Source organism: Aedes albopictus, chromosome 2 (genome assembly GCF_035046485.1).
Source record: "Aedes albopictus strain Foshan chromosome 2, AalbF5, whole genome shotgun sequence".
In the NCBI taxonomy this organism is placed as follows: Eukaryota; Metazoa; Arthropoda; class Insecta; order Diptera; family Culicidae; genus Aedes; species Aedes albopictus.
In genome coordinates this window covers 156,669,793-156,723,220 of record NC_085137.1, presented here as the reverse complement: position 1 = coordinate 156,723,220, position 53,428 = coordinate 156,669,793, and the positions used below count along the sequence as shown (strand labels likewise).

General features: G+C 40.7%; 1 protein-coding gene and 1 long non-coding RNA gene across 4 annotated transcripts in view; one reads left to right on the top strand and one right to left on the bottom strand.

Moving 5' to 3' along the window:
* The window catches only part of LOC109414346 (uncharacterized), a 12,314-nt gene extending 9,327 nt beyond the window's left edge, over positions 1-2,987 (top strand). The window contains exons 3-4 of the long non-coding RNA XR_009996809.1: positions 2,180-2,428; positions 2,533-2,987. This is a non-coding gene — a long non-coding RNA (uncharacterized LOC109414346). The remainder of the gene's footprint in view (positions 1-2,179; positions 2,429-2,532) is intronic.
* Positions 2,988-27,778: 24,791 nt separating this feature from the next.
* Positions 27,779-35,276, bottom strand: LOC134287771 (uncharacterized). Of its 3 annotated transcripts, none has more exons than XM_062850632.1 (3): positions 34,640-35,276; positions 30,463-30,628; positions 27,779-29,576 (listed from the first exon to the last, which is right to left on the bottom strand). In XM_062850632.1, the coding sequence occupies exons 2-3, from the start codon at positions 30,601-30,603 to the stop codon at positions 27,987-27,989; spliced, it is 1,731 nt and encodes a 576-aa protein (XP_062706616.1). In that variant the 5' UTR covers positions 30,604-30,628; positions 34,640-35,276; the 3' UTR covers positions 27,779-27,986. The 3 variants fall into 3 exon arrangements, with proteins under 3 accessions (XP_062706616.1, XP_062706617.1, XP_062706615.1); XM_062850633.1 differs by having other exon boundaries at positions 35,038-35,276; XM_062850631.1 differs by lacking the exon at positions 34,640-35,276 and having other exon boundaries at positions 30,463-34,442.
* Between the last annotated feature and the right edge of the window lie 18,152 nt (positions 35,277-53,428).

The window sequence follows — 53,428 nt, the reverse complement described above, 5'->3', positions numbered from 1 at the left end:
CAATATGAAATGAAAATGAGAAATCCCTGAAGAAATCCATAAAAACTTCCTATCCATTCAAAACTTGTATAGAAATCTCTAAGGGAATTCCAGGAGAAATCCCTCCTGAACGCATTCTAGTAGGAATTCCTCAACGAATTTCTAGAGGAATGGAATCTCTAAAAAGTTCCTGTAGGAGTCCCTGAAAGAATTTTAAGAGTAATCCGTGAAGAAGTTTTTGGAGAAATCTCTGAAAGAATCCTTGAAGGAAATATACTGGAGAACCTTTCCAGCAATAAATTAAAGGAAGACTCGAAGAGGAATATCTGAAAGAATTTCTGAAGAAATCCCTGTAGGAGTTCCTAGAAAAATCTATCCAGCAATTAAAGGAGAAATTTCTCCAGCAACATGTGGAAAAATATCACCACAGAGCAGGAGCACTGCATCTCTGTGGTGCACCAACAAATCCGAAGTAGTTCGTCGTTTATTATCCTCCGGAAATAAAAATACACAATGTGGGGCCTTTTCAACCGATGGACGAAACATTGGTTTACGAATTTCAGGAAAAAATTGTGGATGATTTCAAAAATAAAATTCCCGAAGTAATCCGAAGTTCATCCTTGAAAAAAAAAAACTCCTTGAGAATAACGGAAAAAGTTCTTGGAGGAATCCAAGAAACTCCAGGCGAAATCCTTTACAGAGTTGAATGAGAAATTTCAGTAGGAATTTATGGGGAATCTCTCAAGGAATTCCTGGAAGAATCCCAAAAGGAATCTCTGAAGATGTTCCTGCAGAAATTCACGGAGGAGTTCCTGGAGAAATCCCAGAATGAGTTCCTGGAAAAAAATCTAGAACTTGAAGCATTTAAAGGCAAAGTGCGTTTAATACGTTTAATTGACAAATTGAGAGACACATTTGTGAAAAAATACCACTTGTTTTGGTGGGATTCGAACCCACGACTCCGTATCACTAGTCCGGCGTTTAAACCAACTTAGCCACAGAACAAGTAACGATTTTACGGCATAGAAAGTCAAACTGGATTCGAAGCACCACCCTAACCGAGTCCGTTTTTCATAACTTTATCTCTCCTTCGGGAGATGTCAATTTCCCGCACTCTCGTGGCCTACGAACAACCAGTGGGAGCGTATTGTTTTTAGAAAGTTAATATTAAAGCACGACTGACACATACTTCGTCACCATGCATCTGTTCGATGCAAGCTCGTTGCATCGTTTCGTTGAGCGCTCAATGCGGTCGGACGCACGACCGACCAACTTCGTTAGAGAGAACGCAACTCATGTATGACAATGATTTTATTGCCCTTTTCTGGCTATACCAGTCGATCAAGTGCTTCAAGTTTTTATGTCTACGTCAACGTCAGACATACTGGCCAACTGGTATAGCCTGAAAGGGGCAAACAATTCATTGTCCTGGAGAAATCCTTGAAGGAGTTCCTTCAGCAAGTCCGGGAGAATTCCGGGAGGAATACCACATTTCAGGAAAATTTGCTGAAGATATTCCTGGAGGAATTCAAGAAGAAATACCAAGACCAAATACCAAAGAGGAATCTCCAAAAAAATCCTGAAGACTTTCCTGCAGAATTCACTGAAACAGTTCAGGAAGCAATCCCCCAAGGAATTCCAGAAAAAAATCCCACTGTGAATTGTAGGCGAAGCCCCTGAAGGAAGTTTTGATGAAATCCCTCGAGAAATTCCAGAAAAAAAGTCCCGAAGGAACTCCTGGCAATGTTCCTTGAAGAATCCCAGGAGAAATATTCAGAAATAATTCCAGCAGGAGTTACATGAGGAATTCCTGTAGAAATCCACGATAGAGTTCTTGGAGAAATCCACGAACTAGTTCCTAGAATATTCCATGAAGGAGATCCTGGAAAAATCCCTGAAGAAATTTTAAAAGGAATTCCTGAAAGAGTTCTGGAGAAATCCCTCCAGGAGTTGCAGGAGAATTCCCTCAAATATTTCCAGGAAAATCCAAGAAGTAATTTAAGACTAAATTCGTAGAGAAATCCCCGAAGGAGGGTTGCAATGCGTTGCGCGGCACTTCAGTAGGTGGCAGTCGGGTTTAGGTGCGCACTTGCGGGGGTTTCCTAGGGGTTTGGCAAGACTCTTTCCGCAAGTCTTTTTTTTCAAATAGTTGCATATAAATAACTAGGTATTATCTTTTTTCTGCTTTTCTCCAATCCAGCGTGCCACTTATCGCACCTTCGGCTACACAACGAAGCATTTCATTCCGAAAACCACCACCCAGGCCATGTACGAGGACGTCTGGAACGATCTGTGCCCGCACCGAAGGAGGACCCGTTTCGAGGACTGCGAAGTTTATCGTTCGACGTACCAGACCGATTTCGGCAATCGGTTCCCCATGGTGTACTAATCGGTCCCGATGGGTATCCCTTCTGCCGTCATTCCCAAAGTAGTGATAACGCTTAGAGAGGTAAATTCTTCCGACTAATCCAATTTTAACGTATTAAGTGAAAAAGTTTCCTCTGCTTTATTGTTTCTCTAATCCCCTACGCAACCCAACCCAACCCAACCCAGATAATGTTGATTAATGAGACGGTGGCTGCTGACCAGTCTCACGTTCCTGTCTCGGTCATCCCAAAATCACACAACCCAGTGCACCACCACACCACCAGAGATCATAATCAGTTCGGAAATCCCTTCTGCTTCCTGATGCGACTCGGCTGTTCCGGAGAGTAGTAGTGGACACGTGTGCGGTCAACCGAAAAAGTGAACTCCGCCGGTGCCGACTAAATCTACCGATGATGATTATTTACGATGGCGAAATGGAAACATCCGGTTGGTCCGGTTGGTTGGACAGATGCAGAACCACAGGGTGCGGCGCGTAGCCTTGGAGTGGACAATTTATTGCCGGAATTAGGCGAACCGATGCCGAATCAAGTGGTGATAGTGTGGTGTTGTGGCGTGTGTCTCATGTTCCTAAATTCCGAATAAAGCCAAATTGAGTAGAGTGATTTCGCGCGAAGAACGGACACGGTGCCTTAATGAGTTTTCTTCCGGTGGGATTACCTGGAACGATTCCACGAATAATTGGTATTTGATCTTTGGGTTGACCCGGAAGCTGGGACGGTGTTTTTGGGTTGACGATTTGTTTCTGGGTCGCCCTTTTATAAGGTGGCCCAGCCTTAGTTCAGTTTTGTTTTATTTACCTAACTGTATTCTAAATAGCATTACTGGAAGAGTACTAACAGCTCCAAGAAGTGTGATGTCGTGAATAGAATTGCACGATGACGTCAGATCGTGTTAGTGTATTCGTAGTTTTCAGACTTAGAAAAGTTTTGAAAGCTTTTCATGGGTGGATTGATTTAATTCAAAATGTGGGGTATGTGTGTGAGGGAAAGTTTGCTGTTGCTGATTTATGACTTAATGGTAGCACAGTAACAATCCTACAAGAGGTCGTACTGGAATTCCACAGGAACTTCATCTGGAATTTTTCCAAGCGATCCTTAATTTTTCCACATTGACATTCTTCCGGGGGTTTAATTAGGATTCCTTCCGAAGTTCCCTCTGGGGGGTTTGTCAAGAGATTTTTCTGGGATTGCTAAAAAGGCCCGTCTGAGATATTATCAAAAGCTCCAAATAGTTCCAGCATTGGCGAATCTAGCTTTTTCTTTTTTCTCACTCATCCTCCTTGATAAACACAAGAAAGAGCGGAATGCATAGGGGTGCCGCGGCACCTCTTTCCATCCTTCTTTTTCTCGTGTTTGTTTAGGAGAGTGAGCAAGAAAGAAGAAAAAGCTAGATTCGCCAATGAGTTCCAGAACAAATTCCAGAAGTTCCTAGAGAAATCCCTGAAGAAATTCCTGGTTGGAATATCTGGAGCAATCCCGAAAGGAGTACCCAGTGGAAATGCCGTAGGAATTCCGGAAGGAAATCTTTAAGCAATCACAGAAGTAGTTCCTGAAAAACTTCGGAAGCAATTCCTGGAGGGATCCAGGAGAAGATTTTGGAGGGATACGGAAAGAAGTTCTCGTCAGTCTTGTAGGATTCTTGAAGAAATCTTTGAAGGAAATGCAGGAGGAATTTCGAATGGAATTCCAGGAAGGATTCCCTCAGAAGTTTCCTTTGGGGGGCATCCATTTAGTACGTCACGCTAAAAATGAGAATTTTCGGCCCCCCCTCCCCCCTTCGTACGGGTTTGTCCTATACTTAATACATTACTTGTCACACTTTTCAAAACCCCCCCTCCCCCCTCTAAGCGTGACGTACTTTATGGATGCCCCCTTGGGGGTTTTCCAGGAGTTTCTTCTGAGATTCTAAATGATGTTCTGTCTGGGATTATTTTGAGACGATTTCTCGAGGGGCATTTTCCTTACATTCTTGCATAGATCCTTTCTGGCATTTCTCATGGAATACATATTTAGATTACTTCAATAGTTCCTAGATTCCTTCAAATTCCTTTAGACATTTGTCTGAAAATATATTCCGAGATTTCCTCAGGATTTTTTTCCCAGCAATTTTTCCTGAAATTCTTTCAGGTTATTCTTTATTATGTTCCTTCAGAAATTCCCTTTGAGATTCCATCCGAGATTCTTCCAATAGTTTCTTTTAAAATTTAGTCTTGATATTGACTTGATTTTTGAGACGCGATCAGGTACGCACGGTATCTAGTCATTTGAAATTGATTGATTGATTTGTCTTTATTAGAGAGACTTTCAGCCCTTGGCTGGTTCGTCTCTAGTCATTTGAAATTGACCGGTTTGAAATTGACTGAGCTGAAGCAGCAAGTGCCCAAAATAGATGCGCCTACCCAAATGGTCCCAGACTCTATTTGGAAATTTTGTTGGACTTCCAAAAAGTATTCCTGGAAATTCCAGCAAATTTTATCCGGGATTCCTCTAGGATTTCTTTCTGGGATTACTTCAGGAATTCTTTCCGAGATTCCTTCCGAAACTTCTTCTAAAACTCCGTCGAGGTTTCCTTCCGGGAATTCCATGCATGATTCCTCCCGCAGCTCATACAGGGATTTATTCGGGAATTCTTCCTGGGATCCTTTCAGGAATCCTACAATAACCCAGGAAGTCCTTCCGAAAATCTTTCAGAAACTTTTTCTGAATTGCTTCAAGATTTCCTTCCCGGATTCCTTCGGATATTCCACCGGGTGCTCCTTCCGGAATTCATCCAGGAATGAATTTCAGGATTTTTTTTTTTTTCCAACTCTTTCCGGGATTCCTCCGGGAACTTCATCTGGACTTCTATCAAGAATTGCTTATGAAATTTCTTCCAGAAATCTTTCATTGACTCCTCCGGAAGCTTTTTCTGGGATTCCTTTGGAAAATCTTTCATAGAAGGAGTACTCAAGAACCAGAACTAACTGAATAATAGTTTCTTTAGCTAAAGTTTGCTTAAGAGCTGTTTGTTTCACTCCTGTAGAGCTAAAATGTTTGTTGGGTAATATTGGAGAAATCTCGGAAACAACTTCTAGAGAAACTAGAAAGAATCTCTGGAAGTATCCCGGGAATACTTCCTGCAGGAATCACTGGCAAGAGCTTTTGGTAGTATCTCAGACAGAACCTCTTTTGTAAACTCAGAAGAAACTCCTGGAAAACTCCCGAGAGAACTTCTGAAAGGATCCTTGAAAAACCCCAGGAAGAATCTCATCAAGAGCTTCTGGGAATCCCAGAAAAAAAAATTCTGGAACAAACTTGTGAGTACTCGCTAAGGGTCTCTTGGAGAAATGCCGGATGAAGTTCCTGTGGAATTCCAGAAAGAGAGGTCCCACTCTGCTAGTTGTGCCACCATGAAGTAACAAATCATCACACTTTCCCATGTACGCGTACTTCACATTTTGAAACAAACGAAACCACCCAGTTTTTCTAGCGATCACAGTCATTGACACCGTTTCGTCGATGTTCAGCTGCCTCTATCTCCGATATTCGCAACACAAGCGATCAAACTACTGTACAAAACAAAAATGTCAAACGAATGTTCTTGACCACGACTGCGTCTTCGGGCGTTGGCTCGGTTTTCGTAATTCCCTTTTTTTGGTCTTATGTGTGTTATATTCGGCTAAAACAAGCAAAAATAAACTAATAATGCGAAAATTTAGAATTAGACAAATGTCATCAGGCGACATTGATTTGATCGGGTTTTATGTTTATTGATCTTCGTTTTACTGCTCGTATTGTGCGTAAGAGATAACGGTAGCGCACGAGTGTAGCAAAATAAGATGACAGCCGAGCGCGGCTCCGAAACGCAGGTAGTGAACAGAGAAAATTGGTAGAGAAGCGAAGAGTGAACAGACACCTGAACGGCAACACTTTTTCTGTTATGATTTCATCGCTCGGATGTTGGCAACTGCCGCAAAGCAGATTGATTCACCAATCGAAGGTAGTGCCTATCCTGTAGGTATACTGCATCAGAAAATGATTTATGTTGTTGTTTTATTAACTAGGAATTATCAAACTGGTATTCCAAAATTGAACAATTTTCATTGTTTCAAGGAATCAATATTATTTACACTGTTATCCATGATATATACAAACTTTTGTGTTTGAAATGATTGTAATGCTTATGCGGTAATCGTCAAAATTTGCTCGATAGGATATAAAGTTTAACGGTTCAATAAGGTATTGTTGGCTTCACACTATTCGCTTCTCTACTTATTTTCTCTGGTTGTGAAGAGTGTCGAATCTGTACAAGACTGAAACCACCCATGAAAGGCAGACAAAATTTGTCCAGGTCCAAAGGCTGACGAATTTTATTTTAAGTTCGCATCGTTAACAACAAGGCCACGAAACGTTAAAGCTGCTTATAGGAGTTCGGAAGAATTTAGCTACTTTTATCGGCCCTGCAGTCTTGGGGAATCAAAACGACTGCTTTTAGTTTGTCCCGACGTTTCGACTCAATTTCGAGTCTTCTGCAAAGGGAAAAATCTGATTAGTATTTTTTTTTGTTGAGTTGGACATAGGACTGTCGGTGTCATGTATGAACACGTTAACGGTTTGTTCACAAGTGTAGTAAAGTGCAGTATAGTGAAAATCAAGTGAAATCGACCAAAAATTACGCTACGGTTCACCTCATGAGAAATCCGATGTACAGACATATATGCACCGACAGTCCTATGTCCAGCTTAACAAAAAACGACTAATCAGAATTATCCCTTTGAAGAAGACTCGAAATAAACGGTTGTTCGCCCGACGGTCGGCAGTAAAGCCGACAAGGCGTCAGGAGTCACGGAAAGATGGGAAAGAAGCCATCCCGAATCGAAAAGAACTATGAGTTGCGACTGGTCGTCAGCGACCACAAGTTAGGTGGCCCGCCCGGGAGGGGTACGGGAAGAAGAAGGAGCAGGACGGGAAGAAGAAGACGGAAAACTGCAGGGCGTGCAGGAGCGTAGGTACACCAAGCCTAAGTAACGTAGGAAGGCAAGTGCTAAGCGCAATAAGGGTGACATGCTCGTTATCAAGACTGAAGAGTATCAGTACTCGGAAGTCTTGAAGGCGATGAGGAGCGACACCATGCTCGAGAATTTGTGAACCTTCGTGCGCAGTATTAGACATACTCGGAAGAGGTACTTGGCGAGGGTGTCGAGGTAATGGCTCTTACAGCAGAGGCGACTCTGAAGGTAAAAAAAATAGATCACTGACGCTGAGGAGCTCGTCACGATCACCGCAGCCATTCGGCTATGAAAGGGCCCGGCAGGAAGACAGGTAGCTAACACATCTGTTAAGCTTAAGGTGCGCTGGTCAGTATGCCGACTGACTACACGAGCCACCGGAGACTTGTTTTAGGTGTCTGGCAGAAACAAGCTGTATGAGCCAAGGGTTCCCAAACTTTCAGGTTTGCGACCTCTTTTTGCCAGCAGACGTACTATTCGCGACTCACCGTAGAATTTCCTTTATTTGTTGTTATAATGAAATATTCAACTGTCCCTCACGACCCCCTGGATGAAGGCCGACGACCCCCCTGGGGGGTCGCGACCCACAGTTTGGGAAACCATAGTGTAGGCGATGTTAAGGTGAAGGTAATAAGGCATGAGGCTGCACGAATCCTCCCAAGTGTTTGATTTGTTTCGGGAAAACTGCGAACAGCAAGCACCCAAAGTGCCCGGGCTTCAGAAGAGCCCCAGCTGACAAGTCGCAGTGCAGGTAAAGCAGCCGAACCTGAGCCACTGTGACGCAGCTCAGCAACGACTCTGTCAGGCAGTTGTGGGGTGGAGGACGGATATCGACATCATAGCGGACCCATACTGACTAACTGCCGGTAACGGCAACTATGTTGCGGATAGGTCCGGAAATATGGCAACGATATGGACAACACATTAATACCCCGTCCAGAAGTGGGTGTTTACTACTTACGAGAACTTCGTGGTCATCAAGGTAAACGGGACCTTTTTTGTACCTGTTATGCGCCTACGCGGTGCTCGATTGAGCAGTTCACGCAGATGTTGGACTATATGACGACCGTGTTGATAAAGCGAAGACCAGTTTAATGCCTACCCAAGTAACCATTAGCACTATAATTCGCCTTTTTCGGCACACATGGCTATTAAGCGGCCAATATGGAGCGTGTTGGCTCTTTATTTGCATTATATTAGTCCTGAGGTAAGTTATAGTGCCTTGTGGTTATTTGGATAAAGCATTGTCCAGTTAGAATCCGGACGCAAAGGATAATTTATTGTGACGCTCTCAATGATCATAATCATATTTTTTTTACAGCAGTCTGATCATAAACAAGTCCTCTATTGATGGTGAAAATTTCATCGATTTTCTTGCTACGAGTAAAAAGTTATTTCAGATTGAAGACAAGTGAAAGAAAAAAATCTTGCACAAACACGCTGAAAATTAAGCGTGGTCAGGTACGACAGTCGCGAAAAATGTTAATGTCTCCATAACCATTATGTGTGATGTGCACAGATGTTGTTAACCATGCCATGAGGAAGTGCCCAAGGAAGATTGAAGTTTATGTTCATGGATAAATCTGCTTGGAATTCCAAGATTTGCCAGGAAGTTCGAGCTCTGGACATCGTTTTCTCACATCACGATTTTGACACCAAATGTGTACAAAGATGATAACCTCGAGAATCGCGTGCTGCTTTTCAAAAATGCACACAAGGGATCTGTAGAGGTTTGAGCTAATTTGGTGAGCTATCACGACAGCCTGAGATGTGTAGTGGTGTCATCACTGTTGGATAGTGTTTATTAACGAAAAAACACTCAAATTTCGCTTCTTTGGAATTCACTGAATAGCCCTTAATTTCGCAAGAAAAGAAATATTTGGCAACCCAAGTAACAATTTTAATTCTATTTGGTTTTATTTGTTTTTATGATAGTTTTATCGGAACATTGCATATTCTAGTTGATCTTATCGGAGTCTCAGCTGAGCACAACTATTCTTCGTCAATATGTGGTTTTAAAAACACCTCCAAGAATACTTGAGGTTCAGTTCATAAAACCATAAACACAACAAGAACTGTTGAACTTATTTTCAGTTTTATAAGGTTCTTGTAGTTATCTTCAATCATATGTTCTTGATCAAGAGTAACTGTTCTCGCAAAAGAACAGTTTGGTACATGACAAATACAAGAAAAAACTCAAGCATCAGATGTTGATTCTCTTCGTTCCATTATTGATGCCAATCAAGAACACCTACCCGGAAACCCAACCGCGACGTAGTGCAGTGCCAAGTTCCTCCGGTTGCAGCATCCGAAATGAGGTGGGTTTGGTCATCCAGGACGTCGTTTCCCGTGCAATCGGGGTTCCAATCATCGATCTTCAAAATCAACAACTACTTACCTGTTGGAAGTGCTGACCGGAGGAATGAGGCACTGCACCGCATTAAGGCCGGTTATCGAAAAAGGTCTGCCTGGTTGGCAACGGTACCGGGCTGATAAATAAATTCATCGGACGAGATTCACAAAATCCACTGCGGTGCGATAATTTATTGTTTGTTTACAATTTGGCGTACATGTTTTATGACGTTCTTGGCGGAGTTTGCATAAACCTATATCAAGAACGTTATAAACCTGAGTACTCTTGAGTAATACTTCTTACCCTTGCATAAGATGAAATAAATTTAAGGCGTTCTGGATGGAGGCCAACCAGGCTGCATTGAGAACGTTTTAAATCCTAGTATTCTTGAGTTATGCTTTTAGCTCTGGCATGAGTTGAAAGAAACTTGAGACGATCTTATGGTGATGTTGATTAAAACCATCGATGATGGACCGACCACCGGCCTAGATTTCAATGGAAGCCATGTTGAGAAAACTCATGAGCAATGTTCGCATGACCAGGAATAATATTTTTAAATATTTTATTAGTGCGTTATAATGGAAGCGCGTTGCAATTTTTGGAAGTATCTTGCAACATATATACGATGAATTTCGCTTGGCATTTGGCATCCTTGTTACACCACGGAAATATTTCCAATTTGTGTAATAAATTAATCCCGATTACAATAATGTGCCATTTTCATTGTGTTTTTAATTTCAATTTAATTCACCAAACTTTTCTGTCGACATAAAAGCTGCATCAGCAACAACACTGACAAATTTATTATCGTTTTATCGTGCACTTGAAGAATTCTACAAGGAGAGAGCAATTCGCCTTGAGGACAACTTGGGAAGTACAACAAGTTTTAAGAGAAATTTAAAAACAACTCTCCAAGAGCATCTTAGGATGGGCCTCTTTGGTCTTATGGCGGGTTTATGGTTGAGTTGATTTTTTTTTTACTTATTCGTTTATTTGGAAGGGTCGGGCGCCACTTGGGCATAACAGAGCCGAAATCATCTTTACATTTTTTTTATGTTGATTTTACATGTTGTTTTTTAAATTTATACTGACTTAATACTAGGTTAGTTTTGGGAGCCGAAGTACTCGCGGCTGTTTCGAGGTTAGGGATAACAATTATATAAAGTTGGAAAGGAGGGAATTAAGGGACTTATACTAAATTACTTGCTATCTTATACTAAAAACCTTGATGGGACCGACTGTCCTGATCTGTAACGGGACTAAACAGAAAGGGCTTTATCGGAAGACAACGACAAGAAGAGGACAAACGGAAAGGGGGGCAACGAAAGACAGGGAGCGAACAACAAAACCAAATTTCGGGCAACGAAAACAAGGAACGTACGAGATCAAATTCTGACATCAACACGTTTCAAAAACTGGTAAATAAGATCCATGTACTCCAAATCAAGGCCTGCCAACACTTCTCTAACGGGTTTCTGTTGTTTTCCTCGGACCCGGAGAGTTTCATACAGCTCAGATCTGACTTCACGATGCTCATCGCATCCCCACACGACATGTTCGATATCCTGGTAAGCCACGCCGCAGACACAGAGATTGCTTTCCGAGAGCCCAATACGGAAGGTATGTGCGTTTAACAAATAGTGGTTGGACATCAGCCGACACATTACACGAATGAAATCGCGGCCTAAATCCAACCCTTTGAACCATGGCTTCTTCGATACCTGCGGCATGATGGAGTGCAACCATCTACCCATCTCTCCATCTCTCCATTTGTGTTGCCAGCTGATCAAGGTCTCCTGACGGGCTAATGCAAAAAATTCGTCGAAGGCAATTTGACGCTCGTAAATATCGCCTTCGCTAGCGCCCACCTTAGCCAGAGAGTCCGCTTTCTCATTACCCGGAATTGAGCAATGTGAAGGGACCCAAGCTATGGTGATGGTGTATGAGCGTTTGGACAAAGCACTTAAGACTTGGCGAATTCCATTCAGGAAGTACGCTGAGTGCTTCATCAGTTTCATTGACCGAACAGCCTCCAGAGAACTTAGACTGTCGGTAAAAATGAAGTAGTGCTCAGGTGGGAGAGTGCGAATGTACTCTAAGGTGTAGTATATAGCCGCTAGCTCAGCAATGTATACCGAGCATGGCTTTTGAAGCATGAAGGTGGCGCTATGAAATTCGTTGTAGACACCGAAACCAGTCGAATCATCGGTTTTCGAACCATCTGTGAAGAACTGCCTGTCCCCGCTAACATGCCCGAACTTACTTGCAAAAATTTGTGGAATACACACGGAACGAAAAGATTCTGGTATTCCGGTGATCTCATCCTTCATGGACAGATCAAAATCCACAGAGGAACTGTCGAAGTCTGAGAAGTTATCACGATTGGTGTTAACCGGAGATGGGCTTACCTCCAACGTCATGTACCAGTAGTACACACTCATAAAACGAGTTTGAGGGTTCTGTGCAAGCAGCTTTTCGAAGTTTTCAATGACCAATGGATTCACAACCTCGCATCGGATGAGGAACCGGAACGATAACTCCGCAAAGCGGTCTGTCAGAGGCTGTACACCAGCAAGTACCTCTAAGCTCATAGTGTGAGTTGAGTTCATGCAACCTAACGCGATCCGAAGGCAACGGTACTGAACCCGTTGAATCTTCAGTAAGTGTGTTTTCGCCGCGGATTGAAAACAGAAGCTACCGTATTCTAAAACCGACAGAATGGTTGTTTGGTACAGCCTGATCAGATCTTCCGGGTGTGCTCCCCACCATGTTCCGGTAATAGTTCGCATAAAATTGATTCGCTTTTGGCATTTTTGTATCAGATACACAATGTGCTTCCCCCAGGTGCATTTAGAGTCGAACCAGAGACCAAGATATTGAGAAGACATGCTATGAGTGATTGTCTTACCCATCAGAACGAGCGGAAACTTAGCCGGTTTGTGTTTTTTAGAAAAGACAACCATCTCAGTTTTCTCCGGAGAGAACTCGATACCCAGCTTGAGAGCCCAAGTGGACAAATTGTCCAAAGTATCCTGTAATGGTCCTTGCAGATCAACTGCTATTGATCCCGTCACAGAAACAACACAGTCATCCGCAAGCTGTCTTAACGTGCAATTTTCCATGAGACAATCATCTATGTCTCTGACATAAAAATTGTAAAGAAGGGGGCTTAGACATGAACCCTGGGGGAGACCCATGTAACTAATTCGTGAAACTGTCAAGTCACCATGAGCAAATCTCATCTGCTTCTCAAACAGCAAATTATACAAAAAGTTGTTTAAAATTGGTGAAAGGCCACTTTCGTGGAGTTTGTCGGAAAGAACATCGACACAAACTGAATCAAAAGCCCCCTTAATATCCAAAAACACTGAGCCCATTTGCTGTTTTTGAGCAAAGGCAAGCTGAATTTCTGAAGAAAGTAACGCAAGACAGTCGTTCGTTCCTTTGCCTCTGCGGAAACCAAATTGTGTATCTGACAACATGCCCTTCGATTCAACCCATTTGTCCAGTCGAAAGAGAATCATCTTCTCCAACAACTTCCGTAGGCAAGACAACATCGCGATTGGACGGTACGAGTTATGATCCGACGCGGGCTTCCCTGGTTTTTGAATAGGTATCACTCTCACTTGCCTCCAATCATCCGGAATGATGTTGTTATCCAGGAACTGATTGAACAAGTTCAACAAGCGCCTCTTAGCGACGTCGGGGAGGTTTTTAAGCAAGTTGAACTTGATGCGATCCATCCCTGGAGCAGAATTGTTACATGAAAGGAGAGCAAGTGAGAATTCCACCATCGAAAACGGTCTATCCATGTCATTCCTATCTTCGGAAACGTTACGAATTATTCGCTCCACGGGTACGGAATCTGGACAAACTTTTTTTGCGAACTTGAGAATCCACCGGGGAGAGCTTTCCCTATCCTCGTTAACCGACGACGCGTTACGCATTCTTCTCCCGACGTTCCAAAGAGTTTTCATCGAAGTCTCGCGCGACAAGCCCTCGACGAAGCGACGCCAATAACCGCTTTTCTTCGCCTTGATCAAGTTCTTAAACTTGCGTTCAAGGGAAGCGTACCGCTCAAAGTTTTCGACCGTACCGCGTTTACGAAACTCTTTAAACGCCGCGGATTTCTCGCGATAGATTTCTGTACACTCACTGTCCCACCATGGATTGGGGGGTTTCCTACGAACCGACGGACCTGGTACTGGCCGACGTTGTGCCTGAAGCGCGCTACCGATGATCAGTTCTGAGAGAAACTGATACTCTTCCCGCGGTGGAAGGACTTCTACAGATTGCACACCGTCGATGATTGCTTCCGCGTACTTCCCCCAGTCAATGTGTTTCGTGAGGTCATAGGTGATGTCAATAGATGGAGGCTGCTGTGGGCCATTGCAAATAGAAACAACGATCGGCAGATGATCACTACCATGGGGATCCTGGATAACCCTCCATGTGCACTCCAGCGATAGTGAGCTCGAACAGATTGAGAGGTCTAATCGGCTGTCTCTAGGACTGCCATCTTTAGCTGGAGGTGCCACTCGCGTAACTTCCCCAGTGTTCAAAATTGTCATGTTGAAGTCGTCGCAGAGGTCATATATCAAAGATGAACGGCTATCATCGTACAGTTCCCCCCAGCCTGTACCATGGGAGTTAAAATCTCCCATCAGCAGCCGTGGCTCAGGCATAACCGAGCAGATGTGAGCGAGATCTCTGCGAGATATCGCAGTTCTCGGTGGAAGATAAATGGAGGCGAAACTTAGGCTTCTCCCCCGGATAGTCACTGCACATGCGACGGCTTCAATGCCTGTCATCGGGTGTAAATCGACTCTATAAAATGAGTGCTGCTTTTTGATCCCTAAAAGCACCCCTCCATACGAGTCGGATCGATCAAGGCGGATGATATTGAAATCGGTAAAAGGTAGGGTCACATCAGGTGTCAGCCATGTTTCGGAGAGCGCAAAAACATCGCATTGTAAATTGCTAAGTAAAAATTTAAAAACGTCTAATTTCGGTACTATACTACGACAGTTCCAGTGTAGCACAGAAATCATATCTTCGACCTCGGTGGTTAAATTAGCCATCGAAAGATACGACTGTCGCAAGAAGTGGCATTTTAGAAGCCAGCTGCTTCAAAAGAGGGGACACACAAGGAAGAAGTCCTTTAATAATGTTCTTCACTGAGTCGGGAGCATTGAAGAAGTTCAGAATGATGTCTACGATGCCAGACAGCGTAAACATCGGAGCACCAAGGGGTTGTTCCTGGTTCTCTGAATGCTGTCCCTCTGGCTGAGAAGTCGAGAAAATTGGAACATCTGGGATTTTTGATGTTCCTGGGAGCGAAGGAAAGTCCCGTTCATCTTGGATTTTGAATCCAGGAGGTGAACGTTTGGTGCCTTTCTTAACACTCCTAGAATTTGTCACGGTGGGTTGGGGGTCACTGCTAGGCAGATTCCGAGGTTTTTTGGTTGGTCTCTGGAGCCTCATCCGTTTCCTCGTTTCACCTTTGAAAACAAAGGGAACCCCGTCTCCAACCTCAGAGTCAGAGCCCTGATCATCGAGAGACAAAGACGAGTAGATGTTGCGTGATTCAACGACCGGAGCAGCTTTCTTCAGCATCTCGGCGTAGCTTCGCCTTGAACGCTGCTGCAACGACCGTTTTTGATGTTGTTTTTGCTGTATGTACTTCGGGCAGACATTGAGATCATGTGGACGGTCACTGCCACAATAAACACACTTGGGCGGCGTTTTACACGCACCGTCCACATGTCTCTCCCCGCATGTTGCACAGCGAGGTTTGTTGCCGCAGTACTGGGCAGTGTGGCCCAGCTGCTTGCAATTGGTGCAGTTCATAACCTTTGGTACATACAGCCGCACAGGCAGCCGAAGTTTGCCAATCACCAGCAGGTCTGGTAATGCTGATCCGGAGAAGGTCACACAAAACTCATCCGATGGCGTGTAAACCTTTTTCTCGCCCTCCTGGCAGACCGAATGCAGTTGCCGGCAGTCCAGTATCTGGACAGGAGGAAGAGAAGGGTTCTTGAAGCGACCACAGCCTTGCATGATCGTTTCGCAGGTCAAAGATCCCTCAGCGACCTTCCCCGAGATCTCGACCTGATGGCTTGGAATGTAAACGAAATATTCAAGTGTGAAGAGCTCATAGGCCACAATCTCATTAGGGGCTGTCCATAAACTACGTAGACTCTTAGGGGGGGAGGGGGGTGTCTGGCCAAAGTCTACGCTCCATACAAATTTCGAAAATTTTGTATGAACAAAAGTCTACGAGGGGGGGGGGGGGTCTGAGATGGCCGAAAAAAAGTCTACGTAGTTTATGGACAGCCCCTTAGCCTGCTTTCGGTCACCAACCGAAACCCGAAGCTTTCCTGTACCAACCATGTCAATGGCGATAACAGAAGAAAACCGCTTTGTCAAGTCCTTGCTAATCTGAACGGTGTTCAAACGTTTGCCTTTGGGTCGGAAGAAAACAACATATGGCCCGCCAAAGTCGGGAGGGTAGGCCTTGAGGCGGGGGGACGTCGAAACAGATTTACTGTTGGTGTCCATTGCAGAAGCGTCAGGGTGAAGGGAGACAAAGGGATAAGCATTTACATCGCCATGTTGGCTCGAGCAATCCGATGCCAATAATGTAGCTTCGTTAATGCGGTACGACGTACCCCCGCCATCTTCATCATCGCCCATTGTGGTAGCTAACTACCACCACGGGGCACTCAAAAATTAACACTATCACGGGGACGAGGAATAATCGAAAAACAAGGGACAAAAATAACGCTACAGGAAAAGTGAGAAAAAAAAATGCTTATATACCAAATTAAATCTAATCAAAGAGTCAGTGGAGAGGGGGAACAACGAAGGGTAACTTTATGTACTTATCTTTGTGCACTCTGTATAGCCACAGGCTCGACGACAACAGCGATCGGATCGCCCGCACTGGGAAGAGGCGAGCTGCTGCTGAGCGCCCGTCACGCTCTCTGCTTTTCTCTCGGTGGGCTGCTGCTGTCGACGACGATGAGCTTGGGTACTCACTGGAAGAAGCCGATCACGGCCGCGCGAGCGGCGCGGTATGCGGGGGGTGCTGCACTGCTGTGCTCGATAATCGGTCAATCCGCCACGTGATACAATAAAAACGTGAAATTTTCACAAACTAACTGAACTTTTGCGGCAAAAATAGTGGCCTAGCCAACCGCACTCGTCCCACTAGGGATAACCACTTAAACACTTGATCACTCGGAAAACTAGCGCTTTGGAAATTAGCTACCGAACTGGGAATATCTGGAGACAAACCGGACGAACGAAAAGTTGCGACTGTCTCACACGAACGCTCGCCAAAGAGTGTGTCCTGGACTTGACTATAGGTTCTAGTCTACTTAACTGTATTATAACTTCTCTAAAGCATGACTTGTTATTTTTTAGGTGTGATTGATACACCAAATACTGCAGGATGGAACTTATACTATTGCATCTCTATTTAAATCAATTTAAAAAGTTTTCATTTTTATTAAAAAGTGGTTTCAGCACTCGTTTTCGACAAGCAATCTAACAATCCCATTATCTCCACTCCATAAAAGCAATGGGTTTTCCAATGCATACTATACACTTATTTGTCAGCATCTGGAGATGCTCATGCTCAGCACATCATAAGGACCATCATGCATATAATAAGGCGGAGAACCAGCTCCCCTCCATTCACCAAAGCACTTCCAGATGTGTGCATAAGTAGATAATGTAAGATTTCGACATCTTCCGAAAAACATCTCCCAGCAGATTGCAGCAGCTCAGTCAGTCGTCATGTTGTTCGTTTCCGGCGCGCAGTTAGATTCGGTTTTCCGATGGGAAACTTTTGCTGAGTGGTGCTATTTTGCAAACGGAATTGAATATGAATCTACGGATCTCCGTGTGGCGGTGGAAAAACTTCAAATGGATTATGATGCAGCGCATCATTCACGGTGATTTGGCAGCTCATACTACTGACGGGGCGGGATGCTAGTAATTGGACATTTGGTAGCAGTTTTCTGAGTGTGGGCATTGAGAAGCACTTTGAGTTTGATTATTTGGGTTCAGGCTTCATTGAATTGATTTTTTTAACCGTTAACGAGATTTTTAGCTCTAGGCTAGTGCCTCTCGGCACCCACGCTTTACTTCCCTTCAGAAGGAAGAACTCACATATTGCAAGTTTGGCGGGAGTGGGACTCGATCCCAGGTCCTCGGCGTGATAGTAAAGTGTTCTAACCATCACACCATGTCTGCTTCACTTCATTGAATTGAGTAGCTATCACAAAAAATAATAGGGGTACATACTCACTAAACAGATTAAATTGCTGCGTATGCCATGATTTTCTGCTTATTTGAAATGTTTCTTGATTTTGCAAATGAAATAATCAAAGATTGATTTAGTGATCGCGACGTTTAATCAGTTTACGCTGTTAAGTGAATCCCCCTAATATTACTTTACCAGTTCAATAACTTCTGCCATAATCAAGCTTACCGTAAAGTCTTCTAGAATACTGAATATTACAGGACAGTTCTACAATTTCTACACCATTTATAAATTCGTTCTCGATGAAAAGAATAATTAGAAGAGTTATTCGTTTCGTAGTTCTTTGAATAACTACACCGCGGTAGACAAGAGGCCATGAAGACAGAGAAAACAGAGAAGACAGAGAAGACAGAGAAGACAGAGAAGACAGAGAAGACAGAGAAGACAGAGAAGACAGAGAAGACAGAGAAGACAGAGAAGACAGAGAAGACAGAGAAGACAGAGAAGACAGAGAAGACAGAGAAGACAGAGAAGACAGAGAAGACAGAGAAGACAGAGAAGACAGAGAAGACAGAGAAGACAGAGAAGACAGAGAAGACAGAGAAGACAGAGAAGACAGAGAAGACAGAGAAGACAGAGAAGACAGAGAAGACAGAGAAGACAGAGAAGACAGAGAAGACAGAGAAGACAGAGAAGACAGAGAAGACAGAGAAGACAGAGAAGACAGAGAAGACAGAGAAGACAGAGAAGACAGAGAAGACAGAGAAGACAGAGAAGACAGAGAAGACAGAGAAGACAGAGAAGACAGAGAAGACAGAGAAGACAGAGAAGACAGAGAAGACAGAGAAGACAGAGAAGACAGAGAAGACAGAGAAGACAGAGAAGACAGAGAAGACAGAGAAGACAGAGAAGACAGAGAAGACAGAGAAGACAGAGAAGACAGAGAAGACAGAGAAGACAGAGAAGACAGAGAAGACAGAGAAGACAGAGAAGACAGAGAAGACAGAGAAGACAGAGAAGACAGAGAAGACAGAGAAGACAGAGAAGACAGAGAAGACAGAGAAGACAGAGAAGACAGAGAAGACAGAGAAGACAGAGCAGACAGAGAAGACAGAGAAGACAGAGAAGACAGAGAAGACAGAGAAGACAGAGAAGACAGAGAAGACAGAGAAGACAGAGAAGACAGAGAAGACAGAGAAGACAGAGAAGACAGAGAAGACAGAGAAGACAGAGAAGACAGAGAAGACAGAGAAGACAGAGAAGACAGAGAAGACAGAGAAGACAGAGAAGACAGAGAAGACAGAGAAGACAGAGAAGACAGAGAAGACAGAGAAGACAGAGAAGACAGAGAAGACAGAGAAGACAGAGAAGACAGAGAAGACAGAGAAGACAGAGAAGACAGAGAAGACAGAGAAGACAGAGAAGACAGAGAAGACAGAGAAGACAGAGAAGACAGAGAAGACAGAGAAGACAGAGAAGACAGAGAAGACAGAGAAGACAGAGAAGACAGAGAAGACAGAGAAGACAGAGAAGACAGAGAAGACAGAGAAGACAGAGAAGACAGAGAAGACAGAGAAGACAGAGAAGACAGAGAAGACAGAGAAGACAGAGAAGACAGAGAAGACAGAGAAGACAGAGAAGACAGAGAAGACAGAGAAGACAGAGAAGACAGAGAAGACAGAGAAGACAGAGAAGACAGAGCTTTGCTTTATGTTTGAATGTTAAATCTTGCTTTGTGGATGTCATCTTACTATTTCTCCAATCAAAAATCTATTCGTAATCCTCATCTTCAAGTCTATCATCATTACACGATCAACAAATCTCGAATGGTATGTTCTATCCAGCTACCTTCTGAGAAGGGGTGAGGAACCCTTTAAATTGCAGACGCTGCTCGTTAAGAGATAAGCAAATAGTACCGCATCTAAATCGACAAACATTCATCGAAAAGTTCGTCGTGAAAAGTTTTCCAGCATCCACGAGATCTAGAGCGAGGGTGGGTGCTAGATTTCCGATTTATCTCCGCAACCAGCGCAATTACTCCGTAATGCATACTGGCGTGGTACTCGCGATGGTTGCTGCTTGCCTTCGAGGACAAACAGTGATAGAATCGCCGAACGTGAGTTCATTTCAGCGTGCGACGACTTTCTTGATTTTCGTTTATGACAGCTCCGAAGCTTCGAGCTGCTGGTAATGCAGCATATGCAGTCAGAAGTTGCACCCACCACATGCAGCTGGAGTCCTTTTTCGAAAGAGAGACTCAAACACACTTCCCGGGTAAATCGTTAAATCGTTTCGCGATTTAGCTCCCATTACGTGCGTTCTGTTTCTTACCAGCCAGAGTCAGCCAAAACGTGTAGATTAAAACTTTTGTTCTATCTGTTCTGAAAGCGATGGCAAAGGCGTGCAAACAAACACCACCCACCCACACGTATGAATGGAGCGAGTTCTCGTTCCAAATCCCGCCATGGTCGGTGGTGGCGCGGCATCGCAGACCAAAATCTAGCAGTAATTATCTCCATACTCTCCTCCGGTGAAGAGCAAGGACCAGCTCTAAATCCTCACGAAACGCCTTTTGTTTCTGCACATTTCTATCTTGGTGATGTGCAGGGCTGGCTTGCTGTATTTTACAGGAACAAAACTTGAATAAATAAATTGAAATGGAAAAATTGCGAGGAAAAAACCCACGTTGTTTTGGTGGGATTTGAACCTTCGATTTACCAATTCGTTATACATGGTGCGTGAACCAACTACACCACAGAACAGGTTACGATGCTGTTAGACCCGTCTACTTATCAAAGTGAATCACTAATATTCCTTCCTTGCCAACACTAGCGGAATTAGGATCCTGATATGGAAGGGGGGGGGGGGTAGAGTCAGTGATAATTTGGCGTGTTCAGTATTAGAGTCTTTTTACGACAACATACATATTAAAGAATTCGATTTATAATTTGGCGGCACCTTTTTGGTTAAAGCTATGTTCATTTAGAATCCGGATTCCAGAATGACAAAATCACGTATATCTTAGGGATGGAATAACAAACATAGAAGGTGAAGCCCTCTAAACAAAGGTTATTTATTGTACTTTCATGGAAAAATATCATTGAAATTAAATATTTATTTTTATTTTTCACACATTTTCTCACTTTTTCAGTGTTGACCTCTCTAAAAATCTGCACAACGCACAGTGGGAAAAATCGACCCAAAAAACGGATCTTTTAACGCCGCTGGTTTCGGTACGTGAAGCTGACCATTTCTGACGTAAAAAAATACGAGAAATCGATTGGTGCTAAATTCATTCACCGCACGGCACGGGAAGTGGTCCATTTCGCCCCATTTTGCCCTTTTTTCATACAAGAAGAGAGTCAAAATGTACTTTCAAACAACAAGCACGACTGTAGATCGTTGAAAATAGCTGAAGATATAATTAGAGGTTCATAGCAATCATAAAAATACAATAAAGATCATTTCAAATGCTTATTTTGCCCCATATGCCCCAACAACTGCTGGAAATTCACACTTTTACCTAATTATGAAGGGATTTTTAATGCTACTGATTTGAAGTTGCTTTTTGGCATAAACAAAAAGCACTAAATCTATTATCTCCAGAATCATTTTGGGAAGTTGTCTAATTTGCCCCATTTTGCCCTATTTTCATAGAAAAAGGAGATTTAAATTGTATTTATAAGAAACAGATACTGCTAAGGAACGTTAACATTAGTTTTAGGTGCAATTGACAGCTAATAGTAATTATGCGCGTATATGAAAGATCTTTTCCCTATTTTACCCTACATGCCCCAAAACCTGCTGATAATAACATATTTTGTATGGTTTTGCAATGCCACGGATTGCAAAACATAAATGAGATTTTTGATGTATACGAATGCGGTTTATCGATTAATACTAGAATCATTCTCGGAAAGGTAAAAACAACTGCTCATTTTACCCCAATTTGCCCTGCTTTTTATGTAATGAGTTATAAGCTAATAAATAAATTAATTAAATTAATAAACTAATTTCCCTTATTTCCATTGGTGCTGAAACCGATGTAATCGAAAATACCGTCATATATACGACTTTTTCTATAATTTTAGCTTGTCATGGGGAATTAGGGTACAATAAGTATTTTATAAAATGTGCCAAATATAAACAAAACTGATTAAATGGGCCGTCTTAAAGTACCAGTATGTATATATTAAAGATGCTACATTTAATCAATTCTGAGCATATTTGCCACATATTAAGATTAAGATTATTGCTTATTATGCCCTCAGTTCCCCACCAAAAGCAAGAATTGGAAAAATAGTCATATATTATAACCACAGACAAACAGACGTAACACTCTGATGATTCCCATCGTACATCAATTTAACGGTCTATTTAAAAATTTGATAGTTGGCCAACTGACCATCCGTGGCGCTCGCATCGTTTTTGCTCGAGTTTGACGTTTGCCCACTACCGCCATCTAGTTGATGGTCGGCCAAACTCAGTCCTTTTAGCATTGGGTGAACATGTTGCCGTGACTATGATGTGAATCGAAAAATGTTCGAAGTGTTACACGTTACGTCTGTTTGTCTGTGTTATAACTGTCCTTTTGATTACATTGGTTTCAGTACCAGAAGTCGATTAATTCGGACATAAGCAAACACGAGAAATCAATTTATTCATGAGACGACAAAAAATCTGGGCGAATTTGGGTAAAATGGACACCTGTTTGTACCATCCCGTGATTCTAAAGCTAATCGATAAACCGTATGTGTACGTATCAAAAATGACTTCATGTTGCAACCATGATGTGGAGTGATGTTACAAAACCATACAAAAAACGTTATCATCTAGCAGTTTTTGAGGCATGTAGGGTAAAATAGGGAAAAGATCTTTCATATACGAGTATGATTACCGTTAACTGTCCATTCGCACCAAAAACTAATTTTAACGTTCCTTAGCAGTATCTGTTTCTTATAAATACGTTTTAAATCTCCTTTTTCTATGAAAATAGGGCAAAATGGGGCAAATTGGACAACTCCCGAAGATGATTCTGGTGATAATAGGTTAAGCGCTTTTTGTTGATACCAAAAAAAAGCAACTTCAAATCAGTAACATTAAAAATCCCTTCATAATTTGGTAAGAGTGTGAATTTCCAGCAGTTGTGGGGGCATAGGGGGGCAAAATAAGCATTTGAAAGGATCTTTATTGTATTTTTATGATTGCTATGAATCTCTGATTATACCTGCAGCTATTTTCAACGATCTACAGTCGTGCTTGTTGTTTGAAAGTACATTTTGACTCTCTTCTTGTATGAAAAAAGGGCAAAATGGGGCAAAATGGACCACTTCCCGTGCCGTGCGGTGAATGAATTTAGCACCAATCGATTTCTCGTATTTTTTTACGTCAAAAATGGTCAACTTCACGTACCGAAACCAGCGGCGTTAAAAGATCCGTTTTTTTGGTCGATTTTTCCCACTGTGCAACGGTGGTAAATTTTAGCAACAACCCCTTCCGCACGTTTGTTCAACAATCAAGTCATCTATGCAGTGTCCTGAGTGCCTTGACTAGTCTGACTAGGATTCCGAAGATAAATAAATTGCCAAACTTTTTTTTTATTGCGAAATAAGGGGCTATTCAGTGAATTGGGAAAACGCGAAATTTGAGTGTTTTTTTTCGTTGATAAACACTACCCATCTGTGACGATACCACTGAACGTCTCCGGATGTCATGGCAGCTCATCAAAATAGGTAAAACCTCTACATATCCCTTGTGTGCGTTTTTGAAAAGCAGCACGCGATTCTTGAGGCTGTCATCCTTGTATGAATTGGTTCTCATCATCTTGTTGCGAAAAAACCATGCCCAGAGTTCGAACTTCTTGCCAAATCTCCAAATTCAAAGCAGATTTATCAATGAACCCAAGCTTTTTTCTTCCGAGGACACTTCCTTATGCCATGGTTAACAACATCTGTGCACATAACACATAATGGTTTTGACGATATTAACATTTTTCGTGACTGTCGTACCTGACCACGCTAAATTTTCAACGTGTTTGTGCTAGATTTTTTCCTCCTCTTGTCTTCAATCTGAAATAACTTTTCACTCGTTGCAAGAAAATCGATGAAATTTTCACCATTTAAAGAGGATTAGTGTATGGTCAGAGTGCTGCAAAAGAATGATGATTATGTTCATTGAGAGAGCCACTACAAAATGTGACATGATTCCGGATTCTAAGTGAACATAGCTTTATTATAGTTGGCTATTTTTTTAAACTCAAACGTCCCCATAAATTTAAGATGTTACCTAAGCCTTTCTCAAAATGTACACCTCAGAAAATCGAGCAAAAACTCCTCCAGAGATTCTTACATTATCACTTCCTGTGATACTTGCAACAATTTCTCCACTGATTCCTGCAAAAGTTTTGTATAGATTAAGTTGTTTTGGTAGTATTTATTCATCCTTATATTTCCCCAGGAACTCCTCCAGCATTTCATCCAAGGACCTCTGAGAACTTTTCCACGGATTCAAAGAAAAAATCACCAGAAACATTTCCCAGGAATTTCTACAGCAGTTCCGTTAGAAATTTTTTGCAATTTCTCATCGTAATAGGCTGTTTTACCTAACGCAAATCTGACAGGAAAAGGCCTACTTTCCCACACCAAATTAACAGTGCTGTAATGGTTCATTACAGCACTGATTTGCGTTGCGTAATGAACCATTACAGCACTGTTTTCAGTTTTGGTCAACTTCTTGATACTTTCTGGACGCAGTTTTGAAAAATTGTGACAACTGCACAGTATAACCTGTTATGTTCAGATTTTCTTAAACATGGCTATGAACATCGGTGTGCAGTTTGATGAAAAAGTTTTGTTAAAAACTATCCTCAAGGGTAATTTATGAAATTGCAAAAAACGTTGTACGCAACTCGGTGCAGAACTTGATTTTTCCAGCACTCTGCGTAATTATCCAACTCGGCAAGCCTCGTTGGATAAATGTACGCCTCGTGCTGTAAAAATCGTCATTCTGCACCTTGTTGCGTAAACTACTATTTCAAAAGATTTTCCATATTCCCTAGGGATTTTTTAGGAAAATCCTCCAAGTACTCCATGTATTCTCCAAGTACTTGTTGGGAGGAGTTCGGGGCAGCATATCGAAAACTGTTCTTGGAGTACTGTTCGACACACTCAAAACTAAAAATATATTTAATTCAAATTGCGATGTAATCATATAATCCAGGGCATAATACATAATTCATTGCCATTACTTACAAACTCAGTTTTCCAATCAACAATCCTGCCTGCGAACCATCCAATCTCCCTACAATTAATACCGGTAAGTATCAACTCGCTCACTATCGTTAATCGAGGATTCAGAGCTTGCTTCTCCAGCAACAATTCTAGGCTATTTTACGCAATAATTTCAATCCACTTCAATAAACTTTGCTATCAACATTCGTAAGGGCCCATATAGCCGAGGCGGTAAACGCACGGGTATTCAGCATGACCATGCTGAGGGTGACGGGTTCGATTCCCGGTCGGTCCAGGATCTTTTCGTAAAGGAAATTTCCTTGACTTCCTTGGGCATAGAGTATCTTCGTGCCTGCCACACGATATACACATGCAAAATGGTCATTGGCAGAGGAAGCTCTCAGTTAATAACTGTGGAAGTGCTCATAGAACACTAATCTGAGAAGCAGGCTTTGTCCCAGTGAGGACGTTACGCCAAGAAGAAGAAGAAGAAGAACATTCAAGAGTAGCTATATACATCTAACATGTCAGCGCCCTAGGTTTAGACAGTCATCGGCACTGCTTGTCATCGCAAACTGGGAAGGCCACGTTCACGCAACGAACCCTTCCTATCCCGGCGTAACAGTACTTGAAGGGTATCTTTAGAAACTGTTCTGGAGTTTCTCAACTTTTTTTTTCTTGGAGTTTCACCAAGCGTTTCCCCAAATGTTTTCCTAGAATTTCTCCAGGTATTCCAGGTTTCCTGTGATTCTGTAACTAGCTGCCTGCCAACTTCTTACCCGTACAAGCTAGCAGCAGCAAGAAACTCCTCGAGCTGGGTCTCAGAGTCGGCTTACTACTGGGTGATCAAGGGGACGCGGATAAAGTATGGAAACACTGAATTTTCATGTTCTTTAAACATTTATTTGCCCTATAGGGGACTGCACACGGCGGTTGCTATGATAATTTTTTCTAAGTCTTTGACGTTTCGTGGCCTTGTTGTTTACGATTTGGACTTAGAGAAATTTTGTCGATTTTCATGAAGTCGGTTCAGTAAGTTGCTCGCATGCGTGGAAAAGTTTTCAATACTCGATTGCGTATTTTCGTTATTATGAGAACTAACGTAATTGGTGACAAAACAGTGATGTTACAGGAGACCAACTCCCGTCGTTCCTGGTCCAAGAGGTTCCTAAACAAAAATCAGGTGAAACAGGTTCCCAAATAAACGTGAAACAGGTTCCCAAATAAACGTGAGACCAGCATCGACGACTGCCAGAGTCAGATTGCCGCCATAAACACTCTTCGTTTTCTTGATCAACCGTAAGTGCAACCAGAGAAGATTATGCTAGATTATGCCTAGGTGCCTACCAAGGTGAAGCTCAGGACCTGGTTACTGCCGGACAGGAAGTTGGTGTTACTGCAGAACCGATAAACATCATGTGTGTCAAGAAGTTTTTTGAAGATAATAGTTAAGACCCAGCATACTTACTAATAAATCTACTCAGCATATTAAATTACGTCCATTTGAATAAAAATCACCGCGAAACATCGTTCCTCGGAGGTACCCTGCAGGAGTTTCTTCTGGTATTTCTCCAAGTAGCTCTTGTAGTGCTCCGTCTAATATTTTTCAATGAGTTAAGAAGTTCCTCCTAAATTCCTCCTTCTTAAGATACCTCATTTTAAGAATCCTCGAGAAGTTTTTGTAAAATTCCTTCAGGTGTTCCTTCTAAAGTTCCCCCAGAAGGTTATTCATGGGTTATTTAAAGAGTAGATTCAAAGTCTCCTACAGGGTTTCCTTTTGAGATTTCACCAGTAGTTTCTTCAGACACCCCACCAAGATTTTTTTCGGGATTGCTCCAGTACTTCCTTCCGGAATTCCTTCAGGTGGTGACGAATCCATCCCTCGAAATTTGAAGAGCACAAATCTGAAATACCAAATGACGAATTGCACTGAAAAGTTGGTGGTGACCAATCGATCAACTTCTCAGCGCGTTTGCGGTATGATATTTAATTCTTTGTGCTTTAAAAAAATCAAGGTATGGCTTCGTTCTACAATTACCTTCAGGTATTTCAACCGGGATTTAATCCGAGATGCGCCAAGGAATTCCTTCCGGGATTATTCCGGGAATTCCTCGCTAGGAGTACTTTCAGGGATTTCTCCAGGAATACATACTAAAATTCGTACAGGAATTCCTCCAGTGAGTAGTTCAGAAGTTCCTTCAAAGATGGATCTAGGTGTTCGCTCTGGGATTCCTCCTTTTGAGAATTCCCCCATCTAAGATTCCTCCAGGAGTTCTTTCTTGCAACCCTTCTAGAGTTTCTCCTAAGTTTAACCAGGAACCTGTTTTGGGTTTCCTCCAGTGATCGCCTCTAGGATTCTCAAAAAAAAAAAAAATATATATATATATATATATATATATATATATATATATATATATATATATATATATATATATATATATATATATATATATATATATATATATATATATATATATATATATATATATATATATATATATATATATATATATATATAAGTTAGACGCTGGACTTCGGAGTCGGTGTTTTTAAAAAAAGGAAAAGAATAGTTGAACCGCACTGGTTGACTACTGAGTAAAGACTAATTGCCGTTTTATTATTTTAAGCTTACAAAAGCCTGGCTAGGAAGAGGAATGGTTCCCTGGCTAATTTACCTTATGCGTAATTGGATCGCGTCGTCCGGTGGCGCGATGCTGACATGCTGGTTTCGGTGAAGTTGAAGACAGGTGTGGATTCCGTGGAAACTGCTGATCTTGCTCATCGTCCGTTGTGTGGCTCGTTCAAAGTTGCTAGCGATGTTGCTAACTGTTGTTGTTGTTGTTGGATGTCCTCTAGTTGGCTAAGTATGGCTTCTTCGGAGTTGGGGCAAACTGATGCGATAACTTCTCCCCCCCTAAGTGAGGAACGTCCCGGTCCGTTTCCACCGTATCTGATTATGATTAAGATGATGATAATCACTGCTGCAATTCCGGTAAAAGAAAATCCTCCAAACAGGCTCCAAAACTTAAAGTTGAGATTATTTTGTTCTAGGTATACATGCTCGAGGTGTCGTCGGTTTTGTATTGTGTCGTGATGAATTTTTCCTAAATCGATTTCTTCCTGTAGCTTCCAGTCCGGTTTGAGATTATAGAATGCGTTATACATGATATTGGGCTCGCCGATATATTCCTCGTTTCTAAATGTTTCGTTGATGAGTTGTATTGTGCAGTTCTCAAAATGGATGATCACATTTCCTTCTAGGCTTCGGTTATCTGGTCCACAGGTTGATTCTAATGTTTGATTCCTTATATTGGATATCAAAATGGTGTTGTCAGAAATTAGTTTGATTATTGTTTGATTATTGAATACAACGTTGCATTTAGGCTTCACTCCGGTTATTAACGGTTTGATACATTCGTCCTCGAGATCCTTTAAGAATGAAGATTTTTGAACGAAGTCTTCCGGTTTTTGTGTGACAAAAATACGGTCACCACTTTTGACTATGAATTCTGGGAATTGGTTGATTGATTGATTACTATTGATGATTGGGTATATTCTGATGATTTCCGCGGTGTTCTCCTCTAACAGTGGTACATGCATAAAATATAATAATGTTCCATGACTCGTTGCGAATTTTGGCGTAACGTATTGTAGTGCTTCATCCGGTAAGTGAATGTTAATTCCTTGGTCTTGAAGAAGTTCTCTTATCGTTGTAATTTCTCGAATAGATAGGATTTTGTTTGAAGTAATAGACATTTTTGAGAGCAGAATTGCGTCTTGAATGTCCTCGAGCAGCTGGTTGAGAATATCTACGTTTACGATTGATGTAATTGTTTCGATGTCGTCCATTAGCAAGTCGTTTAGGTTGGCCTGATTGGTTACTTCCTGTATAGCATGAGTAAGTTGCTGAATCCGAGTGTTGAGATTTTGATTAACTATCATCTGTTGGTTGTTTTGGTCAATCAAGTCGTTCATCGTAGTATTGATGGCTTGGAGATCAGATGCGTCGGGGGTTCCCGCGATCCATTTCCACACAGTTCCAACGGCATTCCACCTCCTTGATCGGTGGTGTGGTTGAGGTTTCAGTTGATATATGTTGCTGTATAATTTCTTCGCTTTATACTTTAGAATATTTGTTAGTGGATTAGTAATTTGGGCACTATTATGGTAAGATGATTTAATCAGGATCTCCGCTGTTTCTTCTATAGAAGACAGATTTATCGGGTGGATTATTTTAATTGTTCCAGTTTGAATTTTACAATGTCTTTCCTTTACAAGCAATAAAGGTTCGTCGTGCAGGTTTCTAATGGTTAGTTTTTGTGCTTGAGTAAGGGTGATCGTCAATATCAATAAGGGGATTATTCCGGTCTGTAAATTAACAAATATAGCAGGGTGTTAGTAGGTTAGAGAGATATTTGAGACTATATGGTTAATTATGTAAAGGGGTTCCTCTTCCGTTTCAATTTGGTTTTATGCAATTTAATATCTCTGTGATCCACGTAAGTTTTCCTTCTATTACGTTTGATTACAACTTTTTTGTACCTGGCTTTTCTTTTATTTTTGATACCTTGAATTTTATTGTAAACTCGTTCGTTTCTAATGAAATTTGGATCACCTTCTCTGTGTTTGTTTCTGTTTTCTAATGTTTGTTGTTGGTTTTTTTGTAGTTTTTCTATAATTTCGTCGAAGATTCTATTGCGGTTTTCTAGTATGGTTTCTAAGTTTAAGGGTCTCTCTTCTCCTTCTTTTATGCCATAGAAAACTTCAATCGGTTTTAATTTAGTAACGCTATGAATCGTAGAGTTGTACAAAGTAGTCGCGATGCGATATATTTCTTTATTAGAGAGATCGTCATATTTGTTTTTAATGCAAATGAATATTTCGTTAAGGGTAGAGTGGAATCGTTCTACCGTTCCATTGACCTCGCTATGGTTCGATGGGGTGTAGTACAACTGCACTCTTAACCTTTGGAGAAGTCCTCGGACTTCAATTGACTTGAACGCAGCTTCGTTGCCCCATACTATCATGGAAGGAGTTCCATATGTTGAAATTAATTTAACGAGGCCGCGTTTTACGTCTGGTATAGACCTGGATTTTATGGGTATTAACATTGCAAATTTTGAAAGTTTATCTACTGCCGAAAGGAATATGTTAGGGCTTGATATAAAGATATCAATATGGACTATATCGAGAGGTTTCCTTGGTAAAGGGGTTTCGGCAAATTTGAGTTTGTATGGTTTTCTTTCGTACTTACTTTCAAGGCACGTCTCACAGAGGTTGATGAAGCGTTGTACCTTGTCCTTGATTTTTGGGAAGTAAAACTTCGTCTTAATGACTTCGTAGTTCTCCACTGCTCCTCTATGGGCACGCTGGTGTGTGTCCTCAATGATGTCATTTTGTTCTTCTTCTATGGTGACGTCCTGTAAAATTGACTGTGTTAATTTTATTTTGAAACTCTTAGCACGTGAGAAGTGATTCTTGTAGGTCACTTGCATGATGTTCAACCATTCCTCCGGGCAAAGAATACAGTTTACTCTTGTAGGGTGCATGTATTCGCGGAAGATTTTTACTGCAATAGGGACTCCGAAGAAAGCACGCGTCATTGTCCGCCTGAAAATTCCTGGAAATATCTCTTCGTATTTTTCCTCATTCTTTTCTCCCTTTTCAATAAGAATTTGGTTTTTGAAAAAGTTCAGCGGTGTTTCGACCATACGGATTAAGTCCTCATTATCTGATTCGGCTGAATGTACCGTCTCTGAATCCGATGAGGATGATGATGATGATGATGATTCACTTTCATTCATGTTAATTTCGTGTGAGATCCTAGACAATCCGTCGGCTACCACATTCTGTTTGCCGGGACGGTATTGTATCTCATAATCATACTCTTCCAAACGTAGCTTCATTCTTATAAGTCTATCGTTTTGCGTTTTAGAATTCAGCGTAAACGTTAAAGGCTTATGGTCGGTGTACAGTGTAAATTTCCGACCATACAAATAGGGCCTAAAATATTTGCAAGCCCAGTCGATGGCGAGGAGTTCCTTTTCGATTGCCGAATATTTCTCCTCGGTCTTCGTCAGGGTGCGTGAAGCGAAGGCGATAGGTTTGTCTTGGCCTATAGGACCTTGCGACAGAACCGCGCCCAGCGCGTAATTCGAAGCGTCTGTAGTTAGTACAAAACGTTTCGAAAAATCTGGGTATTGCAGCACGTGGCTGCTAGTCAAAATGTTTCTGCAGCGGTTAAAAGAGGAGATGAACTCGCGAGTGTGTTCGATCTTTTCCCCTTTTCTCAACTGTTGAGTCATAGGCTTTGCGATCTTTGCGAAATCTTTTACAAATTTCCTATAATATCCTATAACTCCTAAAAAGGCTCTTAGATCCTTTTCGTTTGTTGGTAACGGCCACTCTTGGATAGCTCTGATCTTCTCAGGGTTTGGTTTTACGCCTTCCGGAGTAACCACATGACCTAAGAAAGCTACCTCTTTCTGTAGGAAATCGCATTTATCAACCTGAATTTTCAGATTATATTTGCGAAGCGTTTCCAGTATTTTAGAGAGATTTATAAGATGTTCTTGTAAACTGGTAGAAAAGATGATAATATCATCCATGTATACCAGGCATCGAATTCCAATATGTTCCCTGAGGATGTTGTCCATCACTCGTTGGAACGTGGCGGGTGCATTTTTTAAGCCAAATGGCATTCGCACAAATTCATAATGTCCGCCTTCGACACTAAAAGCTGTCTTAAAAATATCTTTTTTGTCGACTTCGATCTGGTGAAACCCAGAGGCCAAATCGATCGTTGAAAAGTACTGACATCTTCCTAATTTATCCAGGATGTCAGTGATGTTTGGGATCGGGTATCGATCGTCGACAGTTTTGTCGTTTAACTTCCGATAATCGATGACTAATCGCCACTTCTTTTGGCCTGAAGAATCTAATTTCTTCGGGACTATCCATATCGGTGAAGACCAGGGGCTATTCGAAGGACGAATAATGCCCTGACTTAACATTTTTCCTATTTGATTTTGAACTTCGGCTTTATGAAAAAAAGGGTATCTATACGATTTTGTATATACGGGTAAATCATCTTTCGTGTTAATTTGATGTCGTATAGCGTTAGTGAAAGTTAGTGGTACAGTATCATCTGTATGGAAAACGTCTTGAAATTCGTCGAGAACCTTGAAAAGTTTCGACTTCTCTTCGCCATTTAAATGTTCATGTCGTATCTTATAAGGTGGAGATCTAGTTTTACAATTTCGAAAGTATCCTAATTCTCCCTTTTCTGCATCTACAGATCTTGTTTCAAAATTATTGACCTCAACTTGCAACATGTCAAAAATGCTGACGTCTTTTACGGTTTCGGAATAATTGTGAACTAAAATTTTAGCTTCATTATTTAAGCTTTTGTATATCCCAGAAAGAATTTTTAATTCGGGCAGTATTTCAATTTCATGATCAATTAAAAAATCTCCATTAGCCACAGAAGTCGTTATTGTTAAAGGTTTTGTTTCGTTGGCATTTATTTGGGTAATTTCAGGATATTTCTTTTGTAACGGGATTGAAACATCTCCGATTTTCAAAATATCTCCCGCCGTATCTAAGACAGAATTTAAAGATCGTAGTGTTTCATAACCTATTAGACCATGGAAGTAATTATGAAAGTTAAATAAGTAGAACTTTTGCGCGGGTAATGATTTATCGAAGTTTGCAAATGGGTTGAAGAGTGTATATTGGTTCATTTGATATTTTCCGCTTATGTTCCTAACTGTTTTTGTGGGGCATAGTTTTATTATCTGAGGTGGAACTAATGCAGGTGAAATATAATTTTTGTTTGCTCCCGTGTCGATTAGGAAACGGAGCGTACCGAATTTTGTGTTAGTGATTTCTAAGAACGGCAGACAGTTGTTGGTCATTCGATCGGGGTTGGGCCCTCCAGTATATGAAAATTTAGCTGATCCGATGGGAGTTCTTCATTATTATAATCTACTGAGTGATCTGTGTCGAGCACTGCATCTGCATAGTCAATATTGGATTCACTTGTAGAAACGTATGCCATTCCGTGATATGGAAAATTTTGGTTTGAATATTGGGGTTGTTCTGTAGTTTCCGGGATGCTTTCACTTTCTTCATGTATGTTGATATTCTGTGTGGGTCTATTATTGTTTCTAGACTGATTTGATGAGGCTTCTTGTTTTATTGCTAGTACGGGATTCGAATTTTGAAGAGGTGGTCTGTATTGTTGTGGGAACACTGGTCTAGCTTGTGGATAATTTTGTTGTTGGAAAACTGGTCTTGTTTGTTGATAATAGAGACCAGGTTTATAAGCGGGCTGAACGAAAGGTCTGGTGTTTGGATTTTGTGCTCGTGGTTGCATAGGATAATTCCCTTGCGCATAGAACGGTCTTTGCTGTACAGCTGGTACATTAAACACGTTTCGCTTTGTTTGTAAAACATCATTAGTTTGTTTTAAATTTCTCTCTCGCCTTCTCCTCATAGCTGCTTCCTGCTCGGAGGCAACTTGATATGCGGCTTGGAGAGACTGCGGTCTCGTGGATCTTGTTAGATCTGACACCGTGTCGTGGAGTCCGTCCACAAAAGCGTTGATCATGAGGGTCTCATATGTCCCCATGATCGCTTTGGCTTCATTAGCAGAATTACTGCTTAGCGAAATTTTTGCATTGATCTCTGCCAACAGAGATCTACAAACATAATGAAATTCAGCCACACTACTCGAACCTTGTTTCAGGTTAGTGAGTTTCGACACCAATGATGATAAGTCAGACTTATCGCCAAAATAGTCGGTTAAAGTGTTTTTAATGGAATTCCAATCTAGGGGAGTATGTCCCGCAGAGAGGACATCATTGGCTTTGTCAATGATTTTGTCGCGAATTATGCCTACCCAAATAGGCAAAATTTGTGGAATTTCGTTTTGCGGAACGAATTTTTTGGACTCGTTCAGCTTTTGTTCGACGGATTCTATCCAACGAGGTAATTTTCGTGGGCTTCCGTCAAATTCGGGAATCATTCTTATTAAATCAGGTATTCTAGGGGGATTATTCATTGAAGCTTGTAGTGGAACCTGGGCGATATCGCTCTGTTGGTTCGCATGTATTATTGTTGTTTCTTCGGCTCTTCTTTCCTGTGCCTCCTCAAGAACCGCAATCTGTAGTCTTTGTTCTTCTAAACGAGCTCTTAAATCGTCGACCAATCGTTCTAGGTGGTCGGTCATTTTCCTTGTACGCACAATGATGAGGTTATTAAAATGTAACTCGATTATCAGGTTGTAAATCACTTATTCACTTCACTAAAATTAATATTCTGTTTAAATCGACTGCGCCTTTTCGTGTAAATATTTTCTAATTCTTTCACTTTCACTGAGTTACTTAATTGCTTTTCACTTCTTCTTACACTATTAGAATAGGACTTACCGCAATTTCTGGTATTCCTCCAGCGATGCAGTAGTTGTCGTAGAAGATGACGGTTGGGGGCGGGTCTCTTTGCGCCGCCGTCACTGGTGCTCCAGCTGCTGGAAATGTCACGAGTCTCTAATATCCCTTTAGAGATGTGTCCCTTCCGATGACGATCTGCCTTCGTTTCTTCAGGTTCACGGGCACTTCACTTTACTAAGCACGCACAACGGGACCAAAGATGATCCTACCGACCTAAGCCAGTTAGACGCTGGACTTCGGAGTCGGTGTTTTTAAAAAAAGGAAAAGAATAGTTGAACCGCACTGGTTGACTACTGAGTAAAGACTAATTGCCGTTTTATTATTTTAAGCTTACAAAAGCCTGGCTAGGAAGAGGAATGGTTCCCTGGCTAATTTACCTTATGCGTAATTGGATCGCGTCGTCCGGTGGCGCGATGCTGACATGCTGGTTTCGGTGAAGTTGAAGACAGGTGTGGATTCCGTGGAAACTGCTGATCTTGCTCATCGTCCGTTGTGTGGCTCGTTCAAAGTTGCTAGCGATGTTGCTAACTGTTGTTGTTGTTGTTGGATGTCCTCTAGTTGGCTAAGTATGGCTTCTTCGGAGTTGGGGCAAACTGATGCGATAACTTATATATATATATATTAGAGCTGTTCACTTTGAAACTTTTTTTCTCCGATTCTCCGTGACACATCAAATTATCAATCCACATGTAAAACCAAGTCTTCAGTCCAAAATTGAGCCAAATTGATGAAGATTTAAAGGTGTATCAAATCGATTTTGAGTTTTTTTGGCCGTTTTCTCAGAAATTTACTCAGAAATTCACAAAATTGCTCCGAAAAGATGCCGGAGATACCGTTAAGATATAGTTAGAACAATACTCTACAACTTTGCCGAAGACACTACGGTGTTTAAATTGCGTATTTCGAAGTTATTCAACAATTTTAGTTAAAAAATCACGAAAAAGCACGATATTTTTACGATTTTACATATAAAAGTCATGTAATTTTACATTGTTTTACGTGACTAAATTATTTAGCAATTACTCCTTTGTGTAACGAACATTTCGTCCATACATCGTTTTTGTGTAGGAATTCGTTTTCATTGACTAATTATCAAAAGTTTGTCACGTTGATACTAAAAATCGCACAGAGTTACCAGCACGAATTAAAACAAAGTTACCCATGATTAAGACGTCATGCCATCGTATTGTAATGTCTTTTGATTCAAGTATCAGAAATGGTGCAGATGGTAAGGCTTGAGCTTGCGGATCAGAAGGTCCCAGGTTCAAGCCTCAAATACATGATCAACTTTTTTTTCTTTCTTTGTACAGTTAGGATGATGAATCTACCATGACTCACACGCAATCTCCCAAAGAATAATGATCGGGACCTGCCAATTAAACCCATTCGAGGACTAGCTAGATATTTAGTTTATACTTGTTGACAATAAATCGTGTTGACGATATCAGCTGGGCGAAATATTGAGCATCTGTTTGATAATGATCAATTTAGCTAAACCAATTCAATACGATGATGGAACTGCTTCTGGATGCAACATTTTACAGACAACTGTGGGTGGAGCTTACTTGTTATCTATCTACCCACAAATCAGCACAACTACACGATGAAGGGAAACTTCATTCTTACTATGCACTCTACGGTTCCGAAACAATGCTATGATGCCAAATTGCAATGAGATGCAGTGCGTAGTTTCATCAACTTATAGCAGGAAAGAGACGAACCAGCCCCAGGCTGAAAGTCTCCATAATAAAGACAAAAAAAAACTTATAGCAGGATCTAGACGCAAAAAAATGCTATTCCAGGACTCGAACCTTGAATCTTCGAATCCACAATCTCATGCTCAACCAACTGCACCAAATTTAAACTGTTGCAGATGAGACAAAGAAATGTAATGACGTTTAAATCATGGGTAACTTTGTTTTATTTTATGCTGGCAACTCTGTACAATTTTTAGTATCAACGTGACAAACTTTTGATAATTAGTCAATGAAAACGAATTTCTACACTAAAATGATGTATGGCCGAAATGTTCGTAACACATAGGAGCAATAGCTCATAAAATTAGTCACCTAAAACAATGTAAAATTACATGACTTTTACATGAAAAATCGTAAAAATATTGTATTTTTTGGTGATTTTTTAACGAAAATTGTTGAATAACTTTGAAATACGCAATTTAAACACCGTAGTGTCTTTGGCAAAGTTGTAGAGTATTGTTCTAACTATATTTTAACGGTATTTTCGGTACCTTTTTGGTGCAATTTTCTGGATATTGAACTACATTTTCGTGAAAATGCTCGAAAAAACACAATATCGATTTGATACACCTCTAAAACTTTATCAATTTGGCTCAATTTTGGACTGAAGCCTTGTTTTTGCATGTGGATTGATAATTTGATGTGACACGGGTAGGTCAAAAAAAGTGAACAGGTCTAATATATATATATATATATACAGCATTACTCCAGTACTTCATTGTAGGATTCCTCGGGGAGTTCCTTCAGATTCCTCCAGGAGTATATTCAGGATTTGTTTATTTGGGTTGTTCCTTATGAAATCCCTGTAGAAATTCTATGTATCAGGGGTTCTTTTACGAGTTGTTCCTCCTATTCCTTTTGCAATGCCATCAGATTTTTTTTCTTGGAAGGAACAATTGGAGAAAACTCAGAAGGAACTTCTGTGAGAAATCCATACAAAACTGTTGGAAGTATGCCTAAAGAAGTTGTTGGAAGAATTCCTCAAGAAAGTTCTTAAAAACTTTGTAAGAATCTCAGTCGTCGATGCTGGTCTCACGTTTATTTGATTTTTTTGGGAACCTGTTTCACCTGATTTTTGTTTAGGAACCTCTTGGACCAGGAACGACGGGAGTTGGTCTCCTGTAACATCACTGTTTTGTCACCAATTACGTTAGTTCTCATAATAACGAAAATACGCAATCGAATATTGAAAACTTTTCCACGCATGCGAGCAACTTACTGAACCGACTTCATGAAAATCGACAAAATTTCTCTAAGTCCAAATCGTAAACAACAAGGCCACGAAACGTCAAAGACTCAGAAAAAATTATCATAGCAACCGCCGTGTGCAGTCCCCTATAGGGCACTGCACTGTTTAGATTTTGTATGGGATTTTGACGTTTCGTGGCCTTGTTGTTTACAAAATTTCTGTAAGAGTAAAAGAGAAGAAGATAATTTCATGCACTGCCCTATAGTGCACTGCACTGTTTTGATTTTGTATGCGATTTTGACGTTTCGTGGCCTTGTTGTTTACAAAATTTCTGTAAGAGTGAAAGAAAAGGAGATAATTTCATGCACTGCCCTATTCTGTGGCGTGTGGGTGTGTGGTTCCCATTTTTGTGTGGTGTGTACAAGAGAGGGGATCGATCACTGTACTCACTGTTGTACTCCTCCGGCGCTGGCCCACACGGTTACGCACGATTGCGATAGCCCTACCGTGGGGCCGGAATCTCGCCGCGGGGCGGCTCGGGGATGTCTATTGGTCCGGAATGGCATCAGAATCGGTCCAGCGGGCTTTGCTGGAATCGTTGGTGGTGCTAGGCGTCTTCTCTCATTGGCGATATCGGCACGGCCCAGGACGATACCGGAGAGACCGTGCCGAGAGAGGACCCTCCTTGACAATTAGGGCCCGAGGCCCGAGGGAATTGTCCAAATGCGGACGAAAGGTCGTCTTTGGCTGTTAGACCCGGAAGCCATTTTGACTTCCGAGTCGACCCGTGTGAGGCCGTATTTTATAATACGGGAAGAGGTCCTGAAGAAAATATTATTATTCCGTCAGGGTGGTCGGGTATTTCTAGTGTATACCAAATTACCTGAACGGGAGTAGGCCGTTGCTCCAATTCCCGCCATCGGAAAAGAAGGGGGGGGGGGGGGTATAGCAACACTACGCGGCACTACTTTTATCCGATCGTAAGGATCGGTGTTACTCACACGGACGCCTATATTGTTCTGCCTCAAAACTTCTCAATTTGGAAGATGGCAGCGCCCATGGAACAGAATGCACAGCCATGACACACATAAACACGAAAATCACGATGGCCATGTTCAATCCCTTCAGTAATACCATGTTACAATATTGGTAGCGGAGTAACCCTCTCAGTCGTGTATTCCTACTGTGTTATTACTATACAAAAAAACATGAAATTTCCGCCAACATTCGGCTCATACAGAAATAAAAACCTAAAGATGTAACCGACAGGTTACAATTCCTTGAAAAATACAATCAGAATTTTTAATAAGAATTGGACTAATGGTTTCTTTGAAAATTTCTCGATGATTTTTTTTAAATTTCTACATGAATTCCTTCTGAAATTTTTCCAGGATTTCTTCAGATTTATCTCTAGGGACTCGTTTAGTATTTTAAAGTTTTCTTGACAATTTCAGCAAGGGGTTTTCTTCAGAAGTGTTCCACGGTTTTTTTTTTCTTCATAAAATTCTGCTACAATCCTGCGCAAGTTACTCCAAAAGTTCCTCTATAAATTCCTTGAGAAAATCCTCCAGGGATTTCTGCAGAATATCCCCCACAATATCTGAAGATAACTGAAATATCTTCTAGAATACCTTCAGAGATCTTTCCAGAGATTTTTCTAGATATAATCCTACAAGAAATTGTAAAGAAATGGTTGCCAAAATGGCATGTTTTAAGAAATATTTGGAGGATCACCTAGAACAATTCCATGGGAAGCCCGTAGAGAAATTCCGAAAAGAATTTCTTGAGAAAATGTAAGTAGAATTTCATTGGAAATCCCTAAGCATAATTCCTGAGAGTTTTCTTCCAGAAATTTCTAAAAGAAAATATGTAGTCTTTAAGAACAAAGAACGTCAGAGTCCCTATACATGAATATCTTCAGTTCAGTTCTGTGAAGTTAAGTGTCATTAGAACAGAACCGAATAATGTCTGAATAATTGTATTTATTTAGTTAAATTTTCAGGAACTTTGTGTGGTGTGTCCAGTGAAATTGTCTGACGATGAAAGCAAATTTTTCTGGAATCGTTTTTGACATTCTAATTGAACAGAAATTTAGTTAGGATGGGCAATTGCTTCCCTTTGCCCCGGCCTATCTCCGCCAATGCTTGTCAAACAAAATGGACAGTGTCGCCTGTCACACGATAAACACATGCAAGATGGTCATTGGCAGATGATGCTCTCAATTAATAACCGTAGAACAGAGTTTAAAATTTTCATTTTCAATGATTGAAATTCAACATGAATTTTGAAAATTCTCAACTGAAGGATCAAAATAAAATTCATTTTGGTGAATGATTTTTTTCACTTATTCATTCATTTTTCTGTCACTGACAATTTTCACTGAGAAATAAAACTGGACCGTAACTCCCGATTATACTTCCAATTACCTCCAAACTTGTGTATAGTAGATAATTATAGTATTAATTATGTTCTCTATTTGTCCATTAAGTCGGATTGTGCGTCTGTTAACAGAAATTGGACATTTTACGACGTGCGAAAAAACATTCGTGACAGAGAATTGAATGAAAAAAGAGAGGCATTCAGCTGACAATGAATGTGGCCAAACACGAATGAATAAATGAGAATGTCAATCTTCACTTTCAATCTTCGAATTTTTTACTCTCTCAGAAGTGCTCATAGAACACTACCCAAGCAACCAAAAGTTCGGATAAAATAGCATGTATGAGCTTAATCAGCTATTCGAAGGAAGATGAATAGCATTCTATTCAGCTCACTTTTTAAGTAATTAACCGAACTTGGGTTCACGTGTCGCTGAAAGGAACGCTATTCAGCTTAAAGATAAGCTACGAAAAAATGAAAAAAAAAGTGCGCTCAAAAGTAATTTATTATTAAGACACATTAGTACATATGGAATCCAAATTGACTAATCTAATACCTTGAAATAAGTTATGATGTTTTTTACTAACTGAAATTTGAACTCGAGTTCTCCTCATAGAAAGCCGGCGCCTAACCACTACTCTATGTATGTGTTGTTAGGCACTGTGGGATTTTACTCAATGTGCTGATATCATTTAGTAGAGCTCAATCAGGTTCGCGTGTGAACTTTTTTCTGAAAGAAGTTTTCCTGGAACTTCTTGTGAACTTATATAGTTTGACATTTTCAGTTTGTTTTGGTTCGTAATTTAAACAAGTGCAAAGCAAAAAATTATTGCCAGTGGCAATAATTCAGAAAAATTTATAAGTTTTCAGTAACTATGATTGCGTCGATTACCGGCGCGTTGGTGCGAATAGTAAGACGGGGTTGAAAACATGGAAGACTTTTATCCGCAGCCGAAAAAAAAAACTCCGGTGGAATTCTGTTCTAGGTATCAGTTGTCCGCTGCGGAATATGTCCAAATGTACTATATATGAGCTTTAGAGGCACGCAAAAGTTCAACATGAGTTCGGTTAATATTTGATTGAACTCTGCTCTAAAGTTCAACGTATAAGTTATTACTTAACCTGTTTTCGACTTTATGGTCGTTTTGAAGAGAAGTCAAACGCTTCGCAAAGTACTACCAAGTTCATAAACAATACATGAGTAACTTTTCGGTGAATCAAGTTCGACTATGCCAGAATTGAACCAAATTTAAACTTCTGATTCCACGCTTCAAGTGAAATCCGAACTTTTGGTTGCTTGGGTAAGCTGGGATGTAGGCTTTGCCCCAGTGGGAACGTCCCGCCAAGAAGGAGAAGAAGAAGAAGAAAAGAAGGAGGAGAAGAAGAAGAAGAAGTAGAAGATGGTATGCTTATTCCAGTACTTTGCCTCAGTTTTAAGACAAGACACAGGACAAGACCGACCCTGGCATCCGCCGACGAAGCAAGAGTACACATTCTCCGCTCCTCCATTGCAATTGGGATCGTTCACTCGCGTTTAACACGTTTCACTGACTTTATCTGCCGGAATGTGTATTGAATCGGATTTTCTTAATTATCTCCTTTGCTTGCGAGCTTTGGCTAACTGTTGTTGGGCTGCTCGATGGAAACCACCCCACCCCTGATCTTTTGGAAAGGGCATTATCAATGCACTAAGGGCCAGAATCGCAATCTAGCGGAACAAAATTAATTACTCCAAAACGAAGCATTTCCGATACATGGTGTCTTCGACAAAGTTGTTTGACATTAGCAGGGGCATCTATTGCTATGAACGTAGTAGTTCGCAACTCGTCCGCATAGGTGGCGCCACCATCTAACTTCTTTGTTTTACGTCCTAGAGATTTGGCGTCTTTGGTGAAGTTGTTTATTTTTGCAAAATAAACAACTCTTTCTCAGACGTCAAAATACCAGAGCCTACTGTTTTCGAGTTATTTAAAAAATAAAAACCAATCAATGAAAAAACAGTTTTTTAAGCTTATTTTGACATTTTTACTAGAAACCATATGAGTTTTTATTTTTTCCTAATGCATATGTGTCAAACCAAACACATTGTACGGGAATATGTTGAATATTATCATTAAAAATTAAAAATAAAAATACAAATTCGAAAAAATAGTGTGAATTTCAAGGCCTAATATCTCACAAAGCGCAAAAAATCGCAACTTCAAATTTTCAGCAAATACGGAGCAATACTATGTGAACATACTGCCAAAAATTTGGAGAGGTATTTTTTGGTGTTTTTGAGATAATAGCTTTTTAGTAACAGTATAAATATAAGTAGTGCCAGCATGTAACTTTTTACTGTTACATATTAGAGAGTTTATGTATTCGAAAAAGTTGTTCATTTTGACTAAATAAACAACTATTTCTTAGACGTCAAAATTCCACGGCCTACTGTTTTCGGATTATTGCATATAAACTAGATAATATTGATAAAAATGACAATAAAACACATTTTGATGCAATAGTATGAAGTATTTTTTATTGTTTTTACTTTTACGATACATAGTAAGTCATGAAAATATCAGCTTACTATTGTCAGCATGGGTCAAGATATCTTTTAATCTTTTGCAAGTCATAGCAATAAAAATAGTTCATACTACTGCATCAAAAGGTATTTAATTGTAATTTTTTATCAATATTATTTAGTTTATATGCAATAACTCGAAAACAGTAGGCCGTGGAATTTTGACGTCTAAGAAATAGTTGTTTATTTAGTCAAAATGAACAACTTTTTCGAATACATAAACTCTCTAATGTGTAACAGTAAATAGTTACATGCCGGCAATACTTATATTTATACTGTTACTAAAAAGCTATTATCTCAAAAACTCCAAAAAATACCTCTCCAAATTTTTGGCAGTATGTTCACATAGTATTGCTCCGTATTTGCTGAAAATTTGAAGTTGCGATTTTTTGCGCTTTGTGAGATATTAGGCCTTGAAATTCACACTATTTTTTCGAATTTGTATTTTTATTTTTAATTTTTAATGATAATATTCAACATTTTCCCGTACATTGTGTTTGGTTTGACACATATGCATTAGGAAAAAATAAAAACTCACATGGTTTCTAGTAAAAATGTCAAAATAAGCTTAAAAAACTGTTTTTTCATTGATTGGTTTTTATTTTTTAAATAACTCGAAAACAGTAGGCTGTGGAATTTTGACGTCTGAGAAAGAGTTGTTTATTTTGCAAAAATAAACAACTTTACCGAAGACGCCAAATCTCTAGGACGTAAAACAAAGAAGTTAGATGGTGGCGCCACCTATGCGGACGAGTTGCGAACTACTACGTTCATAGCAATAGATGCCCCTGCTAATGTCAAACAACTTTGTCGAAGACACCATGTATCGGAAATGCTTCGTTTTGGAGTAATTAATTTTGTTCCGCTAGATTGCGATTCTGGCCCTTAGTGCAATGTATGCACGCAGAACAGCAGCAATAGCAGCTTCGGCACTTAGAAGTAGATGAGATGAAATTTCTTAATTTCAGTCAACGTCTTGGAGATTTTGGGAGGGGTCCCGCAGACAGACGCGTTGCAGTTCAGTTCTGGTGATTGGTTTCCGAAAAAGGGTTGGGTTCTAGGCGAATGATTGAAAGTTGAAATACAGGTTCCAAGTAGCTGCAATTAATGGCGATTGGCATAAGTTTTTGGCTTCGAAGTGAAGAATTCCAGGCACTTTCCTATAGATGCGGAGTTTTTTTTCGTGAGATTTAACTCTGTAGAGGTATTTGTACTTAACATGGTTGCTCAAAACTGTAGATAAAAGAATAATAAACGAGACTTCAAAAAGTTTACATATTGCAGTACAAACCCAGCCATTAGTTAATGATCAAGATAACACGAGACAATGTCATAGAGTTTATAGCGTCTTTATCTATGGGGTCGCATATACGTACGTACGAATCTGCAGACAGAAGGTGTTGGAGCACAGCTGGTGCTCCGTTGATAGAAAATAGAAAATAGAAGATAGAAGATAGAAGATAGAAGATAGAAGATAGAAGATAGAAGATAGAAGATAGAAGATAGAAGATAGAAGATAGAAGATAGAAGATAGAAGATAGAAGATAGAAGATAGAAGATAGAAGATAGAAGATAGAAGATAGAAGATAGAAGATAGAAGATAGAAGATAGAAGATAGAAGATAGAAGATAGAAGATAGAAGATAGAAGATAGAAGATAGAAGATAGAAGATAGAAGATAGAAGATAGAAGATAGAAGATAGAAGATAGAAGATAGAAGATAGAAGATAGAAGATAGAAGATAGAAGATAGAAGATAGAAGATAGAAGATTGAAGATAGAAGATAGAAGATAGAAGATAGAAGATAGAAGATAGAAGATAGAAGATAGAAGATAGAAGATAGAAGATAGAAGATAGAAGATAGAAGATAGAAGATAGAAGATAGAAGATAGAAGATAGAAGATAGAAGATAGAAGATAGAAGATAGAAGATAGAAGATAGAAGATAGAAGATAGAAGATAGAAGATAGAAGCAAGGTTGCAACCATTCATTTGTAAAGATTTACATTCATTTGCTATTATCTCAGTTCAGAAGCATGCTATCGAAAAACAATGTATGGATAAATTTAACCTTGTAGTTTTATCTGAAAGTTTGCCGAATAACATTGGGGTCGCACACGCATTTTAAAGTCGTGAGCGAGTTGTGCAGGCAACTTTCCACAGCGTGAATGAAATTTACATTCATCGCGTGGGCAGTTGCCTTCACAGCTCGCTCACGACTTTGGTATACGTTTGCGACGCCAATGTTATTCAACAAACTTTCAGATAAAACTACAAGGTTAAATTCATGCAAACATTGTTTTTCGATAGCATGCTTCTGAACTGAGGTAATAGCAAATGATTGTAAATCTTTGCAAATGAATGGTCGCAACCTTGGATAGAAGATAGAAGATAGAAATAGAAGATAGAAGATAGGAAGATTGGAAGATCGGAAGATAGGAAGATAGGAAGATAAGAAGATAGGAAGATAGGAAGATAGGAAGATAGGAAAATAGGAAAATAGGAAGATAGGAAGATAGGAAGATAGGAAGATAGGAAGATAGGAAGATAGGAAGATAGGAAGATAGGAAGATAGGAAGCTAGGAAGATAGGAAGATAGGAAGATAGGAAGATAGGAAGATAGGAAGATAAGATGATAGGAAGATAAGAAAATAGGAAGATAGGAAGATAGGAAGATAGGAAGATAGGAAGATAGGAAGATAGAAAGATAGGAAGATAGGAAGATAGGAAGATAGGAAGACAGGAAGATAGAAAAATAGGAAAATAAGAAGATAGGAAGATAGGAAGATAGGAAGATAGAAAGATAGGAAGATAGGAAGATAGGAAGATAGGAAGATAGGAAGATAGGGAGATAGGAAGATAGGAAGATAAAGGGTGATACGGTCAAAATTTGGTCACACAATTTTTTTCATAACTTTAGACTGCGAACACCAAAACAGCTGATTTTTGGACTAGTAATGCTACATTATATGTAGCTTATACCATTAAATTTTGATCAATATCGATTGAGTATTGGTTGATATATAGAAAACACCATCGACCTTCCTTTTTAAAATTTTGTACAAAGGTGCTCCATAGTAAATTTTCGGAAATTTATGGTCAGTAAAGCACAATTTTGATTATAGAACTACCAATACTGCTCCGATTGTTATCAACATTTTACAGTATAGTACTTTTATGAAAATATGTTCTTAGTAAAATTTTGAGCCATTTTGTATGAATACTTTCAAAGTTGTAGCAGTTTGTAATGTACCATTACTGGTCCAAAAATCAGCCGTTTTGGTGTACGCAATCTAAAGTTATGAAGCAAATTGTGTGACCAAAATTTTACTTGACTTGACAAAATTTGACAAAATTTGACCACCTAAACAAATATAACTTTGTAACGGCTGGATCAAATTGAATGAAATTTTTACACATCATTTTGATATGTATACTTTACATACACAAAAATTTTCATTGAAATCGGTTCAGTATTTCTGGCTCTTTAAATAAAAGAGTAAAAATGTGTTCTTATTTTTAAATCCTCTTTGTACAAAATTTTAAAATTGCAGTTTTCAGGATTCACAATATCTCCGCAAATACTAAACCGATTTTGATGAAAATTTTATGGTATAGCTACATATAATGTACCATTACTGGTCCAAAAATCAGCTGTTTTGGTGTACTCAGTCTCAAGTTATGAAACAAATTGTGTGACCAAGTTTTGACCGTATCACCCTTTAGGAAGATAGGAAGATAGGAAAATAGGAAGATAGGAAGATAGGAAGATAGGAAGATAGGAAGATAGGAAGATAGGAAGATAGGAAGATAGGAAGATAGGAAGATAGGAAGATAGAAAGATAGGAAGATAGGAAGATAGGAAGATAGGAAGATAGGAAGATAGGAAGATAGGAAGATAGGAAGATAGGAAGATAGGAAGATAGGAAGATAGGAAGATAAGAAGATAGGAAGATAGGAAGATAGGAAGATAGGAAGATAGGAAGATAGGAAGATAGGAAGATAGGAAGATAGGAAGATAGGAAGATAGGAAGATAGGAAGATAGGAAGATAGGAAGATAGGAAGATAGGAAGATAGGAAGATAGGAAGATAGGAAGATAGGAAGATAGGAAGATAGGAAGATAGGAAGATAGGAAGATAGGAAGATAGGAAGATAGGAAGATAGAAAGATAGGAAGATAGGAAGATAGGAAGATAGGAAGATAGGAAGATAGGATGATAGAAAGATATGAAGATAGGAAGATAGGAAGATAGGAAGATAGGAAGATAGGAAGATAGGAAGATAGGAAGATAGGAAGATAGGAAGATAGGAAGATAGGAAGATAGGAAGCTAGGAAGATAGGAAGATAGGAAGATAGGCAGATAGTAAGATAGGCAGATAGGAAGATAGGAAGATAGGAAGATAGAAAAGAGAATAGAGAAGAGAGAAGATAGAAGATGAAGATATACTGGTTCCAGACAGCTTAAGTAAACCTGTGGTGACTCGTGTAAGGTTTGTTGGCAACTGACCAGCCCACCTTAGCTTCGAAGGGAGCCCTAGTAATTCGGACATAACCAAGATGAAGGAAGATGAAGGCTTTGGAACTTGTTACATGCAGAATAATCAAAAATATAATAAGCTAAAAGCACTCCAATCCATCTCTTTTGCTGTGCCTATCGCATATGATGTTATTTGCAATTTTTTCCCCATCATCCATCGCATATGCATCAACCTTTGCTTTTGATGTGGTTTTAGGTTATTCAATTTCACCGGAGCTTAACGATGGCAAACGCTGGGTGAGCGCATATTTCTCATAACGGCGAAAAGGCCTCCAAACGAAGGTAGGTATGTAAAAATATGAAAAGGAGAAAAAAATGGGCCATCATGAGTGAGATTCCGCACATTGATATGAAGGTATCTAAATGGGGAAAACATCTGCACCGTGAATGAACCGCAATCCAATTTTCCTGCAGGTCACAACATTTACAGCCTTTGACCAGACATTGAATGGCTGCTGGAGGGTACGCAAATGGATTAGAACTGAATTGAATGAGAATCGTGATCAACATGGAGTGGTATTTGTGAATGTATAATTCGTACCTGGGTGCCCCCAAAACAATTTTAACTCACAAGATTTCTTGCTTATGTTGTCTAATTTTAACTTCTATTCATATCTTCAGTTGACGTATACTTTACACGCCCCGGAAACTTACCAAACTTCATTATGCAAACTTGTCTCCCGGGTCGTACAAGCCACATTGATGTTCATTGCGTCCATTACCCACCCCAAGGTGGGGTCGCCCACGACGACGTCGCAATGCCACCGTACGCTGCGCTGGATCAAAGATATCCGCCACTGACTGGTAAGAACGAGCAAGGCGTGCCGCGATCGTTACTGAAACTCGCAGATGGTTGAAAGCTTCCCGAGGTGAATGGAGTGTTTAAAAGAAATAAAATAGCCTTGGTTATTCCCAAATTGTTGTGTGATTGTTCGACTTTGTAGTCTCCATCACTTGAACGATTATTTAAAATCACCCTTCAGCATTAATTGGTGCTTTAACAGAATATATTCGTCTATATTCATCGAAGATCAATCGACGTATGAACTCTTCTTCTTCCTTTCCTCTTCTTTTAAACACTGCATTAAAAGTTAGAATGGCATCTTTATGCAAACATAATCACTTTTGGATTTCCTAAATAATAGTTTCCAGATTTTCTTATTTCCTTGTTCAGGATACTTTGCTTGTGCCGCACAACCCAACCGGAAAGCAACAGCATTCAAAACGATCGTAAAACATGACGAGGGTGCATTGGTATACGGTATCCCTCCCCCGCAACCACCCCCTCATGGACAGCAACAAAAGTAATGCTTTTATTATAATGTTAGCTTTATCATTAGTGGCTGGCCCACCCCATCACACGCCTCCGCACCTTACAGCAGCAGCAAAGAGATGAACCGAGCACAAATGCGAAAAGCGACCAGGCCACACGCCAACAACAAACGTGCTGGCTGGCTGGGCTGGCTGGTCCAGGGTCAGGATCTGCGCGAAACAAAACAAAACTACTTTGGGGAAATTGCGGCCAAGTTTCATCACCGGCATCATCATTTGATGCGCGCCGCTCCGCGCACTGGAAAATGGTAATCGGTTGTGAGCTCAGAACCTGGGACTGGAACACTGGGAGGGCACCACGTGGGAGGACTGTGTTATGTTGGCTGGCTGGCTGTTTCGGCCATATCTACTCCTCTGCAATCAGCATAAAGGGATTTGAGATTTTTTTTACCGCCGGAGCACCGGTGCCATCCTTGATGTCCTTGTTTTGGTGGTCGTTTTGTGCTCTCTGATGCAAATAAGCCAAATGCCAATTATGGTCGGGAATGTAGTTTTGTTGTCTGTTTCTGGTTGGAGTTCTTTTATTTCTGGTATGTAATCGCTGAGTGCATTTAATGGCTTTATGTTTTTTGCTGCATTATCCCCCTGTGTGTGGAGGGGAAACTGTGTGCATCCCATAGTTGCAAAACCACTTCCGGTGAATTCTATAGCACAGTTTAGGCAAAAAAAATAGTCTTCTCTATCTTCTCTATCTTCTCTGTCTTCTCTGCCTCCTCTGTCTCCTCTGTCTTCTCTATCTTCTCTGTCTTCTCTGCCTTCTCTGTCTTCTCTGTCTTCTCTGTCTTCTCTGTCTTCTCTGTCTTCTCTGTCTTCTCTGTCTTCTCTGTCTTCTCTGTCTTCTCTGTCTTCTCTGTATTCTCTGTCTTCTCTGTCTTCTCTGTCTTCTCTGTCTTCTCTGTCTTCTCCGTCTTCTCTGTCTTCTCTGTCTTCTCTGTCTTCTCTGTCTTCTCTGTCTTCTCTGTCTTCTCTGTCTTCTCTGTCTTCTCTGTCTTCTCTGTCTTCTCTGTCTTCTCTGTCTTCTCTGTCTTCTCTGTCTTCTCTGTCTTCTCTGTCTTCTCTGTCTTCTCTGTCTTCTCTGTCTTCTCTGTCTTCTCTGTCTTCTCTGTTTTCTCTGTCTTGTCTGTGTCTTATGTATCTTCTGTAGCTTCTATGTCTTCTCTGGGTTTTATGTCTTCTCTGTCTTCTCTGTCTTTTCTGTCTTCTCTGCCTTTTCTGTCTTATCTGCCTTCTCTGTCTTCTCTGTATTCTCTGTATTCCCTGCTTTCTCTGTCTTTACTGCCTTCTCTGTCTTCTCTGTCTTCTCTGCCTTCGCTGTATTCTCTGTCTTCTCCGTCTTCTCTGTCTTCTCTGTCTTCTCTGTCTTCTCTGTCTTCTCTGTCTTCTCTGTCTTCTCTGTCTTCTCCGTCTTCTCTGTCTTCTCTGTCTTCTCTGTCTTCTCTGTCTTCTCTGTCTTCTCTGTCTTCTCTGTCTTCTCTGTCTTCTCTGTCTTCTCTGTCTTCTCTGTCTTCTCTGTCTTCTCTGTCTTCTCTGTCTTCTCTGTCTTCTCTGTCTTCTCTGTATTCTCTGTCTTCTCTGTCTTCTCTGTCTTCTCTGTCTTCTCTGTCTTCTCTGTCTTCTCCGTCTTCTCCGTCTTCTCTGTCTTCTCTGTCTTCTCTGTCTTCTCTGTCTTCTCTGTCTTCTCTGTCTTCTCTGTCTTCTCTGTCTTCTCTGTCTTCTCTGTCTTCTCTGTCTTCTCTGTCTTCTCTGTCTTCTCTGTCTTCTCTGTCTTCTCTGTCTTCTCTGTCTTCTCTGTCTTCTCTGTCTTCTCTGTCTTCTCTGTCTTCTCTGTCTTCTCTGTCTTCTCTGTCTTCTCTGTCTTCTCTGTCTTCTCTGTCTTTTCTGTTTTCTCTGTCTTCTCTGTCTTCTCTGTCTTCTCTGTCTTCTCTGTCTTCTCTGTCTTCTCTGTCTTCTCTGTCTTCTCTGTCTTCTCTGTCTTCTCTGTCTTCTCTGTCTTCTCTGTCTTCTCTGTCTTCTCTGTCTTCTCTGTCTTCTCTGTTTTCTCTGTCTTGTCTGTGTCTTATGTATCTTCTGTAGCTTCTATGTCTTCTCTGGGTTTTATGTCTTCTCTGTCTTCTCTGTCTTTTCTGTCTTCTCTGCCTTTTCTGTCTTATCTGCCTTCTCTGTCTTCTCTGTATTCTCTGTATTCCCTGCTTTCTCTGTCTTTACTGCCTTCTCTGTCTTCTCTGTCTTCTCTGCCTTCGCTGTATTCTCTGTCTTCTCCGTCTTCTCTGTCTTCTCTGTCTTCTCTGTCTTCTCTGTCTTCTCTGTCTTCTCTGTCTTCTCTGTCTTCTCCGTCTTCTCTGTCTTCTCTGTCTTCTCTGTCTTCTCTGTCTTCTCTGTCTTCTCTGTCTTCTCTGTCTTCTCTGTCTTCTCTGTCTTCTCTGTCTTCTCTGTCTTCTCTGTCTTCTCTGTCTTCTCTGTCTTCTCTGTCTTCTCTGTCTTCTCTGTCTTCTCTGTCTTCTCTGTCTTCTCTGTCTTCTCTGTCTTCTCTGTCTTCTCTGTCTTCTCTGTCTTCTCTGTCTTCTCTGTCTTCTCTGTCTTCTCTGTCTTCTCTGTCTTCTCTGTCTTCTCTGTCTTCTCTGTCTTCTCTGTCTTCTCTGTCTTCTCTGTCTTCTCTGTCTGCTCTGTCTGCTCTGTCTTCTCTGTCTTCTCTGTCTTCTCTGTCTTTTCTGTCTTCTCTGTCTTCTCTGTCTTCTCTGTCTTCTCTGTCTTCTCTGTCTTCTCTGTCTTCTCTGTCTTCTCTGTCTTCTCTGTCTTCTCTGTCTTCTCTGTCTTCTCTGTCTTCTCTGTCTTCTCTGTCTTCTCTGTCTTCTCTGTTTTCTCTGTCTTGTCTGTGTCTTATGTATCTTCTGTAACTTCTATGTCTTCTCTGGGTTTTATGTCTTCTCTGTCTTCTCTGTCTTTTCTGTCTTCTCTGCCTTTTCTGTCTTCTCTGTCTTCTCTGTCTTCTCTGTCTTCTCTGTCTTAGCTGTCTTTTCTGTCTTCTCTGTCTTCTCTGTCTTCTCTGTCTTCTCTATCTTCGCTGTCTTCTCAGTCTTCTCTGTTTTCTCTATCTTCACTGTCTTTTTGTCTTCTCTGTCTTCTCTGTCTTGTCTGTGTATTCTGTATCTTCTGTAACTTCTATGTCTTCTCTCCCTTTTATGTCTTCTCTTTCGTCTCTGTCTTCTCTGTCTTCTCTGTCTTCTCTGTCTTCTCTGTCTTCTCTGTCTTCTCTGTCTTCTCTGTCTTCTCTGTCTTCTCTGTCTTCTCTGTCTTCTCTGTCTTCTCTGTTTTCTATGTCTTCTCTGTCTTCTCTGTCTTCTCTGTCTTCTCTGTCTTCTCTGTCTTCTCTGTCTTCTCTGTCTTCTCTGTCTTCTCTGTCTTCTCTGTCTTCTCTGTCTTCTCTGTCTTCTCTGTCTTCTCTGTCTTCTCTGTCTTCTCTGTCTTCTCTGTCTTCTCTGTCTTCTCTGTCTTCTCTGTCTTCTCTGTCTTCTCTGTCTTCTCTGTCTTCTCTGTCTTCTCTGTCTTCTCTGTCTTTTCTGTCTTCTCTGTCTTCTCTGTCTTCTCTGTCTTTTCTGTCTTCTCTGTCTTCTCTGTCTTCTCTGTCTTCTCTGTCTTCTCTGTCTTCTCTGTCTTCTCTGTCTTCTCTGTCTTCTCTGTTTTCTCTGTCTTGTCTGTGTCTTATGTATCTTCTGTAACTTCTATGTCTTCTCTGGGTTTTATGTCTTCTCTGTCTTCTCTGTCTTCTCTGTCTTCTCTGTCTTTTCTGTCTTCTCTGTCTTCTCTGTCTTCTCTGTCTTCTCTGTCTTCTCTGTCTTCTCTGTCTTCTCTGTCTTCTCTGTCTTCTCTGTCTTCTCTGTCTTCTCTGTCTTCTCTGTCTTCTCTGTCTTCTCTGTCTTCTCTGTCTTCTCTGTCTTCTCTGTTTTCTCTGTCCTGTCTGTGTCTTATGTATCTTCTGTAACTTCTATGTCTTCTCTGGGTTTTATGTCTTCTCTGTCTTCTCTGTCTTTTCTGTCTTCTCTGCCTTTTCTGTCTTCTCTGTCTTCTCTGTCTTCTCTGTCTTCTCTGTCTTCTCTGTCTTCTCTGTCTTCTCTGTCTTCTCTGTCTTCTCTGTCTTCTCTGTCTTCTCTGTCTTCTCTGTCTTCTCTGTCTTCTCTGTCTTCTCTGTCTTCTCTGTCTTCTCTGTCTTCTCTGTCTTCTCTGTCTTCTCTGTCTTCTCTGTCTTCTCTGTCTTCTCTGTCTTCTCTGTCTTCTCTGTCTTCTCTGTCTTCTCTGTCTTCTCTGTCTTCTCTGTCTTCTCTGTCTTCTCTGTCTTCTCTGTCTTCTCTGTCTTCTCTGTCTTCTCTGTCTTCTCTGTCTTCTCTGTCTTCTCTGTCTTCTCTGTCTTCTCTGTCTTCTCTGTCTTCTCTGTCTTCTCTGTCTTCTCTGTCTTCTCTGTCTTCTCTGTCTTCTCTGTCTTCTCTGTCTTCTCTGTCTTCTCTGTCTTCTCTGTCTTCTCTGTCTTCTCTGTCTTCTCTGTCTTCTCTGTCTTCTCTGTCTTCTCTGTCTTCTCTGTCTTCTCTGTCTTCTCTGTCTTCTCTGTCTTCTCTGTCTTCTCTGTCTTCTCTGTCTTCTCTGTCTTCTCTGTCTTCTCTGTCTTCTCTGTCTTCTCTGTCTGCTCTGTCTGCTCTGTCTTCTCTGTCTTCTCTGTCTTCTCTGTCTTCTCTGTCTTCTCTGTCTTCTCTGTCTTCTCTGTCTTCTCTGTCTTCTCTGTCTTCTCTGTCTTCTCTGTCTTCTCTGTCTTCTCTGTCTTCTCTGTCTTCTCTGTCTTCTCTGTCTTCTCTGTCTTCTCTGTCTTCTCTGTCTTCTCTGTCTTCTCTGTCTTCTCTGTCTTCTCTGTCTTCTCTGTCTTCTCTGTCTTCTCTGTCTTCTCTGTCTTCTCTGTCTTCTCTGTCTTCTCTGTCTTCTCTGTCTTCTCTGTCTTCTCTGTCTTCTCTGTCTTCTCTGTCTTCTC

Excerpts from the sequence above, each read along its gene's own strand:
- LOC134287771 (XM_062850632.1), bottom strand. The coding sequence starts at position 30,603 with ATGACATCATTGAGGACACACACCAGCGTGCCCATAGAGGAGCAGTGG. Across the intron at positions 29,577-30,462 it reads CTGTGAGACGTGCCTTGAAA|ACCGGAATAATCCCCTTATT; the intron begins GTAAGTACGAAA and ends GTTAATTTACAG.